Source organism: Pteropus medius, unplaced genomic scaffold, assembly GCF_902729225.1.
Source record: "Pteropus medius unplaced genomic scaffold, Ma_sr-lr_union100, whole genome shotgun sequence".
Classification (NCBI taxonomy): Eukaryota; Metazoa; Chordata; class Mammalia; order Chiroptera; family Pteropodidae; genus Pteropus; species Pteropus medius.
The window spans coordinates 21,900,110-21,972,198 of record NW_024349800.1 but is presented as its reverse complement, the minus strand read 5'-3'; the positions used below and the strand labels follow the sequence as shown (position 1 = coordinate 21,972,198).

Sequence of the window (72,089 nt, the reverse complement as noted above, 5' to 3'; positions counted from 1 at the left end):
GTTGAAAGATTACTGAGTTGTTGCCCAGGCAAGGTTGAGTATTATGTCAAGACTTTGGTTTTTCAACAACAGCTAATTTTCAATAAAGAGATTATCCTGTAAAATTGAAATAACTTTGGAAAGGAGTCAGAGTTTTGCAGTTATGTTGTAGAAATTTGCTATTTTCAATGGTGAGCTCTAATTAACACAAGAATGCGATTTCAGATGACATTGAAGAGGGGCGTAAGTGCCTTTGTTGTGTGACTCTTACTGTGTGTGGAAGAACCAACTCTTGTGGAAAATGTAGACTTTGCAGTCATTGGAATATAATTATGTGTGTTTTGTTTGTTTTTACAGAACAGATGCAAGACAAAGAACATAGTATGAGATATTGGAATGTAATTTTGGAACATATGTTTCCAAAATTATGGAAACAGTCTGGATGATAAATAAATCCTTTCAGCCTCAGAGGGTACAGGCTTGTAAGGCTGACGGAGAGCTGGGTGTTGGACAGGGAGGAACGTGGTTTAAGTAACGGGCTGAATAGTAAGCACATCAAAGCCATTAAAGCATAAACCCCCAGATTTAAAAATGTGAGAGGCAAAAGATTATGTAGCGTGGTCTGGCGGCTTTATAGAGCCCGTTTCAAATGAGGGATAGAACAAAAGAATGTGCGATTGAAGCTCTTGAAGAGATTTATTTCAGGAGAGAAGCAAACATTTTGCTCTGATACCAATTAACCAGGAAAAAGCACCACGTCATAAATGCCAATATTAAAAATGTAAATCCCACACCCGAGGATGTACTGAAGGCAGACAGGTCACAATGCTTTGAAGATAGAATGCATAAAGAGATAACAGGAAAAGAGCTCTCTAACCACCCAGCCTACCTGCTTAGTTCTTCTGTGTCCTGCCTGCTGGTAAGATTTTTAATGGGGAGGTAGCTTCCCATTTTGGGTAGTTCAGCCACTTGTGCTGTTATGATGTGAGATTTTGATCCTGTCCAACAGAATTTATCATGGGAATCCAGAAGAGCCCCTTTATCAGACTGTTTCATCTGTAATAGCCTGGAGATGCTTCGGAGTTTTTCTATATTATTTTGGCTAGCATAATTCACATTATGGATGTATAAAGGTCTTTACAAAATGCAGAGTGAAAACTATCAAGTCTATATACAGTACTTTTATGTCTTTTAAAGTATATTCACATCCATTAACTCAGTTATTCCTCACCAAAAGCCTGTGCCAAAAGAAAGGCACATAGAGTCTTCTTAGTCTTTAGAGCTTGGGATGGATTTAGGATGATTCAGCCCAGTCCTCTCATAGTACAAAAGAGACCCGGGGAGATTGAGAGATATTTATACCCATTAGCCTAGTAGGGAAACTGAGCAAGGGGAGATCTGAGCTTCTCAGGCACCAACAGCATTTTGTGTTGAATCTTGGGTTTCTTTTATTGACAATAAGGCACCCCAGTCTTCCAGGAAAGGAAATACACTAAAAAGTCAAATAAGAAGTGTTGTCTGGAATAGAGATGTCTGTTGTTACAAAACTATTCAACTCATCATTACTGAACGGAGATAATAAATCTCTTTACCTTTTGTATTTTGGTGCATTGAAACATTATCTTTTACGATCATAGGTGTTGCTTCATTATTTAAAGCATACTTGTTATTGCAGGAAAGACAAGCTCGTGTTTGATTTATAATGGAACGATTGTGCTTTGAGTTAAATGAAAGTTCAAAGGAAAATGAATTCTAAATAAGAATAATTGAAGAGATTCAAGGTTCATTTGAGTTTATATTCATCAAGGCAATTGTCTCCAGAAATCCTCTTATTTAAAGCAACAGGACAGATCGTAACTTATAAACTTTGCCATTATGACATCACTTTATTCTATATATCATAATCAGAAATGTTAAGCCTCAGCAGTAATTTATACAAAACGTATTGTTACAGAGTTATAAATGTCATTAAGTGGTAGACTTATGCCTCAGTGTCATGCAAGTTGAACCCTGGCTTTAAAAAAATTACCCATAATGCAAGTATTCTATAAAAATATTCTGTCTTTTCTCCTCCAGAGCAGCTTCATATTAAAGGTTCAGTTTCATTTTACACCTGTACTCTGCTCTGGGAAGTGCAACCTTTATTTCTCCTTCAAGTTTTTAAAGTCACCTTCTTAATTCTGGTAGAACATAACTCAAACAACTGAAAATGTTAGGAATGGATTTACAGTCCCTCTGGCTACTCTCTATCTGGGATGGAAAGGAAAGTGAAGCTGGAGATAACTTTTCCTGCCATCAAGGGACACCTAGAGAGAAGAGGTGATGAATTGTAATGTGCCAACTAGTTTTGATTATTCAGGGACTTGTGATGGAATTTGTGGATTCTTCAGGTCTCTGGTTTTTATTTTGATGAATTTTACTGCTCAGTGGTACCGCTTGGTGGCCAGGACCAACCATCCACCTATCGCAGGACCCCGAAGGGATAGTGGCAAGGAGACGGCCCCTTTCTGAGCATCTACGCAGGGTAGAATTTTCACAAATACATTGTATCATTAAATCTTCACAATAAACCTGTAAGGAAGGTACTATCATCCTGTTTTTTAGATGATAAAGCCTCAGTGTCATTCATTCATTTCTTGAATCTTTATTGAATATATTCTATGTTCTAGTCCCTGGGAAAAGATGGTGAATGAAAGACATGTGGTTTCTGCCCTCTCTGAGCTTAGAATGCAGCAGGAAAAAAGAAATTGGACAAATCATCCCACATGTAAATTATAAAATAACAAATGGTGATATGTGTTTTGGATAAAAATTATAAGGGATTATGAGATTCATAAACAGGGCATCTGATCTAGTTCGTAGGGTCTGAGAGGGCATCCCTGAGGGTGTAACCTTTGAGCTGACAACTAAAGGATGGAGCAGAAGTTGTCAAAGTTTGCACAGCTAGTCAGCAGCATAACTGGGATTCAAACTCAGGTCTGCCTGATGCCAGATTCTGTCCATATTGCACTATTAGCCGCTGTTGAAACTATGCACTCAAACCAGCCCTTTGACTCCAGCCACCAGCCAAAATCCACCAGCTTCTGCCTCCATGGACTTTGTGTCTATGGCAGTTGGTGGTGGCTTGGAGGCTGCGGTGGCTCCTATGGCTTCTCAGCCAGTAATACTGGCAACATAAATCAGCCCTTGCTCTCTGAGCATTCTTTCCATTTTCTTCATCGTTCTGTCCAGATTGGACTCGGGCACTGGTGTTAGGGGCGACTTCTGGCATTACTCCTGATGGAGAGAAGCCATCCGAATGCCAGAGGTGGGCCTGATTAATGACCAGCTCAAGCCAGAGTTCAGAAACATTGCTTGGGGCTTCTCATACTTTCCAGAGCCTGCCTCCTAGTCTAACTCCCTTTACTCCTCCCTATCTCCTTGTGTAAAGCCATCCTCGGGGTTGGCTACCTGCTGGAAAAACTCCCTGACCTGCGGAGGAGCTGTAGCAGGGAGTCCTGTTAGCAGCTGTGGGAGGGTGGTTGGAGTCCGACCAGAACATTCCTCACTCATGTTTCCACCCACTCCGTGTCTGCAGGGTGAGCTGCCCTGTTGGACATGGTGGCTGCCCCAGAGCCTCACCTTCCAGACAGGCACAGGAATGGGAGAAGCTGAGGATGGAGGTGAGAAGTCCGGGAAATGGCACATTTTTCTGGGTTCCCTGCTGATTTTTTCCCCCCTCTGCCAGATTATAGCAGGGGCAGCGATTTGTCAAAGAAATTGAGGCATTGGATGACTCTTCAAAAACACTCCTTCAAAACAAAACAAAACAAAACAAAACAAAAACAACAAACTCAAAAGAACCTAGGAAAAAAATCTTTCTCCTTAAGCTTAAATTTCCACCATTGGTGATTTATTCTTTGAGTTAAGCAGCATTGCCTTCTTGCTTCAGTGCTTTTGTTAAAATGCATACAGTCTCTGGGGAAGGAAAGTTTTTAGTCCCAGTCACTTTATTGTGAATGAGTTTATCATTTTTCTTTTCTATGCTTGCTGAAAGTGCAGCTGGAGGGCATCCACCTGGATATGTTGGGGTATAGGTTGCTAAAGTAGGGGGTCATGGGAGGAGACCACTTTCACGAGTCCCAGCTCAACAGTCTGCCTTTTGCAAAAAGCAACAATTTGTTATGATCACTAGAGGGCGGTAGTAGGCCAGCAACTGGCCCTAGTGCTTTTTACCAATTCTGCAAACCAAAGTTGGCAAATATGCATTATTGGTGCTCTCTTTTTCTTAGAAATCTGGAGTCTCTCCAAGATGGTATGAATGTGTAGGTTAGGACACCGCAGTGCAACTACCCAGAAAATAAAATCTCTGTATAGGTAAAACAGATAGCCAATAGATTCTACTGATGGACTTTGATACTTTTCTGCTACTGTTTTTATTATAAAAATATACTGAAAAATTCTCAGAGCCGAAGTTCAAATGAGAACATTTGAAGCCAAATTGGTTTGTCAAATGCATATCAGTGACCTCGATTTCATTAACGGATGAAAACTTACACACAGATCAGATCAGATATATTTATTTTTCTGATTGTAGAGAACAAACTCTCTTGAGGAATGGTGGAAAAAATCCCCCTCAGAGTCAGACATATATTGTACTTTTACGAATGGCTCTGTTCTTACTCAATAAATCTTGCTTAGCAACTTACCTCCAGAGTAAATAATAAATCACCACCGAAAACTCTAGGCATTTAGCTCTGTCTGTGTAGTAAAACCTTGCGATGGTCCTGACAGCATTTTGTAAAATCATAATTGCTTAGGGAAAGTGATTCTGGATGTTTTAAAATGTTTAGAATTAAAGAGTAGCTGTTCCTTTGAGGAAAATTATTCTAATGCAGTATGTGTGTGTGTGTGTGTGTGTGTGTGTGTGTGTGTGTGTGTTATCCTTTATATAAATTCTAGATTGTAATCTACAGACCTTCATCATTTCTATTAAGAATGTACAAGAATTTTACTAGAAGCACAGCCACATGCATCATACTCAGGTTTTATAGGAAACTTTGGGCAAAGATGCTTAGCTATCTATGCACAGTATACTATATGTAGGCCTATCTAATATACATGAGGGCTGAATTGTTTCCTCCTAAAATTTATATGTTGAAATCCACTCCCAGTACCTCAGAATGAGACTGTATTTGGAGTTAAGGTCTTTAAAGAGATAAATAAGGTCATATGGGTGGTTTCTAATGCAATATGACTGGTGTCCTTATAAGAAGAGGAAATGTGGAGACAGACATGCACAGAGGAAGACACAGAGAGAAAGCATCCACCTGCAGCCTGGTCTGCCCCCTGCACCAACCTTGCGGGGTGAGGGAGTAGTCAGGCCCCCATGCACTCCTGGAAGCCTTCAGAATGAGGTGTTGTTATCTTCTGTTCAATTCTCTGTGTTTCCTTCAGTAGGGTTTGAACTCTGTGGGCCAGGACCACATCTTATTCATTTTCGGTGACTCAGTGACTACTCTAGTGCTGGCACACAGTAGGTGCTCAGTAAATGCTTGTTTCATGAGTGAAAATCAGTAACGACCTCATACTGTGAATAAATGGTAGTCTGTTACTCATACACCATCAGTGACCAGCTTATGGGGGACCCGTTTTGGACACATTGTTGGCAGTTGGTTTAGCTTCCTCTTTTCAAACATGTACTTAATTTTAAATGAGCTGCGAGGCTAGCCAGGCACCTGACACCTGCTAGCACTCGGTGAAGCTGACATTTAAATCCAAGAGACTCTCCCGTTAGTAAGAATGCTTTAAAATGGCTGCTCCTGGGGAAACCACAACTGTTCTTGAAAATTAGCCTTTTCAAGCAAACAACATTTTCATTCTGATCAAAGATCCACTTTGAAGACTTTTAAATTGGGATTAAAGTGAAGTGAGGATTAAGGGACTAAGAACTGTGGGGAGCCCTCATCAGGACCTTCGGTTCTGTGTAAAGAATGGGGAGGCCACCCTAGCCCAGAACTGGCTCTTCTCTCTTTTTTTTTCCTAGGTGAAGGAGATGGGTGACCCTTACGCCAGAACTACAATGGCTAGAGACCCTCTATTCAACATTGGATTCTAAGAGACACGTTTAGACCTGTATCTGTTCTTTCATGGCTCTGTTTATAAGAGCCTAGAGCATCATGCCAAAGAGGGTTGGGGGGACTCAAAGGTCAAGGCTTGACCCAGACCTCCTTGGAAGGCTTCCTTACTCTCTGCCATGGAACAGATTTTTGACTTCTTCCTACCCTGGCCCCATGAATTTCTCTTTTACCATATTTAGACTCAGAAAAGTATCTTTTATTTTTAATGAAACAATGTCTTGTATTTCAAAGTTCTTAACCCTTTGATGCATTTTTCGATCTTTGATCTCACTTGGCCCTCATAGGAGACAATAGAATAGTTTTCATTTTAGACATGTGGGATTAAGGTGCAGAGAGAGGAAGGAGGAAACTAGCCCAGGGTCATACAGTGAGGCAGAGCTGAGGTTGGGATTCAGGGCTTCTGACTCAGTACAGAGCTCTTTGTTTCCTGCTTCCTGATTTTATGACATGATTTTTGCATATGAATAACACGTGCCATGTTTCAAATACACAATCTCTTTTAATTCTCACTTCTCTGAGAGATAGAGACTCTGTCTCCCTCTATCTATATCCAGATGGACAGCCTCTTCTCAGTCAGGCAAATTTCTGCAAGATGCAGCTCGAATGTAATGCCAAGGAGACTTTCCTCTGATTTCGCTGGCAGCTCTGGGTGCTCTCTCTTCACTCTTCTCTTGAACTTGTCTGTCTTTTCCCTCCATGACATCCATCCTATGGGATGGTAATCATTGGTCCTATGTGTAGTTTGAGGTTATCTTTTCTTTTTTTTTGACAGGATTCAGCACTGGGTAATAATATTATTTCTCTTTCCTTTGCAATTTCATCTAAAGTTTTGTTTCTTTGGTGTCCTCTATAGTAAAAGAAAGTGTATTATACATCAGGGCACATTTGACAGATGCAAGTGATTGTACTAACAGTGGGATTATTTCCCTACATGTCTAATGTATTCGGGCTTCTTTCAAATGAAATGAATTTAAAACTCATCCTTAAAATGAAATGAAGTTTTTTTTCTTATCTACTTCCTTCTTTTCTATGGATTTTAAAGCCTTTTTGTTTTGAATATGAGGAGGATATCGTGTTGCCTGTAATTTACTTTAAAATACTTTGACATAGCTTGATTTTATCTTTATATATATATATATATATATATATATATATATATATATGTAGATATACACATGTGTATGTACCTGTACACACATATACACTTGTGTATATAAATATATACATATATATGCACATACATCTATATCATCTATCATCTATCATCTCTTGCTTGTGTGTGTACATGCACACACAAATGTACTGTCATGTTGGTATATGTGATGTGTACGTATTTGTGTGTAAATTTATTTTGACCTATATCCTGGTGGACAATCTGTTATCCTAAGAGGAAGAATACACATCCGGGGTAGATAGTGTTTTGAAAGCTTCTAATCAGAAGCCCACATGGCAGAGGCCAACCTCAGCTGTCTTTATGTCTAACCAATACCAGAGGCCTTCTTATTTTTCACAGTTAAAGTAAGTAGGGTTCAAGATCTATGGACTGGCGAAATATATTGCAGAGGCCCTCTATACTTGCATAAATGGGGCATAGGAATTTATTCCTGAAGTCTATACCTTTCAAAATGATGCCAGAGGCTTCATTCTGAAATGGTCCTGTACCCAGCAACTGATCGGAGGATTCTGGTCTCATGAATCTAATTATAAGGTCAGCTGAAACCTGCCACAAAATCATTGTCATGTTTGCCTTTGGTGAACCTAACAGTTTCTCCAAGGGCAGAAAGCTGGAACTTCTTCAGGCTTACAGACTAGGTTGTACTGAGTGTTGTGGGGCTTGCGTGCTAAATGAATGAATATATATGTGGCAGAATTTGGTTTGAGACAATTTCATTATAATCGAATGTGAGGGGAGAGAGAGCCTCCACTCACATCTAATTATTGGATGCTGCCCATGTTTACTAGAAAGAGACTAATAATTGTGAACAACCAAAGTAGGTAAGATGACAGCAGAAGATAATGGAGTAACCAAGTTTATGTCTTAGAGTGGTCTTTGTTCTATTAGAATTAATTTATTTCCATTTTTATGATATTCAATGGTCAGCTTTCTCAATATTGCAAGGGCAACTAGTAAAATATCCTCCAAGTAAGCAACAATAAGAATATGACATCTTCAATGTTGTCTTAGGTTCATCTCATCATATCTCTGAAATTTAGTTTAAAAATGCAACGTGGGGCCACGGATGAAATGGACATCTGTGTGACAAGAGAGGCAGGAATGCTTGTGAGCACACAAGAGGGCAGTAATGATGGCAGCACTGCTGTCAATCCAGGGCCACTGGGGAGACTCTTCAGCAATATCAACACATTTTGCCATATAGGGCCTATTAGGGTTGAGAGGAGAAGATTGATGCAGATTTTGTGAGAATCACCCTTAAAATCCAGGGGGAGCTCAGCATGATACAGCTGGTTGGGCAAGACTGCCTTGCCAGTATCGGATTTTCTCTCTTTTCTAGGGTTGGAGGATACAATTTTTTTTTTTAATACAGTGATAATAACTTGGCAAAAAAAAAAAAAAAGTCTGTACATAGAAGAGAACCCTAGAATGAAATATACCAACTGTCAGTGATGCTTGTCTTTGGATCCGTATCAAAAAATATGGATAGTATTTTTTGTTCATTTCTTTTTCCAAATCATTTTGGTGCCAGATCATTTTGAGGCACTCAGTATGGAGTCCTCTGGCTTTGAATGAGTCGGGTGTGGGGTGCCCAAGCTCTGACATGGCCACAGGCTGAGAGCACTCCAGGTTGACCCCTTGGGCTTTGCTGGGCTTATTATTAGAAGAAGTATCCCAAACGGGGAAGAAAGATTTTTCTCAATGGGGAGATGGAGGCTTGGATCATCTTAAAAATGTGACCTTATTTTATATCCCAAGTTTCTAAAACAGGTCATGTTAGTTATAGAAGTATTTTTCTTTGCTATTACATTCATATATATATTCCTACTATCTAAATAGACTCACTAAATTAAAGGTTACATACTATAGTCATTGAATGGCTATATTAGTGTTCAACTAACCATACCCCTATATTTGGAAATTTAGATTCTTTCCTTTTTCATTGTATTTATGATGAATATGATTGTGCCAGAAGCTTTTTTGTTTATTTGTTTCTGATAATAATGCTGGCTAGTATTTACGGAACCCTTTATATGTGCTTGACTTCGCAATAAGCATTTTACAAACTTTTTTCATTTAATTCTTACAACCACTCTGTGATTAGATACTAACATTACATCTATTTTACAGATGAGAAAATGAGGACTCACAGAGGTTAGTATATTGCCCAAAGCCACCCAACTGAGAAATACTAGACCCTGGATTTGAATCTAGGTGCATTTGATTTATCAAGTCTACTTTCTTGTTCACTATACTCCCTCCTCTGTATTTGGGACCTTTTCCTTCATAGGTTTATAGAAACAGAATTACTGAGACAAAAATCACGTTAACTTATAAGTCTCCTATCATCTTTTGCCACCAGTATGTTTTATCTCATCCTCATAAACATTGGGCATTATTATTAAAATAATAACTATAATTTTATTTAATTGACATGTAAGGATAGAATCTTATGTTTTATTTGCATTTATTTGATTACTGGAAAAGGCATACATTTTCCCACATTTACAAGTTAACTATAATCCCTCTTTTCTGCATTTTCTGTTATGCTCTTTGGTTTATTTCTCTACTGGGGTCTTGGTGTATTTCTTATTGATTTGTAAAAGCTATTTACAAAGATTTAACCCTTTGTTACATTGCTGCTTTTTTCCTCTGTTAGTTGTTTTCTAGTTTCTTCACTATCTTTAAAAATTTTTAATGCAATGCTTTTTTCCCCATCTGACTTTCCTCTGGTTTTTTTTTTCTATTGTCCAAGAATGAATTTTTTTTATTCAGTGATGAATAGGACTTGGTCTGATCCTTAAGCACCTCACAAAATCTTTATTAGCATTCATTTATTGTATAAGCACCTATTTAATACCTACTTTGTGTAAAGCATTGTGTTAGGTGCTGGGGTACCAGAGTGTATGTGTGCTGGGATGGGAGAGGGTAGGGAGAGGCTGCTTACCCTTCAAGAACTCCAAGTCTAGTTGAGGAGTAGGGTCAGGTCCACATGGAAAATAATAAAATGACACAGGACAACATCCTGTGATAATGAGTGACTAATAAGTTGTATAGTCAGTACTATAAATTTAGGTGAAGTAGGAATCCAAATATTACTCATAAGAGTCTACCAAACTCACCTGATCTTTGGTTTCAGGTAAAGCTGAGTTTAATAACAGGTACTGACACTTATTTACCATATGATTTTGATAAATTACTTATGACCCTCTTAGAGATAATTTTTGGGGGGCAAAGTCATGCTTCATCTTACATTTAAATCTAACAAATGCATGCCAAGATGTGAGACAATTTTAGGTGGCTGTGATTTTTAGGTAAAGATATTTTATTAGGCTATTCTGGAGTACCTAAATCATGCCAAGTGTAAGTTTACACCCTCCTCTGAATTCAATAGAAGTCAAATTTAGAATGCAACCCAGACTGTCTTAGTTACTTTGTTTCACTTATTCATGCTACTAATATTTACTGGCATTTAACTATAGGGACTTTTATACCTCATTTAATGTGTATTGGCCTTATCGACAATTGTCCAAAAGCCAGGATAACAAGATTTTCTCTCCAAGCAATTGAGGACCTATATACCAAAACAGTCTTTAAAAAAATATTTATGGATATACACAGTCTGACTGTTCATAAGTTCCAAATGGAAATGTTAGCGATGAGCAAAATGGTGGTGGTGGTGGGATGCTCCAAGGAGCCCTTCGACGACCTTGTGTTTAGGGGCTCAGGCTCTGAGACTGATATTGCAACGTGGCTCTAAAAGCTGCTTGAGAAGTTGGCATCCAAGATGAGGGCTGCCAGCCCAATGAGGACTAGTGATTATTGCTCTAGAAGGTGGTGACTAAACCTCTTTCCACTCCCAACTCAGACAAGGCAACTCAGCCTCAAGACCTGGGTCCAGTGATGGTAGGACCCCAGAGTTGCAGCCAGTTTTTTTACCCTGTAGCTAGCAATACACGTCCACTTCCCCAGTCTCCCACCAACACTGAATGTTATCACTGTTTTAATTTTTGCCTTATGTCAAATACTTTTCCATCTCAATAAATAGACTTCCATAAAATCATTCTTAATGAAAACATGGATTTCTATTACCCAAGATTGCTATAATTTTGTCAAGCAATCTCTTATTGGATGTTTAGATTGTTTCAAGAGTTTGTCATTTAATTCTTCACAAAACTCAATTTAATTATTATTTTTTTCTCAATTGCTGTCTAAAAGCAGTGCCAATATGGACTCCCACTGCAATGTAGAAAAATGCAATTTCTTTGCACATCAATAGAGATGAAACAATTAAAAAAAAATTGTTTGCCAGTATGATGGATGGAAAACGGGATTTAGTGATTAAATTTGCATTTCTTTGATCATTAGGGGAAGTAGCACATTTTTCACATTTATTTGGCCATTTGTACTTGCTCTTTGTGAATTGCTTGTTCACTTTGCTATGGGTATGATCATCTTTTTCTTATTGATACATCAGAGCTTTTTACATATGGAGAACACACATTTAATTTTAAATGTTAAGATTATAGTTAAAAGGAAAAGTGATCAATATGAAAAGAAAGTACAAACATAACAGTGTCTTGGCCAGTCCCCAGTCTTGTTCTTCTCTAATTCATTGTCTGTGCAGAGGTTAGAGTAAGGGCTCTAAAATGCAAGTCTGATTGTGTCATTATGCCTTTAATAGCTCCTGACTGCATTAACATATAGTCTAACTCCCAAATGCAGAGTAGGAGGCCTTTTGTGATGGTCTTGCTTGCCTCTCCAGACTTACCTCTCCTTATCTCTTATATCCAATTCTAAGAGCCATACATATTGAATTACTTTCAGCTTTCTGTAAGTGCCAACCTCTCTCCCTCTTTTGGGTATTTGTACAATATCCTCTGTCTGTACTTCTCTTCCAATTCTTCTTTTTCTGTTAACCATTCATCATTCAAGTCTGCCTTGGACACCGCTTCCTTTAGATTAGCGATTCTCAAATGTCCTCAGAGACATTTGGCAATGTATGAAGACATTTTTTATCATCACACTGGGGGAGAGGTATGCTAATGACATGTAGTGGTGGGGTCAGGGGTGCTGCTTAATATTTTACAATGCACAGGACAGCCCTCCACAACAAGGAATTCTCTGGCCCAAAATGTCAATAGTGCTGAGGTTGAGAAAGCCTGTTTTAGACCTAAAAAGTATTTGCTAATCTTCCCACGCACTCCTGCCTACTCTAAGACTGGTTGTGAATCCCAGGATACCACCCTGCTCTTACCATGTTCACAGACCTACTACCTCGTATTGTAATTGTTGTCTAGCTAGAAGCTTCTTGAGGGCAAAGAATGTGTTTTGTTGCTCCAGGGTCCAGGGTTGGGAATATGGATCAAAGAAACAGCTTAGCACGGTGTGAACTGGAGAGAGAGTGCCTGGATCTTTTTTTTTTTTTTTTCTGACAACACCTGGTCTCCCTAGGTGGTCTCCCATCCAAATACTAACCAGGCCCTACCCTGCTTAGCTTCCGAGATCAGATGGGATCGGGCTTGTTCAGGGTGGTGTGGCCGTAGGACAAGAGTACTTGGATTTGAATCCCAAGCTCTGCTACTGACTAGCTGTGTACTCTTGGGCAAATTACTAATCTCTTTGTGCCTCAGGGTCCTCTTCTGTAAAATGAGGATGTTAATAGTACCTACCACATAGAGTTATTAGGAGGAATATATGGGTTAATATTTGTAGATTGCTTAAAGAAGTAAGTTCTGTATAAGAGGTAAATAAAGGAACAGGAATGAGATAAGCACACAGTAAATACTTGTCAACTGAATGACTGGCGCAGGCCTCACTCTGGGTTTGGCCGTTTCTCCCTTTCTCTCTTTCTCCTGTTTCATTCAGCACATAGTGATTTTCTCCAACAATTTAAAAAGTTTCTTTTCTTTGTAGTTCTTAGTTTTTCTAGGCTCACGTTATATCTCTAAGTATCTCTGTAGTCATGAGCTGCTAATTTTCCTAAAAATGTTTCTGTTTCTGTTGCGCAAAGGGGTAAGTGAGAGTAAAACCAAATCATGGGATCTCAAACACACACCCCGTTTTGGAAGCAATTTTCTTTTAGATAAAATGCATGTGTAGTTCCTTTCTTTGTATGCAGGGTATACTATGGAGAGACTTTTCCAAATGAATCTATTTAAAAAAGAGATTTACACAAGGTACACAGAGCGCACTCTGCAGCAGTATTGTGTACCATCTCAAATCAGTGTCGGCTGTTACATATTTGAAGTTAATTTGACGTTGAAGTAAACAAATCAAAGTGTGTTTATGGAATAATTATGCCCTATTCTCAATGCTGTGGCTAAGAAGTTTTGTCACAGTTACTGATCAGTGGTTTTCTTTGTTTTGTTTTTGAACTTCCATAGCAACACACAAAAATAAAGCTGTTGTTATTACACGAGCACTTATGTAATTCCAGCATCTTGTAGGCAGAGTATCTGAGGACGAAGTCAACAAATTCTTGGCTGAATCTCCTCATCGTGGTTCTTAGAGTATGACTTGGTTGGATCTTTGGAAATTGCTGGAGAAGGGAGACTCTTTTATAAGCTTGGTCCAACCTTCCAAAATTGCTTTAAAATGCATGCACCTGCTCATTCCTTGCTTGCACGTGCAAATATCTTGTGTGTTGTGGCTTTCTCTCTTTGCCACTGGAGAAAATTGGTTCAAGGTCTTTTGAGATAGATGGCTTCCTTCCAGATCAGCAGTAGGAAACTTGACATAAGAAAGCAAACAGAGGGAGCATCATACTTTGTCACTTTTTTAAAAGATTTTTTTTTTCCCCAACGAAGCTCATTAAGCTCCATAAAGGAATATACTTAATCATATATACCAGAGAGGGATGTTTTCATGGGGGTACTAGTTGATTGCCTGGAAGGTATATATAGGAGAAGGGGTCTACAGGTTGCCGAAGGCATGCTGGAGGGATGGAGGTGGAGTCGTCTGCCCAGCAAGTCTCCCTGAAGTTGGTCTGACCCACTAGAGAGGTGTTAAAATGGATCTAACACTTCTCCTCAGACACTGTCTCCCCAGTTACTTTTCTCAGGATGTTGTGGCAATTCTGATGGGTACTTCTGCAAAGAACCTGTTTTCCCTCCTAGTCCTCTTTAAAGGGAGGTGTGGCTCAGTTCCCAGTTCTCAGCATAAATGTCAGTCCCATTCTTCCTCCTCTATTAAGCCCAGAGACTCCTTGCCCTTTGCACACAGCATACTGTTTCTCAACAGGATCCCCAGAACTTCTCCCTGCTCATTTGAGGACCTTGGTGATAGTGGGCACTGTGCAGCTGTCAAACACTGGGGTCTGCTGCTAAGTGTTATTTTAATTTCTCTTCATCTAAATTCCTCATAGAGCAGCTTTTGAAACATGAGATTGTCTTATTAAGAGGTACTTATCGTAAAGTAGAGCGAGCTCCACCTTTGATGAAGACAGAAGAGGCCAAGTTTGATGGGTTGGACAGCGTTAGACAAAGAGAGTAATTAATGACTTAATTGCCTCTTCACACTTTCCTTAAGAAAAGGAAGTTTTTCTTCTTTTCTTTCAAAACTCTCCGGGCTCAGAATTGGAATTGGAATTCCTAATGTTATTTTACCATTTAGCAAAAAAAAAAAAAAAAAAAAAAAAGAAAGAATAAAAGAAAAAAGAAAAATGAACCAGAACCCAATTTTTCTGTTACATTTTCCTGTAATATCTTCCTCACTTTCTAAAATTATCATCTGTTGATTTGCCTTGGAAGTTGCAACGATCTGTTTGTAGAGAGTTCAGTACCTTATATAGATTACCTTGTGTTACTTTAAATGCTGATAAGATACGTGGCAAATTAATGAAATAAAAATAGTTTTGTCAATAAATAGAAGAGAAGCCACTTTCAACATTTGCTCAGTACCCATTGCTTTTCAGGGCCTAGACAAAATTAGTGGGTAGGATTAAAGAATATATTCGTCTTTTATCCCATGTTTGAGTACTTGATCACAGAGGCATGGTTTAATCCAAACATCAATAGCACCTCGTCAATTCCATCAGAGACAGCTGTCAAAGTGGACTTTGGGTTTGTTAGAGCTTTGTGTTTTATCCTTTTTTAAGGTCACGGAGTATTTTCTTTGATTTCTGATGCTGAAATCTTTCTTAATCTTCTAAACTTGAGAAACATCTGTTAAGATTTAATGGGATGGCTTTTGTCTTAAAATTAGAGTCCATCTTGCAAATCTTTCCACCTCCTTTCCTTTCTTAACCCCCAATTTGGAAAATGGGGAGCTGGGACAGAGGAAGTGAAGCGCATGGCCTTGATCAGGCAGAAGCTCTTCTGGTCAGTGTGCGAGAGAGTGTGTTAGAGTGACTATCAGGCAGTACGGGGCACTTCTGAATGCTGTGACCACAGCGTTCAATTTTGTTTTGTTTCCTAGAGACATTAGCAATTTCCCTGTAGCACATCACTTAGCCCAGGATCTGAGTGGCAGATTTATGGATCCCAGAGAATAATGAGACAAAAATGTTGTAAGCAGGAGAAACAGCCTGAACTAGGAGTTTTAACCCTTTCCCCTAAGATTCCTTGTTACTGGATTGCATCATGTTGACAAAATTTAGTAGTTAAAATAGCTGGAGGTACAATATTGGCATCTAAAAATATATGCTTCTAAATACGTACAGACAGCTGTCATGTCTGTTGACAGAATATATTAGTCATTATCCTCATCAGCAGACGAAATCATCGCAGTTTTCATAATGGAGGTGTTTCTTACTACATAATTGCTTGTGATTTTGGAGGTCCTCTGATAAAGTCACCACCATTGTAATCATGGTGTTTTCATTTACTTGCTTTTTATATTCTTAACCTGGATGTTAACACCTCAGCCAGAACGCTTCACTGGGAAGCATTAAGAGGCTTCTATTTATTGCTTCAGACACATTTCCACTTACCTTTGAGATGAAAATATGGGCCGGAAACTTCTGTTCTCAACAAAGAAGGTAGTCCAAGACCTTTCACACTAAAGGTGTCAATATCCGAATTGAACCTTCTATAAATATAGTGTTAGAAAAACGTGTATAACTCCTGAGAACTGGATTCGCCATTGTCAGAGGTTTTCTTGCCTCTTTTCAAAGGCAGGAACTAGCAGGAGTGGGTTTTGGGGAGTCAGAGAGAACTCTCAATGTCACATTGAGGGACCATAGGACTTTGGGGAGCTTATATAACTGTTCTGAGCCTCAGCTTCTTAGTGGAAAATGGGGATGATCATAACTACCTTACAGCTTTGTTCAAACATTCACGAAATAACTGCACCCAGAATGTGCTTGCTACATAATAGGTGATTGAAAAATATTAGCTTGTCTTCCTTCCCTGTTACCCTTGCATTCTCCCTCCACTTCCTCTCCCCACCTCAACACATGCGTGCAGCTTGTTTCCTTTTCCGTATGAAGGATTCCAGAGAACTGGTACCAAATTTACTTATGAAATGGGAGTAGAACACCAGTCTCAGCCCTCACTCCCCTATTTCTGACCATTCCCCAATCTGGCAAGATGAGAATTCTCATCCTTATAAACAAGAGCAAAATATGAACAGTTATCTGCATCAGGCATTGTGTGAAATGCTTACATATTTAATTGTCACGATGAATTTTTGAAGTAGATGCAGTTCTTATCTCCACTGTACAGTGGAAACTGAGGCCCAGAGAGCGTGGGTCACTTGCCTAGGATCACACAGCTGAGAGTGGAGGGGCCAGGCCTTGACCCAGGCATCTTCTCTGCAGCGCAGCAGGCACCCCATGCTCATAAGGCAAATAAGCCCCAGGGTTAGGTAGGTGTCTGGAGGACTATTAGTCACATTCTTACAGCCCTTTTTGATTTGTCAGGCACTGTCTCGCAGAGCCTTAGTCCCCAAGTCCTCTCAGCTGGGAGGAAGGACTCGTGAGTGGCTGAGATGGAGCAAGGCCCGCCCTTTAGGGAGGCATGTTGCTGCTGTTCACAATATGAGGGGGTCTTGTCAAGCATTGTTGTTTTTCCCCCTCTGCCTCTTCCTCCCACTTCTGACAAGGTTTTCAATTAGCAGCTTGTAGAGGTCCGGCCTGTGGTCCTCATTTCATGCAATATGTATAACTGAATTCCCCCAGAGGGAATTTGAGGGCAAGGGGACAAAAGGGAAGGGTGACATAAAGGCCCCCTGACTGGAGGACAGAAATGTGCTGTGGGTATGGACTGAAAGCAATGCTTCTTTTAAACGTCTGTGGGGCCAAGGGTCATTTGGGAAGTGACTTTCATGGAGATGAAAGGGGACCGCTGCTGCTGCAGGATGTGGGGCCACAGCACTGGTTGTTGGGCCTGGAGTCTCCACCTCGTTTCTGGTTTCTGGTGGAACACATACAGAGACTGGAGCAGGCAACTGCTTACGCCATTTTGTGCTTAGGAAGAACTCATTTTCTCCCTCTTTTGGGAGAGGAATGAATCTCCCAGGTCCCTGGTGGCTTCTCCCAGTGGAAGGCCTCGTTCATCTCGAGGCCTGGACTGCTTATTTAACGCCCAGGCTGAATGGAGCTAGTGCCCTCCCTTCTTTCCAGGGCAGGAACGATGCCATTGTTTCTGCAGAGAGTCTGCTAGCTGCTTTTCCTTTATCTCCAAGCTATGTCTACACTTCGCCTTGGTGCCATGTTACCTTTCTTTTGATTTGTTGAAAGCAGGATTCCTTTTTTAAGGATGAAAAATAGCACATCCTTCTAAACACAAATGCTACACATTTGCCACCTCCCTCCAAGAAAGCTCATGATCTACCCCAACATAAGGGCCCCTTGAATCAGATGACAGAGATGTGCTGTCATACAGGCTGAATTTATCTGAAAAAGGTGACAGAACAAAGCTAAATTCTGGTTCTAAACAGAGATAAAGAGGTTGTAAGCAGCCTTTAAATCCCCAGTATGGGGTTTACGTCCTTTTTTAGGGTCTATGGATACAGTTTGCTCTTAAAAAGGACCATGGACCTGGGCACCTTCTTGGTGGTCCTGAGGGAACCCGATGTTTTAAGAGTCAGAGAAGAGAGATTTTGGATGTCTGGAGGCAGAGACACAACTCCGTTCCCCTGGGTCCCAGAGGCCTCTGGGAAGCAGCCACAGGCACATAATAAGGAGTTAAGTCTATGGTCTGTTTTGTGAGAGCAAAGAGTAAGGAAAGTAAAAGGTTCCTAATGAATCATGCTGATGTTTGAACTTGAAGTCATCCCAAAAGCTTATGTTCTCATCAGAGCATATAGTCATAGCTTATGTTCCCTTTGTGTTTGCCTCTCCTCCCCTTCCCTCCTGTCCCCTCTCCTCCCCTCTTCCCTCCCCACTTCCTTCCCTTCCCTCTTCATCCCTCTCCTTTCATTCCCTCCTCCCCACACCCTATCAGCAAACACATCCTCTTTGCCAGCCAACTTCATGTTGAGGGCTGTTAGGAGTAACCAGTTCTCCGTAGGACAGATCTGAATCATCCCACGTGGAGTGTATAGTCATGTAATGAGAACATGTGGAAACAGGCCCTTGAAGAAGCTGGACTCAGGGCTGCCCACTGCCAACATTTTCCAGGTGAGCACGATTGAATTACAGGCACAGACCGGACCTCGGTGCTCTGTGCAGTCAGGCAAGAACTGCCTGTGTTGAAGGCAGTGAGGGTGTGAGTGAAAATCTGCTTTCCAGTGAAAAGTGACTCTGAATCTCCATGATGGTTTCCTAGACACAGTTTCAGCTTTTGAAATTTCCTGCAAACGAGGCCTTTCCCATTCTGGGTGAGTGGGCTCTCCCCGCCTCCTGCTTCTGACATCCCTGCCACTGCCAACCTGTTAGGCAAGAGTCAGGAAAGGCACCCACTGCCTGGGGCAGGCTGGTTCAGTGGGCACTCATCAGGAGGTTTGGGTGTCTCCAACTAGTAAACACACTTGCTGTTATGAACTCCATACATAAAAGGCAAAGTATCACATTTTCCTCTGAATTCTTGAGGAAATTGCTCTCATATACAACACCAACCTTTGGCTGCATGACAGAGACGGAGTGTCGTTTGCATGCCATTACCAGGCTGTAAAGTCTGGTCAGGGCTGCCTTTTCGGAGTTTCCAATCTTTTGGGATCCTGGGAGGGTCACCCTGTGGGTCAGGTTTGTTTAGTCTGGTCCGTAATGGTGTAAAGTGGCCCTGACTGTCGAGCCTACCTAAATAATGCCCTATCTGTTTGATACTTCAACAGTCCCTCTAAGTTGTATATATGTTTCACTTTCTAATAGTCAAAGCCGAATTGGATTTCATTGTTAATAGAAGGCAAATTGTTTCTAAAAACAACCTCATCTCGCTTTGAAAATCAGCCTGAGTTCAGAGGGCCCCTGCATTTTAAGGGGTGAGCTACATTTTCCCTGGGAGAATGGTGCAACAGTTCTGTGTTTTTGTATGCACATTACCCACTCTTGGCATCTCTTTCAAGTGACTCATTTGAATATATGCTATTTAAAAAACTTTTTTATTGAAATATAACATACATGGAGGAAACAACACACATCCTAAGAGTCCAGTGAATTTTCAAAGACTGAACACATCCTAGCAATTGGACCCCCTATCAAGAAACAGAACCTCATCAGCCCTCCAGGAGACCCCTCGTGGTCCTTCATTTGAGCTTACACAATTTTAAATTTCTCTTGTTTATAATTTACCCAGGGTGTTCTATCTGCCAACTTACTCCTCATTTCCTGATGGTATAACCTTCTCCGGATTGTCACCTACGAATCAGGAGGGAAAGGAGCCTGCTCGATCTTCTGGGTAATAAACAGTGCCTTTCCAGAATCTTTGAATCTGGCGTTGTAATGTCCTATGGAGCTATGCAAATTCATCAATACCTTGTTAAAATGGGCTTCATTTTTATATGGATCCCTCTAGAAGCTCAAATCATACTCCTTATTTCATACGATAAAAACTGGTTTCACAAGATTAGTCTAAATGGCATGGGTTTATCTATCTAATTCAAACTCTAGTTTTGTGAAACTCTATTGAACCCACTTTATAAATGTTAAGTGGTCACGGCCTTGGGGGTGGAGGGGATAGCGGTGGAAGAAAGATGCTCATTAGAAATTTTTGCTCAGAGGCTTTTAGGAGTAAATAAGTTCTCCTCCCCAACCTCCCTATATTTCAAAACAAATCTTGTTTGAAGCCCTATAGATGGACTTTCCCTCCCCCTTTAAAAATACTTCAATTCCTTTCTTCCTAAGCTCCTCAGCTCCCAGCACAGCTTTCATTACAGCACCATAAATAAAAAGTGACATAAAATTATACAGCCCTGTGTAAAGTAGTTTAAGGAAAATGTCTTTTATGGCAGCTTTTATGGTTTCACCAATTAGTTATTAGATTTTCTCCATTTTTAATTTGATGTCCTGTGTGTGCAGTCTAAAAGGTTTCTCCCCCCACCCCTCTTTCATCTCCTGGCAGTAATAGGTCTGGGGGGCGATGAGCCCCGTTTAGGAAACTTTCTTGTATTGTGAAAGCATTTCACTACAGCCTGTTGCTAGACTTGGGCAAAGCACGTTCCTCGGGACAGAAGCCAGCACTGAACTATTTTCAAGTGAGTGGAGTTTCACCCCCTTATGAACACAGTGTCGCCTGCGGCCAGTGGGCCTCTCTCCCACTGAGGGTAGCTAGCTGCAGGCAGGCCTCGGGATGGCACTGTAACAGTTGGATCTTCAGCTGATAATTCCTGAGTTTTTAGTAACTTTCCAAACATTCCCGGGGAGTGAGAATAACAGAGATTTACTCCTGCCAAAATTTAATCATGCAGAAAAAGCGAAATTTAGATCAGTGTGTAGATTAATTTTTAATGTGATCGCTCGACAGCGGAGGGTAAGGAAGCCAGAAGTTGAACACTTAGCGCAGCTGAGTCTAGACCATTGCAATTTGATTCATTTGGGGAAATTGTATTAGGTTTTAGGCTTTGGCTAGGGCCAGGCTGTTCTGTTTGGGAGTGCATGATGTCATTGTGTCAAGCGTGTCACGGCCAAGGCATTCTGATATTTATGTTGGCTTCAGATCTAGCCCAGAGTACATGGCAGGCTCAATTTATTGCTACTTTAACTTTGTTTAGTCATGGAGAGGCTTTATTTATGTTGGTAAATTTCAAACAGTGGCCAACAGTGACTGCACAATGAAAAGGCCTGCAAAATTCGTCATCGATAAATCACCTTGTTGCTGAGTTTCTTTAATTAAGGAAAAACTCTGTCTGTTGATCCCTGTGGTTGCTGGAAGAAAAGCAGGGTGGGGAGGGCTTTGATTAACCCATCTATCAGCCCCGCTTTGGAAAGTGAGTCTCCTGTTTCTGATTGTAGCTGGGCAAAGACCTAAATAAAAATTTATCTTGTCAAAACCTATGGGCTAACTGAAAGCAAATAAAGAAGTTTTATGGCATCCACATAAAGTTAAATAAATAGGGAGAAAGTGCAGTGGGTCCTACGGACATTTTTTAGTACAGTACGTGGCCGTTCTTTGGGGAGAGCTCATTAACTTAAAAAAATTACCTTTAATAGGCCACTCATTATCGTTATCATCAAATGCTTCACTTGTCTAACATTCCAGGGCTTAATACCTGATTAAAACCAAAGACTGGGGCTCGTGGCCTGGTGCTGTTGAAACTACTCAAAATGGTAAGCACAGTGAGTTCTTCTAAAGGGTAAATAAATATGGTCACTGAAAGCAGCATGGCAAGTATCAGGGGATATTTTTTTTATTGATCTTTCTAGAAGATAGTCAGTCTTCCTGGTGATGACATACTTTGGGGGCAATGGGATGAAGCTTTTTTGTATCTGACTGAACAAGGGACCTCATCTTTGGTTGAACTTACCTGTCATGTGGGGGACTTCCTCTGGTGGGAAAAGTCTAGAAAAATATATTGGGATTGGAAGTTTCTTTTCACCAAATGCAGTTTAAGCAGACCTCTCTGAGCTTGGGCTCATGGTAGTGTACATTTTATTTCTGGTTAAAAAAATCTTTGAATCAGATAAAAGATAGCAACTGGTGATGAAGAAGGCCAGTTTCAATCCTAGAATGGGCTTAAGGGTATTTGCTTTTCTTTTTTTAGTTTATGAAAAGGGAGCTTTCTTGATACCAAGCTTCAGGATCCATTCATAGGAAAGTGCAATTTCTCAAGCATCAAATCTTGGAGCACGATGCATCTGGCAATGAGCTCCTCTCTATTTGATGAAGTTGTACAATAAATGTGGGCCTTGGCGGGGCGGGCGGGGAGGCATATTTTGACAACGATCTCTTGTGGGATCCTGGTGCTGTAGTCTACTTTGGGACATGACATCTTTGTGTTGACAGACTAAAGCTGCTCTTGGATTTAGCTGATGGTTTTGCAAGTTCCTGGCTCCTTTCGGTCCTCCTGTCAGTGTGCTGTTTTTATTCATGGTCGGGCTCCCCATGTCTGAGGGTGGTGGTCCTGGGGATGGTGTGTGAAAAGCAAGGCTGCTCGGCCAGAATCTAGTTAGGAGAGATGGGAAAGCTAGACTTTTCTCTGCCTTGTAAGACAAGAACTTACTCCAATGTGGGACAGTTTTATTATATAGGTTACGATCTGGACCATACGAATTGGTCATAGGTTGATAAAAATTTCTAGCCACTTTTAAAAAGACTATATCTCACTCACTTTTTATGTTCTTCATAACTTCAAGGTATAGTTCAAGGTTATCTTGGAATGACCATAGTTTGCCCCGTGCATAACAAAGGGCACTTTACTTTTTCCCAGCACTGAGGTCAGAGGTCAATGACAGGGCAACAGGTATATGCTAAGCTCTCTCTTATGAGTCTAGCGAGTACAGGGCAGTGTGGAGACCCCAATGAATCCTAAGTCATGCCCTTGCCCTGTAGAGACTCCTCCCAGAAGGAGATAGGATTTATATAACTGTCTGATTGAAAGCGAGAACTCCTATGAGGTGCAATCATAAAATGTCATTGTTCTCTCTTGCCTGGGCTGTGGGGCTAGTTCTCCATCCCTTGGGTGAGATCTAGGGCAAGTTCTATCACTTTTCTGATCATTCCATGATCTTTTGTTTGTTAAAATGTTTTTACTTCAGTATTACCACAGTGGTTTCCAACCCAGGCTGCTCATCAGAATTGTGAGGGCAGCTTTTAAAAAACATTGATATGTAGGCTGCTCCCCAGAACAATGAAATCAGCATCAGCATCTCTGGGGATTGGGTCCAGGAATTTTAAAAGCTCCCCAGGTGATCCCAATGGGCAGCCAGGATTGAGAACCACTGAAATGAAATGCACAGTTCCATTGAAATAATGAAAAATTTAAATTTTGTTTAAAATTAAAGCTGCCCCTTATGTCTTTCTGACCTGCGGTTTCGACTTGGGGAGCATTCTTTCTTTTCAGGCTTCTTTATGCAGGGTTCTGGCACCAGCCTTTGGTGCCTCACAGACTTCAGGAGTCACTGAATAAGTTCTCACTGGTCCACTTGAAGCCCCTTCCATTAGTCTGCAGGTGAAGAGAAGCACTATTTTAGCAAAAAACAGTAGTCGTTCTCCAATATTTGTTCTGCTTCTTTCCACAGTGCAAACATGGCTTCCCAGAATAAAGAGTGTTTCCCAGTTTCCCTTGCAACCAGATGTGGCCATGTGGATAACTTCTCATCAATGGCATTTTGAGTAGTAGTGTGGGCAATTTGCAGGGAATGTCTTTATTTGATTTTTTTTTCCTTTTTTTCCTTTATTATCACTGATGTAAAATATTTATTAATTTCAAGTGTACAACATAGTGATTCAACATTTATTCACCTTGCAAGGTAATCACTACAATAAATCTAGTAACCATTCCAGGAAATGTCTTTAAAGGGAGAGCACACCCATCTCCTCATACCCATTTCCTACTGGATAGAATGCAGTTGGCTGGGCTGCAAGAGCCATCTTGGTCCCAGAAGTAGACGTAGCATGTTGAGGAGGTGGAATAAAAGCTAGAAGGAGCCTGGGCCCCCGCTGAGTGAGAAACCAGCGTACGCAGCCTACTGAAACTCTAACATGAGAGAGAAATTAACTTTTATCTTTTGAAATCCACTATTATTATGGGTTTTCTGATACAACTGAATCTAATCCTCACTAATTCAGAATTTTGTCCTGAAATGGAGTGCTAAGCCTGAGCTGAGACAGCTAAAAGGCCTCAAGGACGTAGATGTTGCAGGCTAGAAAGACGGTCACCTCGATTACGTGGTGACAAAACATTTAGTCAAGTTGTCATCTGTTATACTTTGAAAGGCAGACCACATATTAATTGAAATGGTAGAAAAAAGAGGTCAGAATGTTTTGTTGGCTGCTGCTTGCTACTTTGAGCCAAGTCCTACTTGGCTAAAATGGCAGCCTTGTTAAGATGTAACACTGTAGCCCCAAATCTTCTTTCAATAACTTCCTTTAAGAGTTCTTTGCTGTTAGATGGGAATCGGTGGCTATGAAGATCAGAACGCAGCCAAGCCTTTTGTTCCAGTTGTCACTACGTTGAGAGAGAGGAGTGTAGCCATATGTTGAGAGATCTTTCACTGTGGTTTTTCACACATAGAAACAGATAGACCAGAAGTTTACTAAGATTCCAAAGGACCTGTATGGGGAGAAAAGGCCTGCGAACGTTAACCTCTACAGTAATGCCTGGGTGCCTGAGCCTGCGTTCACAGAAAGAGGATGTGAAAGAGGATTGTGCGCTCTACAAGACCCATTTCAATTATGGAAACGAGGATGATGGATAAGGAAGAATCTTCCAAAGGGCAAAGTCAGGGCCAATGAATGAGGAAATTATTCTCAGAGAGGAGATTTAAAGGCTGTCAGGTGGTCTAACCAAGGTGCTGATTTCACTACTAAGGGAGAGTCTTTACTATTCCTGCCCTGTGGGCTGTGACAATAGTTGTGGACCAATAACTCTTGGGCATTTCCTGTTCTGCATTTCCAAATGGGAGATTTTACTACTGTTATCTTCTGTCCTTTTTATTTTAGGTATGTGATGGGAAGAAACTATTAGCAATAATCACTGACCGTTAAGAGCTACACCTGATGAAGAACATTGAGCATTACTCATATATCCTGGATTTGAGCTGAATGTAGTTACTGCTTCGGTTGTTACCTTTCTAAACGGAGGGTCTAAGTGTGTTAAATGTATACTAAAAAGGATGATCATGGATATTTTTAGGGTTAAAGGAGGAAACAGCTAGTTTTTTTGCTATATCCATTATTCCCTTCTCCCATGGTGATGTGGTTTTAGTTTTTAGCCAGTGGTTACATGGCTTCCCAGAATAAACACTGCATTTCCTCATCTTGCTCTATGTCCTTTGTTACTGAGACTAGCTATCTCACTATGTTTTGGCCAATGGGATGTAAAGAGTGTATTGCGTAGCTACCAAGAAGTGTCCTTAGGAGAAGGATGTGTGCCTTTCTCCTTTCTTTTTAACCTTGCCGGTGGGAATGTCGTTGGAGTCACCATAGCACTATAAACCATTCATTTAGATACTTACACAAGAGCGATATATAGTTCTACCTTTTGAAAGTCATAGCTATTTTGCTTTCACTTGCTATTGAATTTAATGCTGTGGAGGATGCTGAGATAGAACATACACTAATTAGAGAACAAAAGCCTCTCTAATTCCCAGCTTTCTCAATTTCAATATTTTATACCATTGAGGATAAGGGTTAAAAAACTGATTATCGGAACTTTATTTACAATCTCGCACAGGTTGTTTAACATTTTGCTTTGGGAAATGGGGATAGCTAGCACCTATTTTCTAGGTGCCTCTGGGGAAACTGAGGCAGAAAGAGTCCCATTTTAGTATTCTGTTATAATCATGTATATAAATGCAGAGTTCCAGAGAATGTATACTGTAGTTAAATGACAGATTGTGTGGTATATACTACAAATGCTCAAGGAATACAGAGAATGGAGAAATTATTGTAGGCTGGACTAGTCAGAGAAGCTTCTGAGCTCTGAAAGATTTAAAGTGATGGTCTGGGTTAGAAGATAAGAGGGTGAGTCATATAGGGGTGTGTGTGTGAGTGTCGGTGCTCATGCGTGTGTCTGTGTGTGTGTGTGTGTGTGTGTATGAAGGAGTCAGGCAGTTCTACTGCACTGGCAAAGCACCGAAGTAGGAATATACATAGTCCAAGTGGGGCCTTAGGAGTTTTACAGTTCTGGGTGAACCTCAACCTCCTCCTCCTCAATTTTTCTTTTTCTTTGTCTTCCAGAGTTGATAAGTGAACTGCATTATCATGAACAGCTTTATTGATGAAAAATAACACCCCTCAAATCACCCTCCATCTGTTTATATATTTTTTTCAGGTATGGAAAACACCACTGTCTGCCTTTTCCACAGTCATTCCCAGTTCCCTGCTAATAGACCACTGTTTTGGTCGGCTATTAGGCAGCTATGTACTTCAGGGGAGATTGCTGCCCTGCCCACTACAGAGGGGATATCTGTATTAGGGTATTACTCTAAGTCGAGCAAGTAAGTCTGGTACTCCTTTTAGTGGTTGCTATAGGAAACTGGCATGTAGTGCAATTCTGGCTACTGCTTGAACCAACTGGCGGCAGAACTGGGACTTTGGTGAAACAATATTTGGCCATTTTTAATTTGTGCCTTTTGTATGGAGCCTCTGAAGAGAGCCCTCCTATGGTTTAGTATATATTTATCCTGCGCAGCACGCAGAGGGCAGAGGCCATGGCAGGATCTCCAGAACTCTGAAGCTGTGAGTCCCAGGGGTCTAGCTTTCTGTCCGTGTGTTCCGGGGACAGACTGCGCCTGTGGCTTCTTAGTGGTGTGTGTTATGGCCAACTCAGCTGATAGGTTCCACTCTCTTTGATGGCTTCTGTTATGTCTGTTGGAAATTCAGCTGTCAGTCTTCACATTCTGTTACAGACAATGGATCTTCCCCCGTCTCCTGCCCCCTGCACTTAGGATTTTCTTTTTGTCTTTGATTTTCAAGTTACTAACTTGTCAACATGTGGGATTCCCCACTATCCCTTCTTGGGTAATAATTCTGTTTGGGATTTATAGCACTTTTTGAATTTGTGGTGTGTTTTCTTTGGTCAATTTTGGAAACTTCTTAGCCATTAGCTCTCCAAGTGTTGCTTAGCCTCTCTAGCCCTCACTGGCTTGGAAGCTCTTTGGAGCCTTCTCTGTGCCCAGATTAAAACATTTTTTTGTCTAGGTGTTCTACTTGTTCTCAGTGAGGAGATGAGTCTTCAACAAGCATCATTACCATTGCCAGAAGTAGAAATTCTCAGTTTTTTCTCACTAAGGGCTCAGAATATTTCAGGGTTTAATATTAATTTAGAACATCTTTTTATATGAGAAAAAAATCTATTAAATTTCAAGACTGATTGTGACAGCCCGAGAGAATCTAAAGAAGACACAGTAGATCTCAAGTCTCCAAAATGAGGCCAAATTTTATTTTATCAGCATATTCAGCTACTTTACATTATTCCTCTCTCCACAAGCTATTATTATTTTCATGTGATTCGTCATAGTCCACAGGAGTGCTCTAGAAGCTTACTATTGTATATGAAAGGGGACCAGTCCTCACTGCAGGGCCCTTGTGTGGGGGACGAGGAACAAAGTAGCTATTAGACCAACAGTTTGCTCAGTACCAATTGCCATCACTGCGTAGCCATATATGAGCTGTCCTAGTGACACAGGTCAGAATAAATCTACAATTGCTGAGTTGTTTAAAGTTTGTTGGTTTGGGGGAGCAGAAGCTGTGTTCACAGCAGAGCAAAGGGAAGTGGACTTATCTTCCCAGCCCAAGTGGCCTCATCTCAGACAAAGGGCATGAGACCGAGTGATCATGGCAGAGGCCACACCTTTTCTCTAAACCTTTGCTATAACCTGTTGCCTGCCTATCTGATTCACCCACAATCCCCAATTCACCTGCTTTTGCCTGCATCTATGGGATATTTCTTTACACTTTTATTCTCCCACCTCTGTTTCTCTTTTATCAGTAAACTTATATCTTCATCCCCAAGTTTTCGTTGGCTTGTCAGGGCACAGAGAAGGGAGCAGGTTCTTAGGAAAAACTGTGAGTGATAGTGAGGTACACAGAGTGGTGATGCTTTCGTTAGCAGAAACAGAGGAAGACCTGAGAGTGCAACAAGTCTTGGGATTCCTGCAACTGACATGCCAATGATCTTGTGGATTACATCAGTAAACTTTATGAAGGTTCTTCTCGCCAGCACATTAATATCTTCTTCAGCTTCTCTGCCCCTACTCTCACATAAAGGATAATTGTTTGAAAAAGTTAAGTATACTTTAAGGAGCCTTTTGGAAAAATCCAGACTTTGGGAAACTCATGGAACGATTGGAACAATTTGATTCTTTTAACAAATACATTTCAAGGGAAGAGATTGAGGGGAAATCTACAGATTAGAAAAAGACTTAAAAGAGAAATCAATCAATTGAAATATCGAGACATTATCTGGATCCTTATTGAAACAAATATACTGTTAAAGAAATATGATACTTATGAGACGATTAGAAATTTGAACACTGGCTGGATATTTGATATTAAAGAATTATTAGTAAGCTTTTAGGTGTGATATTGGTGTTATAACTGTGTGGGTTTTTTTAAGAGTCTTTTTAACTGTGTGTTTTTTTTTAAGAGTCTTTTTAACTGTGTGTGTTTTTTTTAAGAGTCTTTTTAAAGACAGATACTGAAATGTTTGTAGATGAAATGAAATAATGTTTGGGATAGGCTTGAGATAATACAATGGAGGAAGGAGGTAGAGGTCTAGATCACATAAAATTCTCCGAACTGATATTTGTAAAATCTAGGTGAAGAGAACATGGGGGTTTGTTATACTTTTTTACCTACTTTTGCACATGTTTGAAATTTTCCACAATAAAAAGAAAAAAGATCTCTGTATCTTTGGGCAACTTTGTAGAAAGAGTTCCAAACAACTCACAATTAAGATGATTCACCCTGTCCATTTCACTTAGCATAGTGTCACTAAACTGAGGCCTTTTGCATAAAAAAGCTTCAGGGTCTGAAGAACATAGCACATATTGTGGGGTGGATTTTCAATTTCATGTAAATGGATATTGGCTTGAAGCCTGCTCTCTTTTAGGCTGAATGTGTACAAATGATCATCCAGGTTATTCTTTTTCTTTTTTGTGGCTAATACTTACTTTCATGCCTTTGAAATGGGGTTCCATCACATATCACGAGACTGCCCCAGTTTTTTACAGACTGTTCTTGGTCCTGAATATTCCAGACAAAAAGTGAATGGATAAAATAAAGTTTGGTAGAATTTCTCTCCACATAGCTAAAATTATTTGAATCCATACTGAGTGTCAGGTGCTATGCTGAGTATTTTATGTGCAATATTTCATGAAATCCTCATAATTACTCTATAGAAAGGTATTATTATTATACCTTTCTTTTTGAGATGAGAAAATGGAAGCTTGGAGAGTTTACATAACTTCAGCAAGGTCACGAAACTAGTAATTAAAGTATGGAACCAGCTGGAGTTTGAAACCTAGACTGCTTGACCCCAAAGTCTGAACTCTACCACAAACTTCAAGTTCTATAATAATTCAGTTTATTGCAGACTAAATTAAATCTAGGCCCTTTGAAATATGTATATTTAGGCAAAGGCAAAAAGAAAGATTAAAACAAAACAAAACAAAAGTAAAACCAAATGTTAAACCTCCAAAGACATCTTTAGGTTTGCTAGAACTTAAAGGCTTATGGCGCTAGGCCAGATGAGGTATTTGCTGTTGTGGGAGTGACTTTCCATGAAGCCTTCTGGAATCTTCCTCAGAGCACCTCACAACTGCAGGTAGTACATTTTCTTCTCTTTCTTGGCTACTTAAGGCAGGGATAAGATGGGCTTTCTTGATCCACATGATTTGGCAATCCTGGTAACGATCCGAGATTTTGTTTTCCATGGGTGATGTTACATCGTCATTGGAAGAACACCAGGATTTGCTCAGCCTCTTAACAGACTATCAGTGTAAGGCTCTCTCTCTGAGATGGTGGCCAGATCAAATTCAGCAGGGAAATAGATCAATGTCTCCTGGGTTAGCTTCATTTTTCAGGTGGTTTGAGTAACTTAAGGCTGGGGAAAGACAAACTGCCCACTGTGGTGGGGGTGGGGGTAATTGTGTAAGGAAGATAATGATACAAGATAAAGAATAACTTAAATTATTTCATACTAGAATATTCTTTAGGTCTCATTTCAGAGTGCTCCAAAGCATGCTTCTTATTTTGAAATATCCCCAAGGGACCTGGTAGCAAAGATAAGCCTGTGACTATGCAGCTCTTGCTACAGGTTTTAGTTTTCCATCAATATACCTGCAGTCTGTCTTTGACAGTGATGGCATTGGAAGGAGCTCTGAAATTGGGACTACACAAGCTTGCAATCACTTGGGAAGATGAACCATATAGCTAGAATGGCTGCAGAATAGACTTGAGGAGGAGGCATCCAGTCAAAAGACCTAATATGTGGAAATCCCTGCTATAAAGCACACCAGTTCTTTGTGACTGTGTTGAAGTTCCTGGGCTGGAGGCAAACACCAGGGGTAAAAGAGAAATGTAGTTAGGTGGGCTGGTTCAGTTACTTTAAAGTGGAAGCAGCAGGTAGTGTGTCTATGAGGCCAAACTTCTGAGGCTGTTTCTGAGAAATTTAAGACCCATATCAGGAGCAGCACTGTCTTCAGCTGATGGAATTCTATTGCCCCATAGACTGTCTATAGAAGGTTCCATGTTTTGGGATGTAACTTGCTGGCAGAGGCTCTCCCTCTAATGTGTGGAACTTGAGGCTCAGGACAGTTGTTCACTCTCCTCCTAGCTTTCGCGATGCAGTTGTTTGGCTGAGCATCTGTTCACAGGGACCTTGGCAATTTCCTAGAGAGCCCATTTTAAGAGGGCCATGGTATTTGTTCCTCTTTTTTCCACCTGAGAGGGAGCTTGTTTTCTGAGGCTTCTTTAAGGCAAGGGTCCCTAATTCCCTGCTTCAGACCACTACCTGTCGGTGGCCTATTAGGAACCAGGCCACACAGCAGCAGGTGAGCAGCAGGCAAGCCAGACAAGCTTCATCAGTATTTGCAGCTGCTCCCCAGTGCTACATCACAGCCTCAGCTCCACCTCAGATCATCAAGCATTAGATTCTAATAGGAGCACTCGTCCCTGGTGCTGAAAAGGTTGGGGACCACTGCTTTAAGGAGCATTAAGGTGAGAGTTCCAAGTACTGCCTTATAAGATAGAACTCTCTACAAAATAGTTCTCTTTGCAATGGCACTAAATCTGGATGCTTCTTGATTCTCCAGCTCTGCCATTAAAGTGGTTACACAGAAGAGAATTCGGAGAGCAAATTTCCTCCTCCTCACCTTTTAGTTTTAGTTCATTTGCTTCTTTTACCCAATGACTGGTACTACAGAAGTAGCATATCTCATTGAGTTTTAAAGAGAGCAGAGCTTTTAAGGGAAGTCATACATTTCTCCTTCCATGTGGATCATCCCATAACTCCGTCGTGGTCTCTTGGATTCACACAAATGATTTATTGAGACAGTACTCCTAGGAGAACAGCTAAGAAAGCAGAGGAACCAGAAGAGGGAATGGGAAGAAGCTATTCAAGTTACTATGGATGTATAACAAATTATCCCTAAACTTAGTGGCTTAGAACTATGGCACCATTTACTTTGCTCAAAAATCTGCAGTTTGGGCTCAGTGTGGACAGCTTGTCTCTGCTCTATTTGGTATCAGCTGGATTGGCTCAGTGATAGGGGTGAGATCATGTGAAGACTGGTCATAGGTTCTCGCTATCGGATGATATCTCAGGTGAGGCTGTCAGCTGAAACATCTCCTAAATGTGGACTCTTTATAGAACATAATATTCAGAGGAAAAAAAAAGTTGTAAAATGGTACCATTTTTAATATGATACAGCATATAGAAATTCAATAAACACAGTCTACTATAGATTACTTATGGATATATCTATAAGTAGTAAAAATATTAAAATATAGACACAAGTTCAAAATAATGATTATACCTAGGGGACTGTAGAGGTTTGACCTTCATCTGTAATATTTTATTTGTATAAAAATAAATATGATAAACTATTTTCATTTGTTATATGTGGATAAAGAATCACAGTTATTTGCTATCATTTGTATATACATAAAAACATTTTTTATAAAAAAAAATTTTGTAAAATAAAAACATCTTTTTGAGTTAAATATATTTACTAAATATATTTAGTGCTACCAAAAAAGGCAATAAGGTGGAAGTGAAAACATAACAGAATGAAAAAATAAAATAAAATAATGAAGAGTTGTAAGAAGTTAGACATAAACTGGACGTTAAAATCTGTAATGGAGTTATGCAGGGTTCAACACATTGTGGAAAATAAGACTTTTCAGTGAATATGGAGAAAAAGGGACAAAGATTAAAATGAATAGAGAAAGGATAGGTGTAGGGACCAGAGAAAAAGCACCAGCAGAAATGATAATTGTTCTTGAGGGAGAGGACACCCTCCAAACTGGGGAAAGTTGATAATTAAAGATTTAAAGGAAGAAAAAGTTTCTTGAGGCAAAGAACTTGAATGAAGATTGAAAGGACTTGCAGGGGTCCTGATAAGATTCAGGAAAGAAGCCTACTCCTAGACTCCACTTGGATCTTTTGAATTACGAGGCTAAAGAAAAGATCCTTAAGCATCCAGGTTGAAAAACAATCTACCTAGAAATAAAGATCAGGCTAGTCTCAGAGTTCTCCCTACAGAACTAAAGAACTAATGGTAGTTCGCAGCTTTGAATGTAGAAGCCCAAGACTTGTCTCAATCTGTGAAGACAACATTAGAAATTTGGTAATATGCCGAGTTGTAAACAACTTGAAAAGTTAAAGTTTTACTCCAGCCAATTGAAGAATAAAGGACTTGGGAATGAGGAAGCCATGATACAGAGATTTACAAATACCTTTTTATTCTGTTTAGATTCTACAATCAGGAATCCAACTGTCTTAGATATTCTCAAATGAATTTATAATCCAGGGGAGAACCTAGGGTCTGTAAAGTTTTCATTGGTTGTTATTGCTGATTTTTGCTATTTTTTTTTTTTAGCATCAAGATATGTGTTTTGTTGAGTAACATTCTTTACCTCATGGTTCAGGTAGAATCTCTTGTTACTTAAAATATGACAAAAAACACTTTTCTAGTCCAAGACAGGATTACAATATTTAAATGACAGTGACATTGTATTTGCAGAATTACTAAACCCAGAAAGTATTTTTTTCTTCCTCCACTGAAATTGATTTTTTATTTAGCAATATAACAGCATTACATTGACAAGAAACTTGAATAATAATTTTATGCTGCTTAGAACTCATTTTGAATGACCTGAGTATATAGGGTTTTTTTTTTGTAATTATGAAAAATGAATAAACTGCCAGTGGCAGATATAATCTGTGATTAAAACCCTCTTTGTAACATCTTTCAACTAGGACTTGTGAATGACTCTTCTTGGGTTAATTGTACTTAAAATCAGAATATGTAATATAAGTTTAACCGTGTTAAATTATGCACAGAAAAAGAACTTTAAAGAATAAAATAGTAAATGAGGATATCTTTGGGTAGTGAGATTCTGAGTGATTTCAACTTTATGTATTTGTATATATTTAAACATTTTTCTACATTAATAAATTATTTTTATAGTCAGAAAATAGGTGCTATTATAAAAATCAACATGTGAGTTTTATATATATATATATATACTATATATATAGTATATATATATACTATATAAATATATTTATATAACTTGCATCATATAGTATATATATATACTATATATATACTATATAACTTGTATCATATACTATATATATATATACTATATGATACAAGTTATATAAATAAATATGTATGAGAAAATATATATATATATATATATACTATATGATACAAGTTATATAAATATTATGTATGAGAAAAAGAACGAGAGAGGTATGCCACAGTATTAAATGGACAGTCTGCTGTCTTTGGATGTTAGAACTATAAATGATTTATTTCTTCTCTTTTTTCCCTTTTCTTTCTTTTTCTTTTTCTTTTTAAAAAATTTTTACATGTGAGATGGCTATATTTCTTTCCTACTGAACAAAAACTTTATTTTATAAATACGCCAAATAAAATATATTTTATTCAGCATAAAAATGCCAAGATGGGTATATATAGAAAAGATATAGTTTCTATTTTTAATTCTGTAAAAGTAGCCCTCATTTAAACTGTAGCCTTCTCATCTTACAAATAAATTGCTTTGAAAATTGATGGTGGTCCAAACACTGAAATTTACTGCAAGACTCATACTAATAAAATAATTTTAATTAAAATAATTATTTTAAGCAAAATAGCTATGATGAAATTAACACTTTTAAGTAAAATTATTACAGTGAATCAGAAGACCTGGATTTTGGAATTGAGATTCTAAATCATGGTTTTTCTTTCTTTTCTTTCCTTTTTTCTTTCTTTTTCTTTCTTTCTTTCTTTCTTTTTTCCTTTCTTTCTTTCTTTTCTTTCCTTTTTCTTTCTTTTCTTTTCCTTTTTTCTTTCTTTCTCTTTCTTTCTTTCCTTTTCTTTCTTTCCTTTTTTCTTTCTTTCTTTCTTAACAACAACAACAGCACCAACAACAACAACTTTCTCTCTCTCTCTCTCTCTCTCTCTCTCTCCCTCCTCCTCCCTCCCTCCTCCTCCTTCCTTCCTTCCTTCCTTCCTTCCTTCCTTCCTTCCTTCCTTTCTTCTTTCTACCATGGTTTTCAAGAAGAAAGGGCTTTTGGGTTGACTTTAACTCCAACTTCCTTATTTGACGCAGGGAAAAGTGAAATGAGTAGCTTTGAGTTTCACATTAATTTACCCTAGAATTCAGAGTTTCAGTGATTTCTCTGATCATAACCAGGCTCCTGGAGAGTATCGTCTTTTAGAGGTGATACAGAGGAAAAGTGACATATGTAAGCTGTAGACTATTTACCTAATGCATCTTAAAGATTGCCTGTTTTGTTTTTATAATTATGTGAGGCGCCTTTTAATTCCTGCATCATAGCCCCATGGCTACAGCTGCCTGGTAACCATCTTGAAAGGAAGCACAAAATCCCCAGTGCTATTTTTCTTGCTGAGAATTTCACTATAGAATGCCACTGGAGGAAAATCTATGAAGAGGTCACTGAAAATTGAACAGCATCTAGGATTAAATTAGCAAAATATATTTAGTTCCTCTTGTACTATTTTTTTAGAATAAAATCAGTGGCACATTTACAGTCATGTGCTGCATAAAGGTATTTTGTCAACAACAGGACTGCATATAGGACAGTGGTCTCATAAGATTACAATGGAGTTGAAAAATTCCTGCCACCTAGTGACATCATAGACATCTTAACATTATCATAATGTAATGCAACACCCGAGTGTTTGTGGTGATGCTGGCGTAAACAAACCTACTGAGCTGCCAGTCAGCCCTATAAAAGTATAGCACATACAATTATGGACAGTACATAATACTTAATGATAATAAATGACTATGTTGTTGGTTTATATATTTACTATATTATACTTTTTACCATTATTTTAGTGATTCTTTCTACTTATAAAAGTTTGCTGTAAAACAGTATGCTGTGTTATGTAGGCAGTAGCTTCATACAGCTGGTGTTTATCACGTCTCTTGATTGCATTATTTTCTCTTGTGCTTGATTTAATCTTGTGTTGTTTTATACAGGAACATGCTGTGCAAGTTTGTAGTCTAGGAGTAATAAGCTATACCATAGAGCCTAGGTGTGTAGCAGGCTATACCATTTAGGTTTGTGTAAATACACTCTACAATGTTCACACAATGACAAAATCACCTAACAATGCATTTCTCAGAATGTATCCCTGTTGTTAAGTGGCTCATGACTGTACTTGAAAAGATATTTTACATTTTACTGAAACTACCAGGCTTACAAAATAATAATAAAAAAATCTATCCAATAGTCCATCTCAAGAGTTTATAAGTTAAGAGAGAGGACAGCAATGAGGAAAATGATCTTATTAGCATGGCAGTGGTGTGGGGTGATGATAATGATGACTTCATTTGCCATGGCCAGGCATCCAAGGGTATTCTGGGCAAGCCTCATTTTCTAAGGCACATTCTAGTTTTACAAAAGCACCACAGCAAAGAAATTTTTTGAGATACTGTTGAGATAGGACTCTGGGGTTGAGTTTTCTGAATATGAGGCAGCATAATGACGTATTAGCTGGGATTCAAGGCTTTCCTTTCATGCACAAGTGATCAAATTTACCATTTCCACTAGATGGCATTAGAAACTTCTGAAGCCATGAACTAATTACTAGTCACCTTTTTAGGCTGTAAATTACACCTGCATGTTTTAAGAGGTAATTGGCAATTGACTTTCTGGTGTGTTTTAACTCTGATGCCAGGTACATGGTTAAGACATTGGTATCAGATCTCTCCCTCGACATAAATAGCTCCTGGGATTATCAGAATGTCATTCCACGTCTCATATTTCAAACAAGAGTTTTGAAAGCAACATCTACCCTCATCTCACCATAAATCAAAACCAAGAAACACTACCTCTTCCTACCCTAGGAAGGCAATCAGTTTAGAGCAAATGTGTTAGGCAGAAAGGGTAAACCAAAACTTGTTTTCTCAGAATGCGAAGGAAGTTTTTGTTTGTTTCTTTTGAATAGGATGCTGTGTTTCAAACATGAGGGGGCCAAAAAAGTTTTTTGAACATTTATTGGCTAATTCTAGTGGTTGTTATAGTGTAATTATGTAGGTTTTTAAATTATACATGAAAATTTACAGTGTCTAGGATGGGTACACATTGCAGTGTTTCTGAAAAGTGTTTGCTTCTGTCCAGCTAAACTGAGGAATAACAGGTTTAGGGGGTGCATGTGTGCGTGCATGTGTGTGTGCGTGCATGTGTGTATATGTGTGTGTGTGTGTGCATGTGTATATATGTGTGTGTGTGTGCGTGCATGTGTATGTATCTTTTTCTTTTGTCACAGTGGTGTATCTCTATAGCTGCCACTGCTGCCACCACTCCTGCCTGCTTCCTAGCCTGGCTTTCATCATTTCTTCCTGTTGATTGGTGTCACCTTGCATGCTTAGAATGTCTGCCTGTCTGTTCAGAGTGTGAACACATTCCTCAGAATGCTGATCTGCTCGTTTCACACCAGTGTCAAAATGACTTATTAAATTCAGCACCTCCTGATACTCAGTGGCTGATGTGTTGCTGTCCAAACAGTAAATGACAATAAGCATATGCAGCTGGTGGGCCTAGCAAACTCATTTAATTTGATAAAAATGTCACTGCAACATGCTTTAAATCGCTGTCCTTTTCATCATTGCTAATTGCTAGCTATAGACCTTTTTCCTATGCTTCATACAGTGTTAGAATACTGCTTCTTCCAGCCTGATTAAGAATTTAAAAAAATGTAGAATTCCTTTTCAGTGGCAGCATTATTTCATCAAGAGATGGATTTTGCTCTTAATTAGCCAACATGCCACTAGGGAAGCTTCAGAGTCATGGGTGTGAAACAGCCTCAAGCAGCAGATCAATCTAAAGGAAAAAAATGGTGGCTGGGGAATAATTGGCAGCTCCGGTGAACGTGGGCTGGTTATAACAGTGACAATATGTTCCAGTGGAATATCACAAACCTCTCTCCCCTATATCCAACTTGGCACATTTCAAGCTCAACAAAAGCTGAACAATATATCCCATGGTTATTTGTCTCCTGTTTTGTCTTTTTTTGCTTGCTGCTTCATTGAGATTTTCTCATGTGTTGAGTTGACAATCTGGACATTTCCCCTGAATGGATTTGGGGATTAAGAAGGAATATGAATTCTAAAAATAATAATCCTTCAGTAGGTTGGTGCTTAAAAACAGATCTGGAACCGATCCATACACCACCTCCACCACCACCACCACCACCACCACCACCACCACCACCCAACAACAACAACAACAAAAAAACCATGCAAGCCCTCCACCAATTTGCTAAACCCAAATGTTGATTAAAAACACACATACACATTCACACATAAATTGACTCAAACTTTTTTGAGGGATGCTTACTAGAGTGAATAGAAACTGACTCCATTTTTAAAAATTATACAGTCAAAAACATTGTAACATAAATTTTTCCCCCAGTGAGTTGATATTTAATTTGATTCAAATTCCTACTTTTTTTTCTTTTAAAATAAGCTTTGTGTGAGGAGCTTTACTCCTAGAGCAAGGAACCGACAGCTACGTAGGCCACCAAGTCCTCTGCCCACCAGTTAGCACTTCCTCTCAGTAGAAGGCTTTACCAGGAATCTGACTTGTACAAAATGGACTGAACAAAGAAGGGAAATTTTTTCTTCCTCCGGTTACTCTTGCATTTTAGGGATCGATAGCCTTTCTTCTTCCCTTCACTAAACATGGGGCATTGATCCTGTATTATTTCCTGTTTTGTTGGTGTGGTCGAATGTTTTTCTTAAAGTTGTTCATGGAAGAAAACATAGCAGTCATTTAGGTGCAAATTCCTGTGATCTCCCCAGTCATCTTTCCACTTTGTTTGGCCGATCTAAATAAGAGTCAGTTGATGATATGAGTAACCCACTTGGAAATAAAATTTTGCTTTGATTCCTAAACTACATCTGAAGTTAAGAGGTACACTTCAGTCACCAGACATTCTCAGGTTGTGAGAGATCATTTTGTTTTCTCTTCTGTTTGCGTGCTAGGGCCACTTTTACCTCTGGCGTGTGCAAGAAGAAAACGTCTTTGCAGGAAGGCCCAGAAAGGCTCTTTATGTTTAAATTGAACAATGCCAAAGAACAAGACTGAATTCTCTCATGTCAACATCGGTCTACTTGTGCAGTCCCAAACAATAGGGAACAAAAGCTCTGTGTCCTGATTAACGTGATGTATCAACCATATTAGAGTCCCCAGAAACTGATTTTGGGTGCTGATGTGTGTGTATGTCCCATACCTGGCAGATACATGGTGAAAGGCAAAGGCTAGTGCCCCCGTGGTTGACATATTGAGGCACAAGAACCCATCCAGGTTTTCAGCTCATTACAGAACTTCCCCAGTCCCAGCTGCAACTCCTCTTTACATATCAGTGCCTTACAGAGTCTATTTCCAAGTGTGTTTTCAACCAATTTATGAAAATTTCAGCTCAATAAGGGAAATCATACTTAACATCAACCCAAATTAGAACTTAGGTCCTCCAGGGTTTGGCCTTATCTTAACATCGACTCTTATTTATTGAACGGCAGAGACTCTTTTAGAATTATTATATTCCCTAAAGCTACAAGGTAGTTTTTCTTGGTCACATAAAATACAAGTGTTTTTTTTTTTTTTTTCTTTCTCACATATAAGCCGTATATACACACATTCTGTTCTGAAGTATTTAAGTACTAAGGTCCCCATTCACTTATCCTGTCCCAATCCAGGCCTGCTCCAAGAAGCGATCACCTTCACGCCTGGCCTGGAGTCATTAGCTTCTACTTTTCTGCTCTCACATATGTCTATGGGCCTATAGAAATCACCTAGTGTTATTCTGGTGGTTTATTTTTCCAAACGTGAATGGTTTCACCCTGTGTGTACCATTCCACAGCTTGCTCATTAAACTGAATAGTGTGTCTGAAAGCTAGCCAGATTGAGGTCCCTAGGAGACCTGGGTTATCCTTTTGAAAAATATTAAGGGCTTCCATAAAATAAAAAGAGCAGAGTTTATTTAGCAGTTTCTCTTCATTTTATAGATGAGAAAAGGGGGGCCCAGAGAAGTTAAGTGACTTATCCAAGGTCACCTGTACTAAGTGCTAGAGTGTGTGAGAATCCAGGCTGGGCCGATTCCCCAACATGCATGGATCCTTCTGTATCATTAGGTTCCCCTGACAGTGCCACCTTCTTTCTCTTCTCTCTATACTTCTCTCTTACCTGCTTTACTCTTGCAGTTATATTTGTCTCTAGGTCCATATTTCTGATATGAGTGTCCTGCTTTGGGGGGCCAGATTTATGTCAACCTAGAAAGTACTCTGGGATGAACACATATATTGAAAAACATTGTGCAGAGAGGTACGAAGTGTCTTAGGCATTTTCATATTTTATTTTATTTTGCCAACCAAATAGTTTTGTAAACCTTTGGGCTATTCTAATCCTACAAATCTTTTAAAGACTTTTCCCCAGCAGGTTTACTTCTCATGCTCAATGGGAAAGTCTGTAGGAGGGATGTGGGAAGTAATCGCTTAGGGAGATATTGCCCCATAAACATGAATATGGTGATCACAGTAGTTCCTAAACAAATGTTGGTGGTGGTTTCATGGGTTGACAGGAGTTTCTGTTTTGAAATGGCTGCAACATCGGAATGGGAGGACAGGCTCAGTAACTCAGTCACTTAATAAATGAAAGAGCCCTTATCCTCCCCAAAGACTTTCATAGTATTTGAGACTCAGTGGCTAATTCTAAAGAACTTCCATTGTTGAAAACAGTCCATTGAATGCAGCAGTTTGAGAAGCCATTTGTGAGTACTAATGGATGAACTATCTGTGAAAAAAAAATTGTTAAGAAAAGTCCTGTTTGTAAATTCTACTTACCCATATGGAATGAACTAATTTTTGCATCTCAGTACCAAGATTTGGAACTTCACATAGATGTATTTGAACATAAAATTTTAAAGCCATCGTTGCCCTGGCTACGTGCTACAGAACCCCCTATCGACCACCTGGTTAGTTTTCTGAGAGTTTCTGCGGGAAAGGTTTACAATGGCTGGTTTCTGGTTTGATGTCACATCGATAAATTATGGTGCTTTAAACAGATGTGATCTCACAGTGTGTAATCCTTTAGGGTAAAGCTTGTGAAAGGTTTCTTTCCCCGCTTGGTTTCATTGTAGTTTTGTTGTTTGGAGGTTTTATGTTGTTCATTTAGCTCTCTGGCTATTGGGGTTTTATAGTCGTATTTCCTTTGTTTAATATAATTTCCTTTTTTCTTTTAGCTATTTTTGTTAGGGTGCCCAGAGGCTTCAGTTATGAGTGGCTGTAAAGTAAAATATATTATGATTATTACAATGATAAAGTATAAGCTTTTAAGAGTCTGCTTATATTGACCCATATATTCTCTTTCTCTCTCTCTCCAAGGTACACAGAGACACATTGGAAACACAGTATAAAACGGCTGCCAATTTAAAAGCAGAAGAAGAGTAAACTCTAACGTATAGTGGGAGAGTGTCAAGCTGGACCTGTCCAGCAGAAGTGAGACTTCCATTGCCTCTTCTCTACTCTGTGAAATGGCAGAAGATGTCAGTCCCTGGGTTTGAACTTGGTCGATAATGCTTATTCCCCAACCTTTTTCAAGCTACCTAACTCCCCAGAGTCTTTGTTTTCTTTTCTGTGAATTAGGAGACAAAGAGTTCTTCATGCTGAGGTTGTCGTAAGGACTGAATGAGGTCACGTGTGTGGAAGCACCAAGCATGGTTCCCAGCATATAGATGCTCAATAAATGTGAACTAGTTTGACTATGACCTCCACTCCTTGTTCCTTCATGGAGCCTGGTCTCTGGTGGCTGGTCTATGGAGCTCCGGGGTCCCTGGGACATGGCAGTTTTCCCAAAGTGGGCACTAAGGCTGTGGTGTCCTCTATACTGAGGTCTCCTGTGCCACCTGCTCCCTTCAAGTCATGGATCCCAGGCTCCACTCCAACAGAACTTTGAGTGTGAGATGATAATGATTTATGAATGCCGTTCCTCCAGACAGTGTTTGCAATATTACAGGTTTTACTTTTATTTTACTTGGCACTAGAAAGGCATTGAGAATAAAAGGAAACTCTCATGGTGGAATATGGGCACTTTAGCTTTTTTTTTTTTTTTTTTATGGACAAGAAGGAGGCTTTTCATCTTAAAAACTTTCAAGTCATACCCTAGGTAGCAGCTGTGTCTCTCTGCTCACACTGATCTCTTCCCTTCCTGGATAGAATAGTGTCCCCCAATTTATGTCTACCTGGAACCTGTGAAATGACCTTATACAGAAATAGGGTCATTTCAGATAAACTCAAGTTAAGATGAGGTCATATTGGATTTAGGGTAAGTATTTATATGAGTAGAGAAATTTGTACAAGAGATATAGACATACAAAGAATCAGGCCATGTAAAGACAGGCAGAGATCGGCATGAGTGATGTTTCTACAAGTCAAGAAGCAACGAGGATTGCTGTTAACCATCAGAAGGTAGAAGAAGCAAGGAAGGATTCTTTCTTAGAGCCCTTAGAAGGAATATGGCCCTGCCAACACCTTGACTTTGAACTTCTAGCCTCCAGAACTTTACAAGAATAAAATTTTATTGTTTTAAGTCACTCAGTCTATAGTAGTTTGTTACAGCAGCCCCAGGAAAATAATACACTGATTAAGCAGGAAGTTTGCTGAATGTGTGGGACTAGCTCAGTGGGCTAGAAATAGGGAGGGGTGGCAGGGAGATTTCAGTGTCGGGCAAGTGATATTGACTAGAACAGTACTTAGAGTGTAGAGTATGAGGCAGGTGCGCTTCAGCTGGAGGAACAGTGCGTGTAGGCTCTGTGGAAGGACAATATCACAAGTGTTTCTGAGTAACTACCTTTGTTCAATGAGAGTATGCTTCACTTTACAAAAGGAATACATTCCTAAAATATTCCATGTGAGCTAAAGTTTTCTGGAATTTCTCTAGGAGAAAATGAAGTTTGCAGGATCATTAACATTTTAAGAAACTACAGAGATAAAAGAAATCCACTCCCTTTCCTGACCTGGGCATTTTTTATTTTGTAAGTTTTCATCCTTCTACTTGTGAAAGTGAGAACTTCCTGAAATGCGAGAGCCCAAGAAGGGAGGTTGACTTTCTCTCGTTTTCTACAGGGGGAAAAAAAATCATACAACTCTTTAATTTAAGAATTTGAGAATGCTCTCTTTAGACACTTGATGATTTATTTCTGAATGTTAAGGAATAGAGTTTAGCAAGAAGAGGCTATTGTGTGTCAAAACAGAGGAGGCCCTTACTCAATCATTTGAACTAGCAGAGAAAAATAGTGTTGTTGAACCATCCATTCAACAAACATTTTCCAAGTATTTGCTACATGGTAGACACCCTTTTGGGCACCTGAGAAGAAAGATACCAATAATCTTGACCCTTGCCATCAATGACATTGGGGGGAAGGGAATACATAGGCTTATAAATATGCAATAATAGCAATAGCCAACTTTTCTGAACACCTCCAAAATGCTGGGTCCCATGTCAAATGCTTTACATGCAGGACAGTATCATTCCCACAAACATATGAGTTAGGTTCTGTTATTAGTCGCATTTTACAGATGAGGAAACTGAGGCTTGGAGGCCGAGTAACTTGCCTGATGTCTTTCAAATTAAGTAAGTGGTGAAACTGACGTTCAAACCAGTCTGGGGCCCCGGAGGTTCACTCTTCATCACTGTAAGTGTTGCATGGGCTCAAGAGTCAGACTCCCTGTGTTGGAATCTTGTACCCACCCTCGGCTAACTGTGCCCTTGAACAAATTACCTGGTCGTTTGGTTCTTCAGAGGAGGTTAATGGCAGTACCTGCCTCACAGGGTTGATGTGAGAATGAAATGGTCTGATGCAGGCAAAGTGTTTAACACAGCACCCTGTGTGACAAGGGCAGTTATGAACAATCAGCGTTTGTTACTACACACTGGGGGAGGGAGGGCTACTGTAGGGGTGTGGCCGGAGGGCTGTGGAGCAAAGGGTTTCCAGATTAGGCTCTGCCTCCTGCACGATGCTTTGGTTTTGGTCCAGGCGTGAATCATTTTTGAGGTCAAAAGGGAGACTTGTGTGTAAGGGAAGCTTTGGAAATGTGGGCAGTGGGAGACATGGAGAAAAAACCACCAGGGGATTGGTCTTCATAAAGTCCCATTTTAAAGTGATTGTGGTTTCAGTCCATTTAAATGCATTCCACCATAGTATTTGTTATACAGGCCGTAATCTAAGGGTGGGAATGGAGGTGTGCTGGAAAGTTTCCTAGGCCACAGAAACTCCAGCCTGAGTAGATTAGGGAATTAAGAGCTTTTAAAAAATATGTAAGTGCTATTTGGGAGTGGTAAAACAGTAGCTTCCAAAATTTGAGAACAATTTACCTCAAATCATTTTAATACATGGTACTAGCAGAAAGCTGATTCTGAGAAAATGGCAGGTAAATTTACAGGAGAGATAAATCGATGGGGACTGGTAATTGGTACATAAAGCTACCTGGTAATGGTGGCATTCTGAAGTGCGGATGCATGAACTTGAATCTAGTGCTTGGCTAACTTCTATAGAACCTTCAAACTTTAGCTTAAATATCACCTCCTCTAGGAAGCCTTCTCTGATCCCCCAGAGCCCATCCTCTATGCTTTCCTTGTTCATTCTGAACAACTTGAATGTAGCATTTACTGTACCTTGTTGCAATAATTGTTCGAGGAGTGTGCTCTCTTACTATAGCTCCCATCATATTTCTAACACTATTTAAGCAGCACATAGTAGGTATACCCAAGTTGTAACTGAACCAAGTAGGTACCCAAGTTGTAACTGAACCAATATGGGTCCAGAAAGGGGGGACTCGAAGAATACTGATGATAGTCTCTCATTTAATAATCTTGCATCAAACAGACCTTGGCTCTACATATTCGAATTTTAAGTTCAAGGTATTATCAATCTGCATCCCTTTTATAACATTAATTCTACCTAGAATAATTATTTTTCCCCATTCAGACCTGGAAAAACCACAGACCTCAGGCCATGCACTTTATTCTTGGAAGCAAAGCAAATGTGGATGGCCTGGATTCAGGAGAGAGAAGGGACATCGATCCATCTTTCCTAAGAAGAAGGAAACCAGTTAAGCTTAGGCAAGATCCACTATAAAGCAGAGAGCAAGGTCATGGGAAGACAGTCTAATCTATCAAGGCCAATGGCACCACTCATTACCTCTCTAATGCTCCTCTAATATGGGGGCAATCTGGGAATTATACGTACGTTCGGATCAGCTGTATCTTCTCGGGACAGCTCTACGATCTGGGCCTGAGATGTTGAAAATGTTTTTCTAAATGTCTTCTCAGGAAGCTTTGGGATGATTTCAAACTTGAAAAAAGAAGTTGAGGGTAGAAAATTACCTTTTGTTCCTTTTTTGCAGGATATGTCATTGCAAATCAGTGTAGACAGGCTATGAAGTTCTAGATTTTGTTTGAAATTTCTATTCATTGTAGAATAGCCCCCTTGTTGTGTACTGGCAGAAGAAACCCTTTCCTTAATATAAGGCAAGGCATGGCCATAAACCAGGCCGACAGGTGTAATGTATTTGGAATATACTGTTATTTGTTACTTGGAGGTTTATAGCACACAACTCACCCTAAACAAATGAGCTCTAATGCTTGGATTACGAAGGGCTATAAATTTAAGCTTACTCAACTTACGTTTGCTGGGACTACTCTCTTTGCAAATGGCTTCCCACTCTGACTTGTTATTACTACCTGATTCTTCGATGGAGATTAAAAAAATCCAACAAACCCAAATGAATTGGTGCTTTGGAATCTCCAGGTGCTGAACCACTAGAGGGGAGATCTGAGAGTGGGAGCAGGAACTTATGTCTCTAGTTTGGTCCTGCCGGCCGGCTACCAGCAGATGAGTTGCTTGAGTTTTGGGGAAGGCAGGAATATGGACTTGGGAGCAGATAGACTTGGATTCAAATTCTACCTTTACCACTTATGAGTGGAGGGACTTCAACCCTCACGCAGTTGTCTTTTTTATTATTTCTCTTTTTTAACGGGTAATACTTTATAAGTTTGAAAAAAATTAAATACAGGTGCTTGGAATTTTTTCTCTCCTTTGTCTTTATCCATCTTGCTTGCCTCTTCTCTGATACTTGTAGGTGGACATTGTTATTAAATTTTATTATTCTTTTAGTGAAAATATAAACGAATATGAATATGTAATTATTTTCCTCTTTCTTACCCAAAAGGCATCAGATTATATACATTGTTTTGAACTGTGTGCTATTTTTTTCATTTATAACAGCAGAACATAAAAATCTTTCTCATTTTTTACAGTTGCATTGTATTCCATGAAATGTATTTACCATCGTTTATTCAACCAGTACACAGAAAGATTGCATTGTTTCTAGTCTTTTGCTATTAAAAATACAGATTTCCTTTGTGCTCTGAAAGTAGAGTATGAAACCTTTCATAAACTGAAATGGCATACAGTGAAGAAGCAATTGCTTTTGGACACATCTTACTAATAAATGCAAAAAGTAAATTTAGATAAAGCACAGATACTCACAGATACAGTTCAAAGCTATGGCAGTTTAATGTTCAAATGCTGAGTGCAGTTCCCGGGGGAGGAGCTTGGTGATGCCACTGTCTCTGCCTCTATAACAGCTCCCTGAAAAATAAACACTGGATGCTTTTTGCTTTTTGCCTCTTTTTCATAAGAGCGAAAATCCTCTTTGGATTTTTTTTTTCTTTTGATTAGCGGGAACAGGTACTAATATAGGTCTCTCAGAAAAGCAAAGTGGTGTAAAGAAAACTTTTGAAAAGAGGGGTATACCTGTAATGCCACAATGAACAATCTGATCTGTACGTCACATGTGTGCTGGTATGCTTGTAGAAATGCCTTTGTTGGGGAAAGGAAAAATGCATCTGTAATTTTAGTAGTGCTTGAACCACAGGGTTCTAACTTCTTTAAGAGTTTTGTTTAACTGAATGGTGATTAGAATGACTCTGTCATCTCACATTAAAGAATATTTTAAGATAGAATCTTGTGAAATTTATTATCGTATTTACTTTCAGGTATATAATACAGTGGTTGAGAGCATGGACTCCATAGTCGGACACTCCTGTGTTTGAAGCTTTGCCACTTACTGGACATGCCACGTTAGGCCAGGTGGTTGCCCTCACTGAACTTCCGTTTCCTTCAGGTATGAAATGCCTTCCTTAGGTGGTTGTGAGGATTAAATGAGGCAATGATGTAAAGCATTTAGCACAGAAGAGCGTTCAATAATAATAGCCGTTAATACCATAAGACAGAAAATTTCAATTGTCAATCTCTTTGTCTCCAGGGCCTGGGACAGAGTAGGTCTCTTAATAGATGCTCAGTAAATATTTATCGATTGAACACTGTAGGGACACCCATGAAGATGTTATTACTTATTTCATTCCATGTCTTCTTTTATGAAAGCAAATCTCTTTTTGGTCTGTTTCAGGATTAATCATACTTCTAAATAAGTAGTTTGATTTTCTTCTATGGACACTAGATTGTGCAATGGACTGTGTTTCCCTCTTTTCATCTTGGCTGCTAGGAGGCTCAGAACCAAATTTGCTATTCTCCTCTAGCTAGTATTCAGACCTTTAGGGCAGTTGTATTGTAATCCAGTGTTTCTCAGACTTGGTTGTATAGTAGAATCACCTGAGGCCCTTAAAAAATCCTGATTGCCAGGTCACAGCCTGTACCAATTAAGTCAGGATCTCTGGAGGGTGGGACTCAGACATCAGTACTTTTTAAAAATCCTTAGGGATTCTAATGCGCAGATAAGATCGAGAACAGGTATTCTAAACTAACTTTACACATAGCTTTATCTCATTTTTTCTATCCTTATTTTTCTTTCATGGTAATAACTATTATTTCTCTTATCCTCTCCATTTATCCCTTCTCTTTACATGTGGAAATTAATACATGGCTTCTTATGAGTCATCAACAACATAAGGAAGTAGAAAGAATTGAGAAGGAAATCAGGTCTCTAGAAAAAAATTCATTTATTCATTTATGCATACATCATTCATTTATATTCAGCAAATATTTATGAAGTGCTTTGGGCTCAGTTCCACGTTTTGGGGATAAAAATTACCTCTAGGTTAGGTGAAAATAATGTCTAAGAGAGATTCTTTCTAGCAAATATGTTTTTTAGGCGTATGATAATTTCAGGTTGTCTAATAGAGGCTGTGCTTCTGACATTTCTTTTGCCCTCCAGGGAGGATCTTGGTATTTACTCAGAGAAACATCCTAACATGTCCACGGCAGGGCGTGGTAAAGAACCTAGAAATGTGTCTGTCAGTCACTAGAAGGCGTCTTGGCCCCACGAAAGTCAAGTATTTGTATGATGAGGCATAGAGTGGATTTTAGCTTATGTCTTTCATCACTTGGGTAAGTCCTTTGTCAGATGAAAAGGTAGCAGCTGAAAGCATTAGCAGAAACAGTCGTCAGCCTAAGCTTCTTGTGAGAGCAGCAGACTCAGATGAGGAGGTGTGGGCTGATGATAGCAGCAGTGGTCCTCATCAGCATAGACTCACCGTGCTCAGAGCCCCCTCTCCCTCTGGCACTGGCCAAGATGCATCCTGGCCATGTGCAGATCCCGAGGAAGGGTCATCCCATAGCAGCAGTACCTGGTCAGTGGTCAACTAAGGAGGAACAAGCAAAGCAAAGCGGCTCCTGCAGGCCCCCAGTGACATGGTTATTTAGAGATCCGCTGACATATCTGTAGCTGAGAAGAGCCCTTTATAGAACAAAGATAAGTGAGTAGAAAGAAGCCATGCCTAAAAGTATTCAAAGCATAAGTCTAGTTAAGCCTAGCTTCCTGGTACCATTTATGTCATCAGAAATGTGTAGATTACAGGCTGGAAGGCTACTTTTGTTCAATAAGTAGAAACATAGATCGATGAAACATTTTGAAATTGTGGCTGAATTCAGGGCTGAGGATAATTTGGATTTCTTATCCCAAGGTAGAATCCTCTGCTGATTTTGCAGGTTTGGCTGCCTCCATGCAGGCAATGTTATACAGAAGCAGGCCAGCAGCAGAGGCCACACTTAAGATGGGTCTCGCCTTCTCAGCAGGCATCCCTGCCAAGGTGGGAAAATTTGAGGTGCTCCATAGTGGATGCAAATATGTGGGAGAAAATTGAACAGAATTTCCCCCAGCCCCAAGCATGCTTCCTCCCCTGCTCCGCGTTTTGTTCTCATTTTCAGTTCTTCTGTGTCTAGCTCTAGCCTTTATGTTGTTAAAAATGAAATAAAATTGAAAGGAAAAGGGGCAGCAGTTGTGGCCAAAGATGACACTGAAAAAGGTGGTAATTAGTGGCAGCATCAGGTTTCCTCTGCCAGAGTCAGAATCCCTCAAATAAATTAGAAAGTCACCGGCATCTCTGGTGCCTACAAGTCTGTTGAACTAAAGCAGAGCTGCAGAGCCACTGTGTGTCCTTGAGCTTCTACGGCAGTGGTGCCACTCAGACACCAGGGACACCCCAGCCTTCCTTCCCTGAATTCCTCCTTCCCTTCCGGTGCTACACGGAGGGGGCTCTGCTGTCCCCTCAGCACCCACTCCCACAGTGTGAGTGCCCTTCCCCAATTCTGGAAGGATCTATGTCCTTTGGAGGAGCAGGTTTTAAAGCCAAAAGATTTTTAGTGATGCGTGAAAGTACGAATAATGACCCCACTGGCCAGGCCATTTGGTGAAGGGCTGTTGTGGTTCAGACTTGTTGGACAATGGGGTAAGGGGCTAGGGGTTGGAACAGGGGCTCTCAATGGGTTTTAAATGAATCAAGTAACCTTAGAGAAGTGAAGACCAGAATGTGTGCTTGGGTTTTCCTCACCAAGAGGCAAGCTCCAAGGGTAAGGTCCTCATCAAACCTCTAAAACTTATGATGAGGCCTTGAATTGGGGCAGTTTTTTCTGACAGAGAGTTGTCAGACCTACTTGACTGGGCTCTGCCAAAAAACCATCTGATCACTTGTTTTAATGCTGATGTAAGGAAGTGATTATGACTGGAAACTTGAACTTGGAATGTGGTCTTTTCAGGCCCAGGATACTTCAGTGTGCCTTGCTGAGTAAAATGGACTTTTCCAGCTCCTTGGGCGGCCTCACAGTGGAGTGGGAGGAGCATGTAGCTGGAAGATGTGAGTTACAGACCCAGCTCAGTCACCATCGTGCGACTTGGGACAACACGCTCAGCATCTCAGGGCCTCACATGAGTGCCTCAGCCCTTTCCACCTCAAGAAATTTTATGTAATCAAGTGTGTTATTAATTTGGTGTCACTCTTTCCCCATAGTTTATGTAGACAGGAAGTGGAGTTGTGCAGTAAAGAAACCCGGAGAAGCCAAAACACACATACACAAAACCCCTCAGCATCTCTCCGTTGAGTTTCACTTGTCACAAAGTGCTGCTAAAGGACAGCTTGATTTTTCTTTATGCAGCTTGTCTGCAAATGGCACTTGAACTAAAATATTCCCTTTCATCTTTATGACAGAAATATGATTCAGTAATTCTTTGTGAAAATGTAGATGATACGCTGCCGTAGTTACAGTGAGTTAGGTTTAAGTGGCAAATGCCTACTGATAAAGACTTAATTAAAGACACAATAGCAGTGGGAGGTCATTATAGTAATTACAGTCCCGGCTTTATTGTTGGGGCCCAGTACTGAATTGTAGTAGCACATTATCACTACAGAGTGTCTTGGTTTGATGAGGCAGTGATCCAAATCATGTACTCAGACTTTCATTTGCCATGGTGTTGGTGCTTTTTGTGAATACCCTGGTTCCACTTTATTTTAGTGTAGACTTTGAGCCTCCTTTAAAAAATGTGATAAAATAAACCAGTAATCTCATATGGGGGTATTCTGTTTCATCATTTTCTGGACACATATTAGACTGGCACCAGTGGTATGCGAAGAATGGGGAAGGTACCTTGAAAATTCTTTATGGCAGCATATCCATAAGCCTTATCTTGAGGAATTCTGAAATGTCAGAGAGCAAAAATTTGTGAGGCTAGCAACTTTCTCTTTGCCTGGGATAGGGCATTGGGAGGTACAGTGAGAAAGCCTGGAATAGCCTGATTTGGGGGTGGTCGTGAGTTGTGTGAGGCTGTTGTCTCCCATTATTGAAGAAAGAAGTGGCATTCTCAGCCATCCCGTGGGCCTCTGCCTCTAAGCCGTTCCAGGTTGCATTACATTGAGAGTGCTGCTCCAGGCCAGATCACGGGCAGAGTGCCTTTGTGCATTTAAGGGCAAACCCTTCTTCAGACTTGCAGGAAAGGGGCAGGTTCTTCAACTGCATTTCTCGGCATATAGGTTGGAATGTTGATATCAAAGGACAAGAGTTACTAGCAGTTTGCCAATGTGGTTAAGAACACTGTCAGCATTATTCAGAGTTACCTCTAGTCGAATAACATAATATTGGGAGGCTAAGCATGAAGGACCATCAAAATGGCAGTCTTTTCAGAAAGGAGAATGGTAGTTGCTAGTGGCTTGGGGGAGGGGGAAATGCAGAATTATTGTTTAACAAGTACAGAGTTTCAGTGTGGGAAGATGAAAAGAGTTGTGGAGTGGAGATGGATGGTGGTGATGGTTGCAGAAGAATGTGAATGTACTTATGCTGCTGAACTGTGCTTAAAAATGATTAAAATGGTAAATTTATGTTCTGTATATTTCACCATATTTTTAGAAAAATGCCAATCTTCTGCCTCTTAGAAGTCTAGGATACATAGTTCATGGGTTACTAGACATTCTATTCACCAGTTAAAGAAAGTTTTATCTTTTTCCCTAAAGTCACTATTTTTTTCAGTCTCTATGTCCACCTTGGCTAATGATTCTTTAATAGGCATTTCTGCCCAGACTAGGGATAATGAGATAAAAAGATCAAATAAATGAGACTCATAGAGTATGATTTTAGGATATCCAGGAAATAGCAGCTCAAAATTTGTCTCCCATCATCCTGTTGCTGATGCTGGAAATTATCCCAGAAACAGCTAATTCTTTTGAGTTACTTTAAAAATTATGGCTATCTTTAAGATGAACAACAGGATGGCCAGCCAGCAAGGGGTTCCTTGACCCTCTCGTAGAAGTTCTAGCCACTGTGATAAGGCAAGAACAAGAAATAAAAGGCATATGAATTGGCATATGAAAAGAAGAGATGATAATACTGTCTCTATTTGCAGACAACATGATTGTCTACCTGGAAAATCCCTAAGAACCTACCAAAAGTTTCTAGAACTAAGTGAGTTCTCTAAAGTGAAAGGGTACAAAATCATCACACAAAAATCAATTGCATTTCTTTATGCTGACAATGAAACAAAATAAAGAATTCAATACTATTTACAATTGCTACCAAAATAAAGTACTGAGGTATAAATTTAACAAAATGTGCAGAATCTATATGTTGAAAATTACAAAACGCTGATGAAAGAATTGAAAGAAGCTCTAAATATTTGCAGAGACATAATGTAGATTGGAAGACTCAATACAATAAAGATGTCAATTCTCTCTTAAGTTGATCTATTGGTATAATGTAGTTCTTCCAAAATCTCAGCTAAGTTTCTGCAACATAGATAAGCTGCTGCTAAAATTCATATGGAAAGGGAAAGGCTCTTTACAAATTTGAAACCAGAACAAATTTAAAAAAGAAGAATAAAGTGGGAGAAATGATACTTCCTGAAGTTAAGGCTTATTACACAGCTACAGTAATCAGGACCATGTGGTTTTTGCAGAGGGATAGATACACAGATTAATGAAACAGAATAGAGAACTTAGAAATAAGTTTACACAAATATTCTCAATTAATTATCAACAATGCAGCCAAAAAAAAAAAAAATCCAATGGAGGAGCGATAGCTTTTTCAATAAACGGTGCTGGGACAATTGGATATTCATAGGCAAAAAAACTGACTGTCAACCTAAATCTCAAAACTTACATGTAAATTAACTCAAAATGGATCATGGACTTAAATGTGAAACATAAAACTATAAAACTTCCAGAAAAAAAGGAGGAAATTTTTTTGTGATCTCAAAGTAAGCCAAAGGTTTCTAGGCATGACATCAAAAGCATAATCTATGAAAGGAAATATTGGACCTTATCAAAATTAAAATTTTTCTTTGTGAAACACTCTGTTAACAGGAATCAAAAAGACAAATTACAAACTGGGAGAAAACAATTGCAAGTCATGTATCTGACAAAGGACTTGTTATTGAGAATATGTACTCTCAAAACTCAACATTAAAAAACCAAACAATGCAATTAGAAAATGGGAAAACTACATGAGCAGACATTTTTGAAGAGGATATACAGATGACAAGCACCTGAAAAGTGTTCAGCATCATTAGGCATTAGAGATTCAAATTAAAGTCATGAGATATTACTATACATTTCTCAGAAGGGCTAAAACAAAAAATAGTGGTAACACCAAATGCTGGCAAAATCATGTAGAAACTGGATCACTCATACAATTGTTGGTTCAGAATGTAATATTATACAACCACTCCAGAAAAAAGTTTATTAAAAGACTAAGCATGCAGTTTCCATAAAACCTACTAATTGCATTCTTGGGGCTTTATCCCAGAGAAATAAAAACAATGTTCATTCAGAGACTAGTACAGGAATGTTCATAGTAGCTTTAATAACAACCCCAGTGTGGAAACTACACAAATGTCCTCCAATGGGTGAGTGGTTAAACAAATTGTGGTACATCCATACCATGAAATATTATTCAGTGATAAAAAGGAATGAACTATTGATATACACGACAACTTGGATGAACCTCAAAAAAATTATGCTGAGTAAAAAAAGTCAATTGCAAAAGGATATGTACTATATGATTCCATTTATAAAATATTTGTGAAATAACAATTATGGAGATGAAGCGGTTGCCAAAGGTTAGGGATGTCAGTGTTGGGGGAAGGAGGGGACTATAAAGGGGTAACATGAGGGAGTATTATGACGGAACAGTTCTGTATCTTGATTGTGGTGATGGATACATGAAGCTGTGCCTATGACAAAATTGCATAGAGAAACACACACACATGTATAACTGGTGAAATCTGAATAAGTTATAAGGTTTCATCATTTTTGTTTTTGTTTTTTTCATTTTAAAGAAAAATCATTATTTTTTTTCCAGGGAAGTTATATTTTTGGGGGGAGAAGTAAGGAGATGTGTGAGAGGGATGAGAGGAAAGAAAGAGATAACAAAAGCCAAGATCCTTATTTTTTCTTCTTACTTTCTTTGCTTCTTTGATCCCTTCTTTTCTGACTGAGGAAGGGAGGTTGAATTACTTGAGCTCTCAAAGAGCTCTTTAACCTCATTAAGTATTCAAGGGGATATTTTATGGCACCATGACGATTTTGTTTACTGCTAAGGAGCAGATGCCCATGGCCCAAAACTCAGCCAATAGCTGAGTTTGGAAGCTTAGTAAAGACAGCTAGTTTTGAATGGGTAGTATTTAGAAATGGTTAACTACTAGAAAGTGTGGAAATCATTCATTATAAACATATGCTGGGTGGTTAACTTTCTGTTTTCTTACTGGCTATTGAGATATCTTTCACTCCAGTAATTTACTTTTTAATTCTAAGACCGTGGATTTAGAAATCCCAATCCTTACTGGATATCTGAACTGCTAGTCTCTGAAAACAGGTAAGAGACAATATCATATGTTCATGCAACATATATTTTACCTGCAGCTGGGACATCCATCTGCTTGGAGTAAAAGATTTGAAGATAGAAGTTTAATCTCTTCAACCTTTTCATCCTGGCTTTATTGGAAAAAGACTTGTTATTTATGATTAAGACACCAAAAGTTATCTTGGAAAACAATGATGGAATTCTGGAAAATAAAATGTTCCTTAGTGAGGAATGACAAAGAGAACTGGAAGAACTGTGGATATACAGGGAATTTGAAAGACCAAAGGCACAAAATTGCAAACGCGATCTTGACCTGGAAGATCATATACAAGCACACCTGTACATCACAAATGGACTTCTTGAGGGAATAAGTGCAAAGTATGGAATGTTGAAGACTGAGAAAAGGAGTCTGAATACTGAAGGGACTGGTGGATTTTTTAGAACAGGTTTACTGAGATAAAATTCACATACCATACAATTCACCCGTTTATAGTGTGTAATCCACTTTATTCCCAGAGTTATGCAACCACCATCACAGTCAGTTTTAGAACATTTTACCACCCAGAAAAGAAACTCCATACCATAACCCCATTTTCCCAGCTCTGGGCAGCCACGAATCAACTTTTTGTCTCTGTAGAATTTACCAAATCAGGACATTCCATATAAATGGAATCATATACTATTTGGTCTTTTGTCATCACTTCTTTTATTTAACATAATGTTTTCAAGGTTCATCTATCTCATTGCATGTATTACTACTTCATTCCTTTTTATATTACATTTAATATTTAATTCCATTTAATATTCCATTGTATGAGTATACTGCATATTGTTTATTCATCCACCAGTTAATGGACATTGGGATTTGTTTCCATCTTTTGGCTTTTATGAATAATAATGCTATAAATATTTGTGCACAAGTTTTTGAATAGACATATATTTTTATTTCTCTTGTGTAGCTACTTAGAACTGGAATTCCTGAGTCATCTGGCAACTATATGTTTAACCATTTGAGGAACTGACATAGGGTTTTAGAAAGCACACCATTTTACATTCCTTCCAGCAGTATAGGATGGTTCCAATTTTTCCACATCCTTGTCAATACTTTTTATTTTTCATACTTTTTATTATAACCTTCCTAGTAGGTATGAAGCGGTATCTCCTTGTGGTATTAATTTGCATTTTGTTGGTAATTAATGATGTCAAACATCTTTTCATGTGCTTATTGACCATTTGTATAGCTTCTTTGGTGAAACATCTATTCAGAGTCTTTGCCAATTTTTAAATTGGGTTATTTGTCTTTTTATTATTGAGTTGTAAGTGTTCTTTATATATTCTAGATTTTAATCTTCTATCAGATATATAATTTGCAAATATTTTCTCCCATTTTGTTAATTGTCTCTTTACTTTTTTGATTAGTATCAGTTGACATACAAATGCTTTTAATTTTTATGAAGTCCAATTTGTTTATTTTTTCTTCAGTTGCTCATGCTTTTGAAGTTACATCTAAGAATCCACTGGCAAATCTATGGTTATAAAGATTTATCCCTATGTTTTCTTCTGAGACTTTTACAGTTTAGTACTTACATTTTGGTCTTTGATTCATTTAGAGTCGATTTTTGTGGCTGGTGTGAGGAAAGGGTCCAACTTCATTATTTTGGATGTGGCTATCTAGTTATTCCAGTACCATCTATTGATCTTCGGTGGATTTTTAATGAGTTGTACATCCCACTGTTCAAGCCATGGTACTGGAAATTTTGATGACAGTCCATTTTATGAAGGGGGCAGAACTGCTCATGAAACAAATATGCCCCATCTGCATAGGGCATCTTCTAACCTATATGGTGCTTCGAGTGTGGCAGGAAGGCAAGATGACTGTGGCAGCCACTGAGATGAGTTGAAGTCTTGTTAAGAATCAAGGTCAATTAGGCTCTTTGGAACACTACTGCTCTGGTGAGGAGCTGTCACCTGTGTATGGGATCTAGCTTGTGACCTGGGGGCCCAGCCTAGCATCTTGCTTTGAGACAGAGACATTTGATTTTCTCCCAGATTTTTGTTTCTTATACTCTTTATATTTTCTTGAATAATATATTAGCCTCTTCTTACCAGATAAGGAATTGGTGTTTTGGTCTAAGAGACCAAATAAGAAATTTGAGGAAATAACGTGGGAGAAGGAGTTAGTGAAAAGAGCATTGAGATTGGGTCCTCATTGTGCCACTGACTTTAATTGGCAGTATGACTTGGGCCAGATAATAATGACAGTGACTATTAGTTCACTAAAGCTGCCATATACCACAGACTGGGTATCTTAAATAATAGAAATTTATTTTCTCACAGTTCTGGAAGATGGAAGTCTAAGATCGAGGCACTTGCAGTGTTGTTTTCTCCTGAGACTTCTCTCCTTGGCTTGTGGATGGCCACCTTCTTGCTGTGTGCTTACATGGTTTTTTTCTCTGTGTGTAAGCTCCCTGGTGTCTTTCCCTCTTCTTATAAGGATGCCAGTCATATTGGATTAGGGTTGACCTATATGGCCTCATTTAACCTTTTAAAAAACATTGTGGTATGCACAATGAACTGAATATACTATTTTTATTAATTTTTTTTTCTAAATTAAAAAAAATCTACAAAAGCAGAGAGAGATTAGAAAAACCAACTCCCATGTTTCCATCACCTTGCCTCAAAAAGTATCAAATCATAAACAATCTGATTGCATCCCCATGGAATTAACCTGTAGTTGATTCAGAGAGCACATCATTCTATCCACAAGTATTTAAAAAATATTTTTCCAGTTTTATTGAGATATTATTGACATATAACATGTAAATTTAAAGTGTACAGTGTGATGATATGATATATGTATCTATTGTCAAACAACTCCATCCCCTCACATAGTTATCATTTGTTTGAGGAGGGGGGTGATAACTTTTAAGATCTATCCTCTTAATAGCTTCCAAGTATATAATACAGTATTGTTAAATACAGTCACCATGCTGTACATTAGATCCCTAGAACTTATTTATTTTATAGCTGGAAGTGTGTATGCTTTCACCAATGTCTTCCCATTTCCCATATTCCTCAGCCCTTGGCAACCACCATTCTATTCTGTATTTCTTTGACTTTGGCTGTTTAGATTCTACGTGAGTGAGAGCAAATGACATTTGTCTCTCATTTATTTTACTTAGTATAGTGTCCTTAGGTTCATCCATGTTGCCACACAAGGCAGGATTTCCTCCTTTTTAATGGCTGAATAATAGTCCATTGTATATAACACCACATTTTCTTTATCTATTTATCCATTGATGGACACTCATGTTTTTTCCATATCATGGCTACTGTAAATAATGCTGCAGAGACATGGAGGGTGCAGATATCTTTTCAAGGCAGTGGTTTCATTTTCTTCAGATATATACCCAGAAGAGGAAGTATTGGATCATATGGTAGCTTTATTTGTAATTTTTGGGAACTTCCATACTGTTTTCCTCATTTAACCTTAATTATCTCTTTAAGGGTTCTATCTCCAAATACAGTCATATTTGTAGTTAGGGCTTCAACATGCAAATTTGGGAGGATGCAATTCAGTTTATAATAGTAATAATGATAATAATAATGACAGTAACAATAATAATATAGAAGGCAACATTTATTGAGTTACATATTCCAGACACTCTTATAATTGCTGTCTATGGATTATCTCATTTAATTTTTTATAATGACTTTATGGAACAGGTATTATTATTATTATTATTATTATTATTATTATTAATTATCTTTCACAAAGGCAAAAAAACTGCCCACAGAAACATATCTAGTGACTTACAGGGTTAGGATTTTGGCTGTAGAGTCCAAGCTCTTGCCTCCTAAGCTATACTATCTCCAAACATTTGGAGGACTCATGTCATCCATGCTAACAATGAGTTAAATATTGCTTGGGATCTCTTCCAGTCCTAACATTCAAGGTTTTATTATTTATTAAGTAAACTACTTCTAAGGAAGGCCCAGTTCTAGGTGCTTTGGAAGATGATGAAATGGGGTAGGTTTTTCTTGAAAGTTCCATCCTGTGCCAGTCCTTGGCCTTTTACATTATTGTTTCTGGTCAAATCCCATATTTGGATCCTGGTCTATTTTGGGGTGCTTATGGCATTTCTTCTTGCCTGAGGGGTTTTGTGTGTGTGTGTGTGTGTCATCACACAGAACAGTTCTTCAGGCCACAGTCCTCAACCTTTTTGGCACCAGGGACTGGTGCTCCTATGAGACTCTAATGCCTGATGATCTGGGGTGGAGCTGAGGCGGTGATGCTATCAGTGAGGAGTGGCTGCAAATACAGATGAAGCTTTGCTGGTTAGTCTGCCTCTTACCTTCTGCTGTGCAGCCCAGTTCGTAACAGGCTACAATGGGTACCGGTCTGTGGCCCCGGGGATTGGGGACCCATATCCTAAGTGATTTGAGTTCTCCCTTGATTTCAGCAGGGTTTCTGGGAATAGGGGATCTGCCTTTGAACCTAAGTCTCTGCTCCCAGTGATAGTGTGTCTGTTGCCACTGTCTGCCCATACCTCTACTATTCATCTGCCTGAGGCCCCAGATGTTCTCTTTCTTCTCAGATGGAGTGCTACTTGATGCCTTCTCTTGCTCCAAGAAGCCTGTGCAGTGCCTAACCCCCAGTTTCCCCTGACTTAGCCCATCTGGCAGCTATATGGCATGTAAGAGGCGAGGAAGGTAAACTTGGTAAAATGGGCACCAGACACTTGGCTTTACACCCACAATACCCTGGGTCATTAAAACAATGGCATTACAGTTCTAACTTTCAGCTTGTTGCAAGATTACATTTCAGAAAGTGTCCCAGTTGCCTGCCAGTTACCACTTTTATGCCTTGGGATTTCTAGCAGCCTTCCAGACAGCACATGCTGGCATTTCAGATCCACTTGGTGCAATTAAAAAAATTACACTACTGCTAGTTTCTTCTCCCTTCCCCCCTTAGATAAATTGTAGAATTCAACTTGATTAAAACATTTATTAAGTGAGATTTAATAGATTCCAGTAACATGATGTGTGTGTTTGGGGAGGGGGGGCACTCATTATCCATTTCTTCCATGTGTGCCAAGAATGGCCATGTGCATAGAGAATTGTTCATGGGACTTGCTTTATTCTGCAATTTACCAGCAATGTCAAATTAGGGGGTTTAATGGATTCCTACACAGAAATTCCTAGTGTGGCTGTATTAGTAGCAAGTTTCATTAAAAAGGGCTATTTTTCTCTACTGGGATTTCAGTAAAGAGACAATGTTTATTTTTTCAGTGGAAAATTGATTGTAACTAAGAGGATACTTGGCTTGAAAGTGGGAAATTATCATATCATATGATTAAATGAAAGCTTACCTTGTTATAAGGTAACTAGACATATCCCAGTAGAATTGAGACAATGTTTGATTAAGCCAGATTTTCCTACTTTATATTCAAGGAACAAATTAAAGAATAATTGAGATCCTTTTCAGATCTTTTATAAGCTGCATATATAAAGCTTCAGCTCCAGGTGGCAAAGCAATTAGCTGATGAATAAAATCAACCCCACTGTCATTCGTCAGATGTTTAAATTCTATAAACCAGATAAATTAATGTGTTCCTTAAGCCAAATAAACGGTCATGCTCTCCATGTTGCCATTCGGTTCCCTGGGGGAAAGGTTGGAAGCATGTTCATAGAACGGCCAGGATCTGCTTAATCAGAAGGGTTGAAATTAAGTTGCCCATTTGATTTTCTGAAGTAAATGTCCATCTGGCATAAAACCTTTTTTTCCAAGCAAAGTTATTAGACATGATGTGTTGGCTTGTATAGTAAACTAAGGATAGGGCTGGACTCAGTGTTGCACCCTCCTGGCTGGACATTTGTCTGTACTCAGCATCAAAGTTAGGTATAAACAACTGAAAGTGTTCTGGTTTCATTTATTCCTTCCTCCCAAGTATTAATGCAGAGAACTAGAACCTCTGCTGCCTTTGTGCTTCCCCATTTATTTCTTGGAGATGAATCTCCTGGATAGGTACAATTTACTGCCATTGAATGTTAACATAGTGAGTTTTTGTGACATAGACATCTAGATAATGTAGACTTGAGGCCCAGAGGACATTATATTATTAGCTGGTAACTAACTTTTGTCGGGCAGTTCTGCTCTGCCATTTTCATTATAAGCATTGCTTTCAGAGCCTGCTCACTGGTCTTTTTGACCTTTTCCACCTGGTTTGCTTTACCTGGTGTTGATACCTCTGTCACTGTGGATACTACTTAAAGTGTGGTCCTGTAACCAGCAGCAGCAGAGTCACTTGGGAGCTTTTGAAAATACAGAATCTCAAGTCCTTCCTCTTCACCTCCCTGCCCTGACTGATTGAATAATAATCTGCATTTTGTCAGATTCATGTGACATCAAAGTTTTGAGAAGCATTGTGTTATAGGGCATCACTTCTTCAAATATATTCAGGGTTGGAGTTATAAAGTGAAAGCATGTAGCTAATGGAAATATTTAGTTTGTTGATTTTATAAACCTTTAAGCTTCTTCTCTTTTTTAATATTTTATCCCCATTAGTCACTAGCACTTAAAAAAGTGGTTAACAAAAAAGAAGGGCTAGAACTCATTTATTATAATATTGATTATTGGAGTCCAGCATTCTTCAGGAACTGTAACAAAAATTGGCAGTTATTTATAGAAATTAAATTTAGATCTTGCAGTCATTACCAAGATGACTATAGATGAATTTTCTTGTTGAACTGCCAGCTAGCTATCTATTAAGTACAAAATATTGGTCCCAATATGATGTAGTAGAGACACAACTGGATTGGATGCTGAGGTACTAACTTATCATCGGATTATGAGCTAGCAGTTTCACTTTGAGCTTGATTTTCTTGTCTGTAAAGTGAGAGATTTGGAAGCAGATGATTCTAGGGTCTCTTTAAGGTCTGAATGTTCATGATTTGATGTGACTGTGGAAGTTTGAGTAAGATATTTTGAATATATTAACTCAGAATTATTTCAGTGACTGGAAACCGACCCCACACATAGATTCTCCTAATGTTGTTTGAGTAATATCATCCCTAGCGTTCATTTTGCAGCAGTTTGGAAATCATTTAATCATATGAGTTCCAGGGATCAAGCGGCCAATCTTTGTGTGTGATATGGGTGTGTGTGTATGTACACATTTGCAGCCTATAGTGGCTATGTGAATATTCATGTTGCACAGGGACTGGAGGGAATGAAGCAGCAGCATAAATATGTTCTAATGTAAGAAAGAATATGAAACTCTTGAATAGTACAATGAAACAAAACTCAACACAATCTTTGCTGTAAAATGAAAATCTGATATTTTCCCAACCCCTGGTGTGTCGTGTACTGTTATTATTATTTTTTTTAGCCACAATATGTTTTTCTCTCCTTCTTCCTTCCTAAACATGTTTTATTCTGGTTTTCATTTTTCATTTGGAGGCTTACTTTGAGTTGCGTGCATGTGCTAAAAAAGTTGGGGTAATTATCTTTTGTTGTAAAGAGACATATCTTCAAGATTTGAAGCATTACTAAGAGAAGTTATTTGGTTAAGGAAAAGCTTTCCATGTTCTCTCATATTTGGAGGGCAGTCCTGTCCAAATCTGTATCAGGGGAGACATTCCATGTGAGGCTCCTTCTCATGAGGGAATAGATTTGCTCAATGAGTCCTTTGAAGTTTTTCTTTCTTAACACAAAAGCGGATTAATTGCCTACTATGTGCTCGAAACTGGAGATACAGAGAGGAATAAGATGCCATCCCAGCCCTTAAGGGCTCATATTTAGCGTAGGAGTGCATGGTCGGTAATTTCCATCTCCACTGATAATTCTCACTCTGAATTTTATTGTAATGTGAGCATATAAGAAAAGCCATAATGGTTATTTGAGAGCAATTTCATTTTCTGGTTACATAGTGTTTACTCAGATTCGTGTGGGGTGTGTGTGTGTGTGTGTGTGTGTGGGTGTGGGTGTGGTAGGTGTGTGTGTATGTGAGGAGATAGAGAGAGAGAGAGAGAGAGAGAGAGAGAGAGAGAGAGAGAGAGAGATAGGCTTTGAGTAACAGCTTAAGTAGTATTAATAAAGCAGATTTCTGGTCTCCAGAGGAAGGCAGATTCTCAGAACAAAGTATGATGTATTCGGGTAAGTGGGTTTATGTCTTAAATTGAATATGCTAAAATACATTCAGGGATCTTTAAGTGGGCTGCCTTATTGGGAATCTTCTGGCTCTTAAAATTAATCTTTGTAGTTTCTTTGTGTTTTAATTCTGAAGAGAGAAATTTTCTTCAAGTTTTATAAGCATGAAGCTATGAATTGTGGGTGCAAAGTTATGCCAGTTCTAAGGGAATGGTTCTCAGGCTTAGCTGGGCAAAAACATCACCTAGGGAGCTTGCTCACAATGCAGATTCTCACCCTGACTTCTGCACACTTTCAATACAGATATGGAATACTGATATGGTGGGTACGAGATGGGGCCCAGTACCTTGCATTTAAACAAGATCTTCTAGCTCAGTGGTCCCCAACCTTTTTGGCACCAGGGACCAGTGCTCCTATGAGAATCTAATGCCTGATGATCTGAGGTGGAGCTGAGGTGGGGATGCTAACAATGGGGAGTGGCTGCAAAACAGATGAAACTTTGCTCACTAGCCCACTGCACACCTCCTGCTATGCAGCCCCAGTTCTAACAGGCCACGGACCAGTACTGGTCCGTGGTCTGGAGGTTGGGGACCTCTGGCCTAGGTGATTCTGATTTAGATGGTATGAAGTCATGTTGGAGAACACTGGCATAGCATTTCTCCATTTGGATCATAACTAGGATCATAAGCCTATATACTAAATGCTTTAAAGTGTTTTGAAATTTGTGATTGAGAGACTGCTATGCAAAATTATTAGTTTCATGATCTGACAAATGAATAAAAGACTCCTGAGGCCATGTTGTATGATGCCTAAGAATTTAGTTCCCATAGTCGACTGCCTGGGTTTTAATTCCTGTTCCTGTGGCTGCCAGCAGCAGGCCTTTGGGCAAGTCATTTAACCTCACTAAGCATCAGTTTCCTCAATTGTAAGTCAGGGATGATGATGATGATAATAATAATAATAATAATAATAATAAATAATAATAAAAATACCAATATAATTAGGTGGTTGTGAGAAATAAATGAAGTTTATATAAAATCCTTAGCACAGGGCCTGGCGCAGAGTAACTGTTCAATAACTTTTAGCTGCCACTGATATTTGTTTGTAACAGCAAACAAAAATTAAATATGATTGAATTTTTTATGTCACAACTTTCTTTTAGGTAATTGTGAGCACTTTGTAAAGAGTATCAAGTTAATCAGCACAGTATCTCCAGGAAATGGTCAATGATTATTTAGTCACTTTACAGTGGCCCCTTTGAATTGCTTATGTCATATTCGTGTTAAATCACGTTGGTGGTGGCTTTGTCTCATTGGTTGGGTGTCTAGGCCTCTTCCAACTCCGGCCACATAGACTGATTTCACTCAGAGATGAGTGCATGGTGATCTTCCTTTTCCAGGGAGTGCACATATTTTATTTTGATGCAATTGTCATTTGCTTGATAAATTGGAACAGATATTCTCTGTTGAATAGGGTTAACTCAATTGACAGTTGTAGATTGGAGAGAGTGACTGGTATGGTCTCAGATCAATAACTTCAGGGAACAGAAGGATGAACTTGGCACCTCCTCCAGAGACACTGGGCTCTTCCACTGTGTTTAGGCCTCAATATGCCCATGTACTTCTGGAAATGGGGGTAGGTCTCATTTAAAGTGAAAGCTTGAGATTGGCCTGATATAAGATGGCCTGGTTTCTAGTGCTTTGCAAAATACCAGCAGCATAGAATGGATTTTTGGTTTTCATGCTAATCAACATGAAGTTTTATCACAATCATGAGAAATGATGAAGAGACTTCTTGTTATTTCTGCCTCACACTAAGCTCTCTTCCAGTGGTCCTCAAATCAGTGCCCACTAGAATCACAAACTCTGTTCAAACCCCAGAGTTTTTATTTAATTGGTCAGGTGTTTTACCTTGAGACTGGGACTTTAAAAAACTCTTCCAGTAATTCTAATGTTCAGCCAGGATTGAGAGGCTCTGTTTACAGGATAATTCCACACATTCTCATCTTTGGCTTTTTATGTGCACATTCCCTGATATGTCAAATTTATTTTTCCAGCTTTTCCCATGTACTTTGTGAATTTTTAAAAATAAAGAGACCTTCAAAATTACTTTAAATCAGAACAAAACAATTCAGGGCTGATTTTGCCCCTCAGGGAACATTTGGCAATTTCTGAAGACATTTTTGATTGTCCCAACTGGGCCAGGGTGGGGAGTTTGTGCTACTGGTATCTAGTGGGTAGAAGCCAGGGATGCTGCTAAACATCCTGCCATGCACAGGAAAGCCTCCATAACAGAGAAGTATCCTGCCCAAGATGTCAAATTTCTCAAAAAAGAAAAAAAATCTTACCGAAAATAAATTGTTTAGGTTCAACAAGCATCACTTTTCTTTTTCTCTAAGAAGGCATTATAACAACTTGGTGCTGGGCCTAAATTGTTTTGTTCTGATGGCAGCTCTGAGTTACATAAAATCTATGAATAATCTTTAGAATGACTAATGGAGGTAACTGTTACTTCTTAAACCTAGTTTGGTGAGCAAAATGTTTCTAATTTAGGCACCCACAGAAGAAAATTATGAAAGGGATTCCTGTTGATGAAAAGGATGAAAGAGTTCCCAGAAGCCTCCTTTAGCGCACGATACGTGTACGTGCGCGTGCGTGCCTGTGTGCGTACGTGCGTGCGCGCGAATACTAGCGCTTGCGCGCTGCTGGGCGCAGCCTCTCAGCTTCAGATTTGCTTGTAGAGAATTTAGGAAGGTAATGGAGCCTTTGAATTCAAGAGCGGTGAGTCCAACTTCCTTCATTTGCACATTCTCTCTATACCCTCTGTCTTCGAGCCTGCTAAAGTAATTAACTGTGGTTTATTTCTGAAAGATAGGATTTGAGATTATGCATGTCTTAAAAAAATGTGTGTATATTATACATATATATTTTACTTCTTTATTGTCTTTTTCCTTTTCCTGTTAATGTGTTTCGTAATAAAAATGAAACCATTTAATCAAATACTATAAATTTAGGATCACTTGGGAACTTAACAAAACACTAGGGCGCCGTCTCCGGAGATTGCAGTTCATTTGGTTTGGGGTGGAGTCCAGGGATGGACGTTGTTTGGAGTTTCCCCTGTTTATTCTTTTCTTTAAATAAAAATATTTAATGAGATGTTATTAAATTTCCAAAACTAAAGTGTACATTTCAACTTTATTTAATTTTGATAACGCTTCCTATTATGATGGTAAAGATAAAATCAAAAGATACCCATAAAGCCCTTAGCACAGCATGTACTAGAAAGATGGTGAAAACTCAGTTATAGTGCTTATCACTTCCTTACATGGAGTAATTTCTAACTAACCTATGATATAGCATTGTTCTGATCAAATAAATGTCCCAACCAAAATTAATTTTCTTTTGCACAAATTATGATATGAAAAAAATTTAGAAAACTTCAGCTGCTATAGAACATATGCATCACTTTGTTATCCTTTATTTACAGAGATCCCCAGTTTATTTTTGTGTGCAGTTAGAATTAAGAATCCTTCTCTAGGAGAGTGGTTCTCAAACTTGCCTGCAGATTTTATTCTCCTGCGGAACTTGGAAAAACGCTGATGCGTGGGCCCACCTGAAGAGGTTCTGATTTGATTGGTCTGGAGTACCAGCCCGGGCTCCGGGAGTATTGAGTTCCCCGGGCGATTCAGGAATTGGAAGGGCTGGGTGGTATCTCTAAGGATTTTTTTTTTTTGCTGGGAAGGTGCCTTATAGTTCCTATTATACCAAGCTTCTCCTGTCAATTGAAAGTTAACGAGGTGATGTTGCTCTAAACTTTGAGGATAACTGATCATAGTCCTAGAAACAACAGTCCATCTCCTTTAGGGTGCAGTAACAATCAAAGTTACAGGAACACAAATTATAAAGATAGATTATATTTTTTATTGTTGAGAAAAGGATGAGCTTGAAGGAGATTTTGCTTATTAAGACTGCACTGTAAGTAGATTCATAAGGAGTAAAGAGCTGCCCCTGGGGTGCAAACAGTCCTATGTGATAGGTACTAATAATTGTGTTTTTTTTGTCTCCGATTATGTTTGTCTTCTCTGTCTTTTTTTTTCTTTCTTTTTTTTTTTTTGTGTGTGTGTGTGTGGGGGCAGGGGAAAGCCTCCTCTACACTATGTATCTTAGCAGATTGCCACTACAATGATGCTCAGGTTGAATTCTTGACTTTCTTTTGTTGAATCAGCCCTCATCTTTTTAGATGTATTAAAAATATGGAACGATTGCCCCCTTTGCCTTGGCAAAGGGCCTCCCTGGAGTCTTAGGCAGCTGGGCTTTCCAGTATGATGAGTGCTAGGAAGAGTCTAAGGCTGGGTTTACAGAGATGAGCTTGTAGCAGGGAGACAGGCCAGGGTAGAACTGAAGAGCATTCCAGCCACAGCCATTTCTGGCTTCCCGCTTCTCCACAGAAGCCACTTGGGAGCAGTGTGGCCTTGCCTATGAGGGAAGCTCAGGAAACCTTCCTGGAACTGACCAGCACAGCCAGGGATCTTGGAGCCCCCGGCTGATGACAAGTGAAATATTTCACAGAATATAAATCTTTCAACTTGCAAATGGTCTTTTGGTGAGAAATCAGACAATGGGTAAAGAGTGGGCAGAATCCTTGTTCCAGTGAATACAAGTAAAGGATGGCACCTCCTTCCTTTGTTCTGTGATTTGATAGTGCAAAGTTTGTGGGAAAGATTCTCCACTTATGATGGGTTCATTGGCCATAATGGTCTCCTAAATGGAAGGCACTGGTATCTTTCTTCATTTCACTAACAAAAGAAACACGAGAGAGAGAAAGAGACAGAGACACAGAGACACACACACACCCATACACCCACACACACAATACAGAGAGAGAGAGAGAGAGAGAGAAAGAGAGAGAGAGAGAGAGAGGCGCACATGCACTATCACTAGCCTAATATATTCTACTTTATGACTGCTTCAGGGCCACAAGACCTTCTGACAAAAATCAGACAGAAACTTATGACTCAGGGCCTTTCAATCCTGCTTTCATAAGAAACAGTATGAACTTTACAATCTTATATGTTTGCTCTGTGTCTTTGAATTACATTCTTTACTATGGATGCATCTCACCTCCAAGGAGATCACATATAAAGTAGTATTTTACAAAATCGTTATGAAGTGCCTGTGAGTGTGTGATTAGCATTGTATTTCCATTTTTTTTTCTCTTTCTATAATGTCGCGCTTTCAGGATTTATTTAGAAAGGGAGAGAGGGAAGGATATATAGGGAGCTGAGAGTGGAGTGTATGGGCAGAGGTGCAGGAAAGAGAGAAATGAGATGTTTAGGAGGTTCCCCTCCACATTTCCCTCCAAAGGTCACAGGGAGACAGGAGTTGCAGCGTGAACCTCTTACTTTGTTTTTTTGGCTCTCTGTGGACTATCTCTCAGGTAATACTCTTTTCTAGGCACTATGCATTGTCCTACACCATTTTCTATAAGTGACTTGAGCACCTGCAGATTTTTAGTATTCACAGAGGTCCTGGAACCAATTCCCTGTAGATACGGAGGGATAACTGTGTTATTCAATCCCAGTATTTGCTCAGTCCATTGCAATTAATTCCTTGCTGAGAATAAACCCAGCTTTGGGAGGAGAGCAGGGGGAGGAGTTGTCAGATGGGAGAACAGACAGATTCCATTGGCAGCTTTAGGTTATCCCTAAAATCATGAGGAGGTAAGAACCATCTAACTGACAGCTCTACGGTTGTGTACCTGGAGTGGATCCTAGAGGTTGTGAGATGCACTCATAAGAGAGGGCACCCCGGCCCTGGAGATCTGATACTCACAGCCACCCAGGATGAGGCACAGGAGCCTGCCTGTCTCCCCTGCTGTTCTTTCCTCAAAACTAGCCAGTTCCAGTTGGGCCAAGTGAGATGGTTCTGCCTTGGCAGTCTTAGGAGCTTCCTACACCCCAGGATAGAAGAGGCTCCTCTTGACTCTGGGGGTGATCTGATGTTTTTCTGGAATTCTGAGGAATACTAGCTTTTCTGGGGCAAAATAGAGATTTCTAGTCATCCTCTAGCTAAATTTAGCCTAAAAGTCAGCAAGCTATGAAAACACTCATTTTTCGAATGGCATTCCCAGTGAAATATGGAAACAAAGAAACTTGGACTCCTTGACTTAGACTAATAAAGATCAAAAGTCATCTAGTCATCAGACCTACAAGAAAGTGCTTCATCATAGGAGCAGGATTCAGGACTTCCATGAGAAAGTTTTAGGAGCTCCACAAAAACAATGAAACGAGTTGGTCCTGGGAACATACAAATAGCTTGTTATATATTATGACAAAGTTCTTCAGGTAGCAGATGTATACCATCAGGACTGGCACAGTTACTTTCTACATAGCTTGATATGGCGGCGTTTCTGGAGAACCCCCTCCTCGAGTATGGGGGTCTTTATTTTTGCCTGGCTGTGATAATGGAGCCCATAATAAACATAGGGCATTGTGCTAAGTGCATTAGACATGTGTTCTCATTTAATCCTCAGAACAACCTTATGAGGTAGGTATTGTTACCTCTCTATTGTGTGGTTGAGAATACTTTTGCTTGTAGAGGTTAAGTCATACGTTCAGGCTCACCTGGGTGGTAGGTGGAGGAACTTCTGTAGCTTGTGTTCTTATGGTCCCTCCCCTTTGAGAGGTTCTTTAGGGGATACCCCAGGGTGTTGAGCCTCATGGATTTTCCTAACATGGGTTTGTAGGTATGAGAGTAAAATCTTCCTTTTCATGTAGATTAGCTGGGCCAATATTACTGTTGCCGTAGGGCTGAGAGAGGAGTTAGGTAAAATGAAACACTGCTTCTTGACTTCACTCTAATTGCTTTAAATAGCGATGTCGAATCTTCACGCGAGGCTCCCAGTTGTGGGTTTGAAAGAAAGGAAGTTGAGAAATCTACAATTTCTAGGTAGAAGAACAAACAAACGTTTCCTGTACCCTGACAAACGATGATTAAAAAAAAAAACTGAAGTAGGATTCCCTCATTGTGTAGGGGGATGTTTGTTTTAAGGACTGTTTTTCTATAGGCATGCCTCAAAGATATTGTGAGTGCAGTTCCAGACCACTGCAAAACAAGTATTGCAATCAAGTGAGTCGTAATTTATTTTGCTGGTGGAGGGTCTTGCCTTCCATTTGGAAAAAAACCAGCATCTGTGAAGCAGAATAAAGCAAAGCGCAACACAACGAGATATGCCTGTATTAACTTTGCAAGCTAAGGATAGCTTCACCTGGTGCTTGGGTAACAAAATCAGCAGTGGTTCAGACCTCTGAGGTGCCAGACTCAACGGCGGGGTTGCTTGGAAGCTGAGTACAGGGAGTAGCTTAGTGGACCCAAAGATCTGGCTCTAGTTCTGGTATCAATAAGTCCATGATTTGAACCAGCTTCCAGCATCTTTCCTTCAGTTTGCCTAACTGGTTTGGGATGGCAGTAAGACTGCCTGCCTTACTCACCTCAATGGTCATAAATGTCATAGATGTTTTGGGGGAATGTGTCAAATAATGGAAGTCAATCTGTAACTCCTATTTTGTGTGATTCATTTGTTCATTCTAAACTCTTGGTTCACACTTCTTGTGTGCTAGGTACTGTGTTTTATTTTAATGAATTTAATTCTTATAATCCATGAGGGAAATATTATTCTAAACCCAATTTTGCATATGAGAAAACTGGAACACATAGGAATTGATTTGCTCAAGATCACTCACAAGTAGTGTGTGGTAGAGTCAGATTTGAAGTTAGGTTGTCTGAACCTGGATAGAATGTTTTTAACAACTATGTTTTTATCCATCTGACTGCCTCCAAAGTATAATATTTTGACATCTCTCTTTTTTTTTTTGCGGGGCGAGGGGAGGGGGTTTGGTTCCTGTCTTTCTGAATAAAGAAGTGATGTTTGTGTAGCCTAAGAGGTTAATTGTTGCAAGATCCCGTGGCCTTCAGATTTCAGAATTTTGCCTGTGGAAGATCGGGAGAGGTTTTTAGGACTTCTGATGTTCTTGCTTTATTATGTGTTCCAGATGTACTAATTTTTTTTCTAAATAATAATGATATTAAATTCTAGTGTTAATTTTTGTTAATTGTAAGCTAACTGTGTAGTATTTTTGTCATCAGTAGTCTGTATGTGACTTATAGCTGACTTCTCTCCTTGACAACAGCAATTGTTGGCATGCCTCTCAACCTCCAGCAGAATGTGGGAATGTAATAATCAGCACTCATCACAAGGCTATTGATTTTATTATTTTTTGTTATTACAGCAACATGTGTTTGGTGAGGAACAGATAGATAATGCCAAAATGCTAAAAGATGAAACAGAACCATCCAGAATTGTACTGCTCTGTGATAGCTATACCAAAGCACTATCTGTAGAGTTTTGTTTATAAAAGGCTGTGATTCAAGAATTTTATACCCAGCCAGGTTGTCTTTCATGTGTGAAAGGAGCAAATATATTTTCTGATAGGCAAAATTTCAGAAAATTTTTATGATTGCCAATTCTCCTGAGTGAGATTTTACTTATTTGTCTCTTGAAGAAAGTGTTTGAGGATAAATTCCAGGTGACCAAGAGATGGTTGATGGTACAGTGAGTGATCAAAATAGGAAAGCCAGAGTATAAAAAAGGTTGGGGGCAATCACTTAAACTAGTTAATGTACATCAAGTTATATATCTAGATATTTATAAATAATAGGGATTACATATAAAATCTGTAATTGTATTTCTGTTTATAAACAAAGCAAATGTAAAAAAATGATTTTTAGAGCATATATAATACAACAATAACTATGTGGTAATCTGTATACCTCTGGATTGTATCATCAAAGTCTGAGAAGGAAGTTCAGGAGTGGGTGGGGTAGAAGGAGTGAGAGGTCACAGGATGAGGAGAAATAGGAGGAATTCAAGATATTTGACTTGGATAATGCTAATTATTTGGACTTGCAATTTGTCTCTACCCTGAAAAGTGAAATATTATACAAGTGTTTTGAAAAATGTTTGATCATGTAAGGATTATTATTTTAAGGAATATTAGTCCTTAAAAAATTTCACTCTGTAACATCATGGCTTTTTAGGCAGTTACACAATTTTGCATTTGTTTGCTTTTGAGCCTAGTTCTTTCTGAGCTTGTTTTGTTGCTAAGCCCAATTCACCATGTGTTTCTCAGAGTAACCTTGATGAAGAGAAGCATTTTGTCCTGTTTGCTTAGGTTTGGTGTCTAACTGCTCAACTAGTGCTAGAGATTAAAAGACA

The 72,089-nt window shown here is 39.3% G+C and overlaps 2 long non-coding RNA genes and 1 pseudogene across 2 annotated transcripts; 2 read left to right on the top strand and 1 right to left on the bottom strand.

The window, feature by feature from the left end:
* Positions 1-12,701: 12,701 nt before the first annotated feature.
* LOC120622240 (uncharacterized) lies at positions 12,702-12,820 on the bottom strand (annotated as a pseudogene).
* A 7,855-nt stretch (positions 12,821-20,675) lies between these two features.
* On the top strand, positions 20,676-25,479 carry LOC120621572 (uncharacterized). The gene is made up of 3 exons (XR_005658191.1): positions 20,676-20,847; positions 21,852-21,919; positions 25,254-25,479. It is a non-coding gene; the product is annotated as an uncharacterized LOC120621572 (long non-coding RNA).
* Positions 25,480-26,506: 1,027 nt separating this feature from the next.
* Positions 26,507-41,788, top strand: LOC120621573 (uncharacterized). The gene is made up of 2 exons (XR_005658192.1): positions 26,507-26,586; positions 41,406-41,788. It is a non-coding gene; the product is annotated as an uncharacterized LOC120621573 (long non-coding RNA).
* The last annotated feature ends 30,301 nt before the right edge of the window (positions 41,789-72,089 follow it).